A 63,115-nucleotide genomic window follows, 5' to 3' on the forward strand; every position below is an offset into this window, starting at 1 on the left:
TCGCAGCTCGTGTGGCGACCCCGCCAAGAAGACACCCGGGAGAAGCCCCCCCCCGCCGCCACCCGGCGGGCCGGGGCCATTTCCCGCTGCGGACCCCCGCGGCGCCTCGCCGCCGCCGGCTGCCTCAGGCGGGCAAAATGGCGGCGGCGGCCGAGGGGAGGGAAGAGGGGGCGGGAAGGGGAGGGGGCCGCCGCGGCGAGGCCGGGCCTCACCGCCGCCTCCACCTTCCTCCTGCCCGCCGACCTCAGTAGCAGCAGCGGCAGCAGCAACAGCAGCAGCAGCGCCGGGGCGGAGGGGCACCGCCGGCGGGGAGGAGCGCCCGGCCGCGGCCTGCGCCGTTCGCGCTCCCTCCTTCAGGACAAGCCTTGGGGCGGGGGGGGGGGGGGCGCAGCGCTCCGCCATCCTCCCTCCTCTTGCCTCCTCCCGCCGCGGGCTCAGCCCCCGTTCCCCTTCTCCCCCCCGCCCCGCAAAGCCCCTGACCTGCTCCGAGTCCGGGCCAGAGGTAGGTGCCCGCCTCGCAGAGGCTCTTTTACCGCAGCTGCCCTTCGCCGGCCCCGGCCGTTCGCCGCAGGGGTGCAGGCACCACCTGCCCGCTTTCCCCGGGCGCCGCGGGGCCCTTCACTGGAGCAGGCAGAGGCGCCAGGGCCCCCCCGAAGCGGGGAGGCGGCGGTGCGGGCACAGCCCGGGGGTCGGTCGGGGGAGGCCGCCCGTCCCGTCTGGCTCTGCCTGAGCGGCGTTGCCCTCCCCTGGGTTTGCCCACCGGCCATGCCTCGGCGGGCCCGGTGGCTGCGTGGCTTCCCTTCCCTTCCGGAGTTGAAAACAGCAGAGGCTTTATTTTTGGTCGTTTGGTTATTTTAATTTCCGTTCCTGCGGAAGATTTGAGGGAGAGGGGGCTGGGGAGGAAGTGTGGCGGCTCTGGTGGGAGCCCGTCTGGTCAGGTGCAGAGGTGTCTCGGGAAGGAGTTGGTCTGGCCCTTCCCAAAGGTAGTCCCGGGATGCTCTTCCCATAACTGGATGGAGCGTGTTGGCCTAAAACGCTGCGTCCCCGGTCTCACTGGGGGACGGCGTTGATGCTGTTGAGGACAGGCCCCCAGTCTGCTCCCTCTGGCTCCTGGGTTGGAAGCCGGCCTGCAGCACAGCCGGATCTTTAACTGTGGAGTAGAGGTGCAGGTGTCTGGGCACACAGGTGGATTTGCCTGGACAGGGGGTTGCCCCAGCTCCCCCTGCACCTCCCACGCTGGCATTCCTCCCTCCTGTGCTAGTGGGGGGTTTATAACTGTTACTTAGTCTCACATGAAAAGACCTGGAAGACCTCAGAGGTAAGTATTTTTAAGGCTTATGTGCTTCAGTGGCTTAGGTGGCTGAGAGCTGTACACGTGTTCTCCTGTAATCTGCTTGAAATAAAACCAAACCACACTGAGCTGATCCACCATTCAGTGGATGTGAAGGATGATGTTCATTTAGGCAAAAATTACTGCCCTCCTGTGAATTTCTGCCTGAATTCAAGCAAGATTTGCTTTCTTTCCTTTTGTAATAAGGCCATAGAGAGGATGTTGCAGGAGGGAACTTGTTAAATGACCTTATGGTGTTAAAGTTCTTTTACTATCCTTGTTACGATAATATCAAAGTCGCATGGATCCCTGCTGGTGATGACAAATTGTTGTGGTGCGGATTGTTTGGGTAACCAGGCAAGTTGTCAAAGTCAGGCCAGGCCTGTATGTTAGGAATGTATATTGAAGCCAGGTCCTGTAAACACTCACTAATGTGTGGAGTCTTGTTGCTAGGGCTTTGCACAGAAATAACGAGACACGCATGAGTGCCTCTTTGAAGTCCTAATGTGCTACCTGACTATTTGGAAGCCAGATGGATAGTCGAGGGTATCGTTTCCATAGTTCGTGAGCTTCAGTCTTGGGATTTTCATTTATAAATAAATTCACATATTTTTATGGCTCACTTTGGAGTATAGCCAAGTAGAACTATATTGTTTATGTGCATAGATTTTTGTGTCTCACACAAAGATGTCTGTTGTTTACACAGAAACTGTAAGAGGAATGTTTTGTTAACATTTTGTTAGCAATATAAACTGACAAACACAAATGCAGACTAGAACTTGAAACAAAAATAGCCCTTCTTAGAGCAGGAAAACACTGTGTGAAAACTGTTTTTCAAGGAAAACTATGCACCTTTTGGTTCTGCGTTTCTTTTAAAACTCAGCTTGTATCATTTATGTGCATATAAATCTATTGCACGTAACTTTCACAGCAACTTGGTTTCATGCCTATGTAGCCTTCTAAACAGTGTTTCTTTTCTAAACAAGATTGGCTGAATAGTGATTATTTTTTTTTTTGTTACATTTGAAATTTGTTTTTAGTTGGGTGTGTCCCTGTTACATTTTCAAATTCCTGAGCTGACTCCGATGAATTCCCCTCTCCATAGTCAACATGTGTCTTTCCCATTAAGACTGACTGCTGCCTTCTCCTTCCCTTAAGAAACTTTAAATGGCTTGAAATAGTATGACTAACACCCCTCTATGCTTTCAATATTCTGTGTTCAATATTCCAAACTGGAATTTCTACTTTAAAAAAAAAATAAAAATTCCATGGCCTACATGGAGAGTAGTTACAGAGCCTGCGGGGTCTTGCTTTTCATTGTGGAGTGTATTGACTTAGTGGACCCTGAACGCAAATTTCCAGTTGTGATAATGTGTATGAATGGCCTTTAATCTCTCTCATTTGCACTGTTTCTAACTTAGTCCCGTGATGACCAGTATCTGCCTACAGTTAAGTGATTGACATCTGTTTAAATGTAAGGAGTAAATAGTTCTTGGAAGCGACTAAAAGCAGTTGGTTTGTAGAAAGAAGGGATCACAGTAGTTTGTAAACTTTATGGCAGCCGAGTGTTTCATTTTTAATATATCAGCAATGATGGCTAATGGGTATTCATCAGATTATATAGGTCCAGTAGAAAAAAGTCAGAATTTCAGTACTTGCACATCTCCTAATGCACACCAGCATCTCTTTTTAAAGAATTATTATTAATGAAGTGCTTTAGCACTGCATTTTTGTGCTGTTTTTTCACCCTGTTTCTTAGCTTGAATATTCCTACCTGTCATTCATCGATTCTTGCTTTCGTGACTAGTAGCATAAAATTCTATTTGAATATCATAGTTACCATCTTACATTCATTATTTCTACATTGCCTGATCCTCTCTAAATGAGTATTCATACCTGATTTCTATCTGATGACTTATTGTAAATGTTACAGGTATCTTTTTTCCTTTTTTCAGCTTTCTCCATTGACATATAGAAGAATATATACCGATTCTGCTACAACTCACAAGTATTGTGTTTATTTTTCTTATTTTATATGTTTTAGGAAGCAGAAAGTGAACTGTTTATTTTATGTTTTGTGTAGTGCTTAGTACAGTGAGATCTTGTTCTGCAACTAGGCTGTGTAGGGAGGACAGTAAAAATGCTGATGTGGGAAACAATTTTTAGTGCTTCTACTAATATTTTTTTATAGTTAGTTTATTTCATAAGGCTTTGATTTTTACAGGGACCTCGGTGTGACTGTATCCGTGCACTTATGTGGCTATTCACTGAAATCACTGACTATTCTGTTTGTATATGGAGATCCATAACAGGGTTAATTGGAATTAGAGGCCTGTGGCAAGATGTGATTGGAATCAGATTGGATGGGAAAAAAAAATCAGTTTTAGGAAGGTGTTCTGGTGTGGAGATGAGTTGGTTTTATCATCTCCCAAGAACAGACTATACGTTTTATTTGTTGCCTAAAGCTTCAGATTAAAGAATATGTTTACATTTTAAAATAGATAGCTTTTTCCATTTTAGGTGTTTGCTTAGTAGTTGTATTCTAGCACATTCTGTGAGTGCTTTAGGATGATGTCTACTAATACTAACTTGTCAGAATTCTGCTATAACTTGGTAAATGAAAACAGGACAAAAGAATTCCCTGGTTAAGTTCTGAGTTCCAGATTCAGTAATGTTTCCTTCTTTTTCTTTCTGTTCTCTTACAGGAAAAATGATATTCATCCAGCATTCCTGAGTAATAAGAATGGGTCCAGATGTACCTCTGCTGAATGATTACAAACAGGAGTTCTTCTTGAAGCGCTTTCCACAGACTCTGCTGGGAGGTCCCCGGTTTAAATTAGGCTATTGTGCCCCTCCTTACGTATATGTGAATCAGATTATTCTTTTCTTGATGCCATGGGTTTTGGGAGGAGTAGGAACACTTTTGTACCAATTAGGTGTTATGAAAGACTACTATACCGCAGCACTTTCAGGAGGACTGATGTTTGTTACTGCACTTATTCTTCAGATGACAAATCTATATGCAAAGCAGAAAACAGTGACAGTAGAAAGAATGCAAATTCAGAATACCCTAACAGATGAAGATGAGTTTGAATTTTCCAGCTGTGTAGGTTCAGAGACAGTAAAATTTATTATTCCTGGCAAGAAGTATATAATCAACACTGTGTTTCATTCCCTTCTGGCAGGGGTATTGTGTGGGTTGGGAACTTGGTATTTGCTGCCAAACAGAATAACCTTGCTATATAGCAACATTGGAGGAACTGTTATGATCTTTGTATTTGGATGGGTGACTATATGTATAGGAGAGTATTCATTAATCATAAATACAGCTACCGAAACAGCTACTTTCCAAGCACTGGATACTTATGAAATCACTGCTCTGATGAGACCTTTCTATATTTTTGTCTTTATTGCAGTGGATCTTGCACACAGGTAAACCTAATACAGCATTTAGCTAATTAAAGTAATGGTTATTCTCTGTATTTTTGATGAGAAAGGTGAAATTATTCTTCTGAGGAAATTTTATTTTGATATTTTAATCAATGGTAGGAACTCTAAAGAAAGAAGCTAGAATGGTAAAAACTGAGGCTCTACCCTGAGCATAAAAGGTTGTTCTTAAATTTTCATAGCGTTCCACATAAATTAGGAAGAGCGGTTAGAGCAGTTTCTAAGTAAGGGACAGTTAAAATTATCTTCTACCATGTCAGTTTCAGTATTTTTGCACAAGAGCATTTGCATCAACATCCTTTTAAAGGATGTGTTTTGAAAACACATGTTCCTGACCTGGAATCATAGATGTAAACACTGCAAACTCCAGGAGTGCTGGATTTATATCCAGATTTCATCCTGGACTATTTTCCAATTGAATGTCTGCAAAGTGATTGCAGCGGGTTTTAAACTACAGGCAAAAAAGGACTATGAATTTGGTTTTAATGAGTGGATAAGCAAATGTGAACATTACTATATCTTTATTACATGGATTTTGAACTTGGATTTTTAAATGCTTTTGTAATACAAAAGAACTATGCCAGTCTACAAGTAGAAGACTTTTATATTTCCACTTTTCAGACGAGTGTCTTAGCTAAAGTATTTGTAGAATCTCTTAAAGCAAGATGGTTTTAGATTTACTCTATGCATTCTTTCTCCCTGTTGGGTGATATTTATATCACTTTGTCACATGTACTTTATGTATTTTATGGTTGGGCTACTTCAAATGCATTAAAAAAAAAGCATGTTTGATTTTACTAGTTTTGCACTTGGAGATGTCTTTGTTAATGATTTACCCTAGTTGCCTCTTCAGTTATGATATGAGAATTATACACGTGGTATTGGACCCCAAATTCTTCTATGTAATTTCCTGAGGAGGAAATTCAGACATTCTTTAAATTCCTGACAAAATTCCTTTGAGGCTTACTTATTTATTAAGAAGTAAAGAGAAACCAAATATCTTAGCAGTCCACCTTTAACTTAATTAGCTAACTGGTGAACTATATATGACTTAGAATTTATGCAGATTTCTAATATTGATCTTTGTATTTTTTACAGGAAGATTTTAATACTTTTATGTAGAAAATAACATTTTATATTTCTAAAGAGAGTTTATCTCTTGGTGTACAGGCATTCTTTCAGTGCTAAGGCTTACATCTTGGGTCTTGGACTTGCATAAAGTTTCACTTTTCTAATTCTGAGAAAATACTTAGCGTTTTTTGTTAAATGGTTGAGGTCTTAGAGCCTCTGGGCCTTTCTTTTTGCACAAGTATTTCTTGAGTGTATTATCACAACAGTATCAAAACAATTAGCATACTTACATCACTTGACTCATCTGCATAATTTGAAGGCTTCAAATCTTTTGAATGAAAAATTAGCCTGTGTTCTGATGTTCTAATTAGTGTGTTACTGCCCCAAGCATAAATGTATGTCCTTATTTTTCCTTTTAAAAGATACTAGTTGAGGTTTTGTAGATTGAATATGTAATGTTTATACTTCTGGAATTGCTGTAGTAGTTAAACAAAAAGTCTTCCCACACATCAGTTATTTTTTCCTTCACAGAATTCAAATACATTTCTTCTTTTATCCAGGTTTGCTGTCAACACACCCATTCTAGAACAGACAAACCAGATTTTGCACATCATATTTCTTTTTCTGCCATTCTTATGGGCAATGGGAATTCTGCCCCCGCTTGACGCACTTTTTCTATGGGGAATGGAACAACTGTTGGAGTTTGGACTAGGAGGTTCACCTATGTCAAGTAACACAAAGTAAATGTTGTTTATATAATTGTGAAATGTATCAATATTGCTTATAACCTTTTTCTTTTCAAGCAAATCTTTTTTATTTTCTCCTTCACAGGTTATTAGTAATGTTTCTCATTTCTGCTGGAACAGCAATAGCATCGTATTTCATTCCCAGCACTCTCGGTGTGATCCTCTTCATGACTGGATTTGGGTTCATACTGAGTCTTAACCTAAGTGAGATTGGTTTTGCCTTCAAACACACCATGATCAGCCATTTAGCCTCCAGCAAATCAAAAAATATGCACAGAGGTCTTAGAATACAATTTGGGTGGAGGGAATTTATTTTTTATTTGACTGTGTTGACATTTGCTCTCATAGAAGCTAGTCTGCTGCATCAATTTGCAGGCTTTTCATCATTTTCCAAGGCCAGTCCACAGGCTATAGCGAGTTACATTCTGATCATATTACTTATAATTATGTGGATTCTTAGAGAGATTCAGAGAGTGTACTTGTTTGGAGTCTTCCGAAACCCCTTTTATCCAAAGGATGTCAGGACTGTGACTGTGTTCATGGAGAAGCAAAGAAGGCTAATGAAAGTTGGTGTTGTCAGGAGGATTTTACTAACACTAGGTAGGAATACGCACTGTCTGTTGTTTGTTAGATGATGCTTGTAGGAAGATTGAAAGAACACTAGAATTACTGTATGTGCAAGATTCCATGAATGAACCAAGAAAAAACAAGTAGCTGGAAATATTTGTTATGTTTTGCTAAATTGTGCATTGAGGTCAAAATTACTGGTTCAGAATATTTGAAAGTGATTAGTGATTTTATTTATTTCTTTTTTAGGGGTAAACCTAAAAAGTTGAGCTTTTTAAAAGTCCAGCTCAGAAAGCAAGGCCTTTTTAAGGATTTTAGTTATAACATCAGTACTCACTTTTGGAAAAAATGGCTCTTGTAGATTTTTTTAAAAGGTACTCGGAAACAAAAGTGAGTTGAGAGTCTTCAAGGTGACTAAATATTTGGTTCTTACAACTTGCTAGTGAAGGGAACAGTCTCCTTTCTGGTAGGTTGGGGACAAATGTATCTACTTTGGGGGAACCAAAATTTGATCTAAATTATTTAATTTTGTAAAGAAGCATCAGTTTGGGGAAGTGGATTGACAAGTGCTATTCCCATGTTTATTTTTTCTTATTTGAGTATTCCCATTCTCTTGGGGAAATAAACAAACAACAAAAAAGTAATAGCAAATAACAACTAAGCATCGACATAAATGTTTGCCATCTTGGGCCATTACTGCAAATACACTGTTTGATATCCTGAAAGTGTAGTACAAAGAGGAGTTTGTAATAATGAAGGGAAGAGTTCTCCTTTTACTCCAAAATTTCCATTCTGCAATAAGACTGCTTACCTCTGTAGACTTTAATTATGTTTTTGAAAGGAAATCAATGTTTCTTTTATTTCAATTACAGTGTCTCCGTTTGCTATGATAGCATTCCTGTCACTAGACCGTTCACTACAAAATCTTCATTCTGTGTCTGTTTGCATTGGATTCACAAGAATATTTAGGATGGTAATTTGAATTTTAAATATGTTAGCCTAAGAAACTCTCTTCTACATGATTTAAGTATTAAGGTGACTTGGAAGAAATATTCCAGGTCATGAAAGCAGAGATGGATAAATACATTTTTAAATGTATGTCTAACATATCTCTATTTTAGGTCTGGCAGAATACAGAAAACGCCCTACTGGACATAGTGGTTGTGTCAATAGCACAAATGTTGGTGTTTAATCCAGACCTCTGGTGGAACAGGAGCCTTGATACAGGGATCAGACTCTTGCTGGTAATTGTCACAATGTAAATTTAAGCAGATAGTTGTCACTTAAAGTCTTCGTTTCCTTGCCCTCCCCTATTAGAGAATTACAGAGTCCAAGGACCTAGAAAATAGAAGCTAAAAAACTGTGTACGAAGATATACACTCTAATACCAGTCAGTGATAATCACACTTCATTTTCTTAAAATCCTTGTAGTTAAGGCAGCTTTGGCAGTGCTGAATATGATATGATACAGGATACAAATAAACGTGCTTGTTGTATGTATCTTGCAGGTTGGTATCATACGTGATCGAGTGCTTCAGTTTGTCTCAAAGTTGCAGTTTGCCATAGCTATTCTTTTGACATCATGGACGGAGAAGAAACAACGTCGTAAATCTACCGCCACCTTAATCACACTCAATGTCATTTTCTTCCCAATCCTGCTGACCTTCATTGCCATCTCTGCGCTCCTTTCTTCTCCCTTGCTGCCGCTCTTCACGCTACCGGTATTTTTGATTGGGTTTCCCAGGCCTGTCCGAAGCTGGCCAGGACCTGTGGGCGCTACAGCATGTGTTTGCTCCGATACCGTGTACTACCAGCAGATGGTTCCAAGTCTGGCTCTTGCTCTGCAATCTGCACTAGCAGCGGGTAGCCTAGGTAGGTACGGTGAAGGAATGTAAATGGTTTAGGAAACATGATTTTGCTGGAGAACAGGAGAATCGTAGCATCTGATTTAAACCATCTTTCACGACGTAGGTTAAATCTGATATTCAGAGATTGTTCAATTAAGTGAAAAGGGATTACTTTTATCCTTCTCTTACATCTCTACTTCTTATGTTCTTGTAAGAAAATAATTCTGGTTTGTTATCTTTAAAATAAGGAGAAACTAAATGGTGATGAAACAGTATCAATCCTAATCTTTTTATACTAAACAAAAAAGGATGGTATGTATTCAGCCCACCTGACTGGAAGCAATAAATTGAGGAGTTCTCTTGACAGTCAGTGGGGAGAAGGAGGTGTGTCAAACTGCTCTTTGTGGTTGTATATGTATGTGTCTTTCTCTGCATCAATCCCATTACTCAGGATCCAGAAGGTGAGTTTGCTAATTTGGCTATGTTAATTATGTATGGTGAATATGGACTGGATGTTTATAAAATACTTGATATAGCCTAACTAGCAGTAAACAGTTGAGAACAGAACCAGCTGATAAGACTTAACAGCATATCTTGTGCAGGTAGTTAGGGAAGGGTTGTAACAGGGCTTGTGGTCTTAAAATCTGTGAAGGACATCATGATGGGTATTTCACAGAATTATATAAACAGAGGTGAAGAAATGCCAAGCCTTTTTCCCAGCTGGAGACAGAATAACTGTTAAAATTGCAAGCTTGTTTTCTTGAGAAGCAGTCTTTGTGTAACCTAAATAATCAAGACCGTTGCCCTTAGACAAGAGGCAAATATTTACATAAGCCTGTTTAGAAAATAGCTTATGACTAGAAAAAATGGGCTAATATTTAAAGACAGTGGAAGTTAACCTTAATCACACTTGTCTGAAAACTATATGCAAGTTCTTTACTAGGAAACATTTGCTGCACTTTTAGTACTGGTGTAGAGAGAGTTATTAAAAAAATAAAACTAGGAAGCTTTTTTTCCTCTAAAGGAGAGACACTTCAGTTTGTCTACTGCATTCAGCCTATGTATGTTTTATATATGTAATAAACATATATTATATAATATAAATATATCTATCTGATATATATCTGTTGTATCTATCTTTTTTATATCTATACATATTATATATATGTTTCCCCATTGCCATCATGACTCTGGTGGCATGTATGCCTCAGATTAAATGATTTAAAACACTAGTCTTGAGGGGGAGAAAAGTCTCTTCTTTAATGGGAAAATCTGTGAATGAATGTCTTCAAGCAAGAAAAAATGTGATGTTCTCAGATGACTTCAAAATGAAGAGGTACCACTTTGTGTGTCTCTATTTTAATTTAAAACCATACTTTTTTCTGTGTAAAGGAGTTTTAGTAGCTTTAACAGCTAGCAAGAAAAAAATTAAAATCTTTGCAAAGTGTTAGCAAGAAAATGCACTTCATTAGCTCAGTGGGATAGAAAAGGTTAATTAAATTTTAACTACAGCTTAATGGTTGGTTTCACTGATTTCATCTTACAACATTCTAAAACTAAAATTCTCTGTGCAAGTAAGTAGTCACTTGGATGTGAGTGACAGCAGAAGCAGGTCATAAACTGGCAGCCAAAGTCATGGTAAAGAACAGCACCATTGTATTGGAGAAGTTGACAGTAGGCTATAACTTAAAAGAAATATAGTATAACCACCAGTTGCTAGGAAGTTTGGCATTGCACTTTTTATTGAAATAGGTAGAAAAGAGAAAAAGTACCTTTTTTTAGGGGGGGGGAACGTGTCATCTAATTTTTACGGTGAGAGCCAGATTGTGTGATTTTTGAGTACTGATTACTTTGATGTGTGATCTGAAGTTGTTCGCGACTTGATTTTCAAATTCCAATTTATTTTGGGTGGCTTTATTTTTGGTGATGTCAAACTTAATACAGTGGGATCAGATTTATTCCCCCCTCACAGACATGCAGAGGTATTTCAGGAAGACTACAGATGATTTCCACTGTATCTACTGTTAATGTTTAATGCATATGATACTGATTCACAAATCTTTAAAGATGAGCAGGTGCTCTTGCTCTGCCTCTATTTATGTATCTGTAAAATGGGTGTGATTATGTCATTGGTAAGCTGACACTGGAGCAGAATCATTTACACTCTGGATTTCACATCCTAGAGGGATATTTTCTAACCATTCTGGAATACAGACAAGTCAGTTTAGGAACTGGTAGCGTAGGTAAAAAATCCTGTTGAGTTACATTTTTATTTCTCCCATAACAAATAAACTTTGTACTCCACAGCAAACAGGGCCATTAAGATACTCATGTGCTACATGATGATTCTTTAATATATTCGGCAGTCATAAGAATTTTAGATCTCCAGGTGACATCAGTGGGAACTGTGCGGTTGGAAATGCAGCCAAAGATGATCTTTAATAATGAAAGCTGTCTCTACAAAGGCACTTGAGGGTGGGGTTGCTTAACCCTGGTCCAGTACGAATATTGTAGTCCTGCAGTTTTGTGAGGGTTTCCCAGTTTTCCGCAGCTTTTTCAAAGATAGCACTACAATTTCAATATCTAGATTTGCAGATAGTTTCTTTAAAATTCTAGGGTACTAGTTAGCCAGTTTTAACTGATTTTGATGCCAATGCAGAAATATTTTACGTTTGCAGTTGAATTCCTCAGTTGGCATGTAGAAAATGTTTCCATCAATATAATACTACAGTAATACCATTGGTTTTGTTTTGGTTTTTTTTTCATGTCTAGGTCTCTCTCTACCTGGATCACATTACTTGTGCCGTTTTCAGGACAGACTGATGTGGATATTGGTGCTAGAAAAAGGCTTCACTTACTGTGGTGTTAACATTAAGGTAACTGCATGCTGAGGACTGACATTAATGTTCTGAACTCATGCAAACATTTTTCTGTGTAACATTTTGGCAATGTAACTAATTTACCTGATATTACAGTCAATTTTTTAACATGAGTGTTATTACTGTATTAACTAGTCTTGCAACTGACATGTAGCAGGTGTGAAATTTTTTATCATCTAGCTTGTGACACAACATCTTTAATAAGCTGGCTAATAAGATCTGTATGAGGTAAAGATTTTGTTTGTTTGTTTTGTTTAAGACATTGATCTGTGTCTAATGTTGTAGTGTGTGCTTTGCTATTACTATTATCTCCAGTTAGATTTGTAGGTTCAGTTGTGGAATTCTTGACAACGGAACATATCTTTATTTGTTCAGAAAAATTTTGTTGCAAGAAAACAGCTTGCTAGCATTTAAGGATATGCGCTGGGGAAGACTAAACCCAAATTGTTTTCATTTATGCTTTAGGGGCTAGAATTGCAGGAAACATCCTGTCATGCTGCTGAAGCTCACAGAGTTGATGAAATTTTTGAAATGGCCTTCGAACATCAGGAGCACACAAAGATTCTCTCTCCTAATCACCATTTTGGACACATTTTGACTCCTTGTACTGTTCTACCTGTACGGCTGTATTCTGATGCCAGAAACGTGTTATCTGGAATAATTGACTCTCATGAGAATTTAAAGCATCTGAAAGATGATTTCATTAAAGTGCTTGTATGGATGCTTGTCCAGTATTGTTATAAAAAATCAAAAACTTGGGAAAGCCCAGGCAATGCCGACACGAACAAAAAAAGATCATTTCCAGAAAATCGGCATAGCAGTGCAGTAGAAAGATCCAGGCCTCTGAGGGAAGAAGATAGCTTTAGTGTTGATACAATTGAGGACTGGACTGATGATAGTGACGTTTTTGATCTTGAACCCAGTGGCAGAATGAAAGACAGAAAGGAACCTGGGCAGTTGGGAACTACACCAAAAGTACATCTGTCTATTCCAGGATCTGTAGAAACACATAACCAAGAAGTCCCACAAGAAATGTCACCAGAAGATAAATTATACAGGGCTGTTGTGCTTGGGCTTCCTGCAGTAGACAAAGGGAAACACCAACAAGTGTTACCTCAGGTTGAATTTAGTTGCTCTTACTCAGAGCTATTGAGCATCCCTGAAGAATGGAGAACAGCCCCAGTGCCTTCTTCCAAAGTCAATGAAATGAGGCAGAGGTTTCCAGAAGAATGGTACCACTTCATTTTGAGTCAACTGGACTTTTTTCATCTGAAAGAAAAGCCTTCCAACTTACTTGAAGACCTTATGAAAGATAAAGCTTTGAAAGACTTATACATCCATGGAGTATTGTCGTGTTGTTTTGGTCTGTTTGGACTGGATAACACCGTGCCTGCCCCGAGCCATGTGTTTAGAGCGTACGCTGGTGGTATTCCATGGTCTGTTGGTTTGGACTGGCTAACCAGCAAACCGGAGCTATTCCAACTTGCATTAAAAGCATTCAGGTAAAAGAAAAACATTCCCTCAGATTATACAAATGATATAGAGAGTCCTGTGCTTTGAAAGTAAGTATCACTTCACTAAGAGTAGTTCATGTTAAAACCTTACCAGTTAAATATATTTGTAGCTTCTTCCTACATAAATATTGCCTGTAACCCCAGGCAGTGAAGAGGGCGATACGAAGATTCCTTCCTTCTTCCCTTCTCCACAGCAGCTGCCTTCAGCACTGGCAATCTGCTGGGTTAAGTAGGGAAAAAACAATCCATTTTCATTGTCCCCATAATCTAAGAGAATTGTGATGGAGTTAGATGTTTGGCACTTTCCATTAGCAGGCAGCACGAACAGTGTTTGAGGTGAATGAAGGATGTTTAAGCTAATGCGTTTTACATCTGGGTGAGCTAAAAGCATACCTGTACTAACTTCTAGTGACTCAGCTGACAAGCAGTAACTTACAAAGTTGCTAGTTCTTGATAACATTTCATGGTGCCTTCCTGCCTTCTGTAGCCTGAAGAGGCTTGCTTCCTCCTGTCTTTCACTGCACTAGTTACTGTATGGCTTTTTGTACCTTTCAGATACACTTTTAAACTTATGGTTGACAAAGCAAGCCTGGGTCCAGTTGAGAACTTCAAAGAGCTGGTTAACTACCTGGAAGAATATGAAAATGATTGGTACATTGGACTGGTATCAGATCTTGAGTGGCAGCAAGCAGTTCTTCAGGAAAAGCCATACCTTTTTTCCCTGGGGCATGACCCAAACATGGTAAGAAGAAAAAATACTAGTAAGCAAGGTCAAAGTTTGGTTTTCTTTTCCGCTGCCTTTTTTTTTTTTCCTTTTAATTGTGTTCTAAAACATGAAGGCTGTGCAAACAAAGTTTACATTTATGCTAGAAAGGAGCTGACACCACTGCTGTTGAAAATCACACTGCATTGTTCTCCAGATACAGCAATATTTCCTAATTATCTTCCTAGAAGGAAGAATTGAACTGAGACTAGTTTATACACTTTTCCATTTTTAAAGGGATGATAGTCATAGTATGTAGCCCCATTTAGCACTTTGTAACCAAATGCTTGTGTATCTTCGTGGAGAATGTACTGAACATTTTGATCTGTTTGTTCTTAAAGGGAATTTACACTGGGCGAGTTCTCACTCTTCAGGAATTGTTAGTACAAGTGGGAAAACTTAATGACGAAGCTGTCCGAGGTCAGTGGGCAAATCTGTCCTGGGAGCTGCTGTACGCTACAAATGATGATGAAGAACGCTACAGCATCCAGGCACACCCTGTTCTTCTGCGAAACCTTACTGTGCAAGCTGCGGACCCACCTCTTGGCTACCCCGTTTATTCATCTGAACTTCTGCATCTGCCTTTGTTCTAGAATGTCGGTAGCACTGTTTTTTGGGGTTTTTTTTGTACTTTCCATCTGTATGTTTGGAATCAAATGTTCATGCTACATTTATACACTACAAATAAGATTTTACTCTCAAAATGGCGTTGGATGGCAGTGCCAAGCCAGCGTATGTAATTTGCACAGAAATGGTGCTAGCCAGAACCTTCAGCAGGCAGGAAGTTTTGAACCGTTTTCTTGCTGCTGGAACATGTGGGACACCATTGCTTGTGTGGCTGATGAGCCAGGAGATGCTGAAATTCTCTTCTCCAGTTTAGAGAAGAGCAGCAGAATTCTGATCATTAACTGGTTTTGGTACATTCTGATTTTTTTTTTTTTTTTTTTTTTTTTTTTTTTCCTTGGACAGGTGACTTGCACTGACAGTCAGGTTACAGCTCACTGTAGTACCGTCAACCGCAGAGTTGGTAACCAAAGTGTACATAAGACTATTTATATGAATTTTTTTTATTCTGGCCATTTTGTATTGGACTGAGTTCAGTTTTAGCATTTGTTATAATATATGACTTTCGCTGATCTTCCTTAGCTGTAGTAAGTTATCGGCTATGCTTTAACAAAGTAAGTTGTAAGGGATGATTTTTACCAAAATACTTGTTTTGGGGGCAAAGAGAATTTATATAAAACAGTGTGCATTCTGACACATTAATAACTTGTGTGACCTCCTGATGAAAGAAGTAAACATGTAATTAGGGGAGAGAAGGAATTTGAGTCCAAATGGATTAATTTTATCTCCTTCTTCCACTATCCATGTATTTTTTTATGTATCTGTATATGTTGTTGTTTGCAACCTATGTCCACATCAGTAACCAGTCTTCCACAAATACAGTGAGAGCTTGATGGGCAGGGGGGGCAGAAATCCACCTGTCTGTGCTAGAAGTAATTTATTTTTTTTAACCTTACCACAGGTTAGAACAAAATTTGGCAATTGGTTTGTAATATTACAGGTCTCCTTGAAAACAGGTCTGGGTCGTCTCTCCAGTGGCTTGTTTATCTTGTTTGTTACCACCAGTCATGAGCACATAAACGTGTTTTCTCTGTAGAGCAGTAGCTACAGTGTAGTTACTGCTGGCATATGCCCAGCAGGGTGTAGGTAATTGTCTGTCTTTAACCTGCAGAATCAATTTAAATGAGATCTGCTCCGTAACTGAATTAGTACCGGTTTAGAACACCCAGTGTTGTATAACTTGGAGCACGTTTACTACTTTTACTCCTCTAAGACCTTTTTGTATTAGGTAAAATTTGTCACAGGACTGCGTACTGTGTACTCGGCTCTTAACTGTTTCTTTTGATCTGTGACCATAATGATTTTAAAGAAATATGCAAACCTTGTAGTGGAATTCGGAAGTGGTAAGGAAACACCTGTCAGACTCCATGGTATAACACTCTAACACGCAGGATGAAATCCATGTAGAACATTAATGGAAGCACCTTTTAGAAGGGGGTTGTTTGGTGTGCAGGAGCATAAATAACAAAGTCCTGATAACCTAAAATCGCCTTGCTTGGCCACGAACTGCATCTGGAAGTACAGAATCACGGGAACAGATCTGGAAGGGCTTTTAGAGAGCACCTATTTCAGCTCCCTCTCAAAAGGAACCACTCCTGGCAAATGTTTAATCTGCTTTAAAACTTTCAATACCAGGAGTATCATGAACTCGTCAAGTAGTTCGCTCCAGTTCTCTGCTGTTCTTGCAGCAGCTGGAAAGTTGGGGTTTTTTCCTAAACCCAATTAAACCTTCCTGCCTCATTGTAAGCCTCTTACTACTTGTCTTCTGTCTACAGAAAACTTAATTACCTTTTTTTTGCAGCAGCAGTCTTTTATTTGAAGATGGCTGTAATTTCTGCCCTCATTCTTTGTCTTCTGTAAACTGAATAAACTAGTTGAGAAAAAAACGGAAGAGAGCTGTGGTCCTTTTCTCTTGCTTTCCTCTGGTTCTCTCCATCTGGTACCCAGCTGCCTTGAAAAAGGTTGCTGGTAACTGGCCCTGGTGTCCCAGCAGAGATCCCGATTGGTACCAGATGGAGGAACAGAATTAGTGATGTGCAGAATTCCTGTTTGTGCACAGGAATGTGGAGTTGGGCTCTAACGCGCTGTAACATCCTGTCCCCTGCTATTGCAGGCAGCATGTCCTACAGCCTCTTATTCATTCATATACAGAGCCAGTTTGCACGTTCCAGTATGTTTTGCAATGGTATGACCCCAATTCATGTTATGATTTTCTGTAACCCTCTTTAGATTCTTTTTTTGGCAGAAACATGAGTTACAGCCTCTTATTCTGTATCATAAATTTGTGCAGCCAAGTGCCCCTGTTAAGTGTGTTGTTTTGTTTGCATGCTCTTGAACTGTGTCCTGTTTGTTTTGGAGCATTTCTCTGATTTATCAGGAATTTAGAGCACCTTCCAGCCTGGTCTTGTCTGCAGCTCTCATAAGCACCGAATACATGCTGCTATTTGGATTACTGATGGAGTACTAGTACCAGACGGAGTATCTAGGACTGAGCTTACGACAGGCCACCTCACCATTTTCCCGTGTGACCACTGAGAACTGCTGTTTCCTAACCAGGTATGTGTATGCGCTTTACTTAATTCTTACCAACACCCACTTGCTTTACAGATTGCGATGTTCATCACACAAAGGTAAGCATAAGACACCTTCATCATGGCTTTAGAGAACCTTTTATTTAATGAGATCAGTTTTAAAGAGTTTTAAATCCTTACTAGAGGATTTCCACCCCCTTTTTTTGAGCATTTACCAAATATTAAGTCCTGGAGGCTGCCTCTGTCCCATTCATGTACCATACAGGAATCGGTTTAATGGAATGAGGCATTAGGGAAGTGAAGTTTTCAAATGGCAAATGCTTTGTCCTTTTTGGAAAGGTTCTGCTTTTGCCATTTTTCTTGAACATCAGCTTCCTCTCTGCAAGAGGCAATTTCGTTGCCACCTAGTCCTTGTCATCTCTACTGTGACTGCTTCCATGCTGTTCCTTCTCATGCTCCCATGAAAGCGGGTCCGCGTTTACACGTCTAGCAGCAACTGTCCTTAGCTCAAGCAAGAGCAGTGAACTCCTCTTTGAGCGCAAAGGCTTACACTTTTTTTTGTAGAGAAAAAGCAGAGAAACCTGTGTGTAAATTGAGAGCAAGCCTTCTGCTGTGTACAATACTGCCAAATCTTCTGTGGATTAGAGGATGGAAGCTAAAGCATCCTGTGAACATCATCTGCACATGTGTTGTATTACGAGTTGCTGCATTTTGTCATGCAGACTTATTGCTGCCTCTTTAGCACGTTTCACAAACCGCAGTATGGGAACTGATGCGTTAGCAAGTGAAATGAACCTTCCATTCTTCCAGGACAGCATGAGAGGAGACACTTGTCACTTGACTAGTCTTTTTTTTTTTTTTTTCCCTAGACAATAGTTTCCATCTTTGTTAAATGCCATGTTAAAAACGTCACTCTTCGCAAAGAATAAGCCATGGCTGGGAAGTTTCAATAATTTATAAATGGGTTGTTACTCTTTTATGATGTAAGATGATATAAGAATCTTTCTTACCTGGATAGTGTGTGGCCTGAAGTACATCCAAACATTTCTGAGGACTTTGGCAGCAGGAAGGTCACCAAGCTTGTAAGTACAGGTGAGTTACCACTACAGAGGTACTTCCAGCTAACAGCTGAATTGGGTGGCAATGGGATGGTAATTAAAAAGTACAGCCCTCAGTTCCTCACAGCTGTTGCTGTCCAGTACACCACCTGTACTGTTGAGATTGGCCTCTGCTTTGTATGGACGAGCCTGTTTCTGACCGAGCTGCGACCTCAGCTTCTGTTTCATGCTTAAATTACCTATAATGCGATGTCTGCCCTAATTCAGCTCCGACACTAGCACTGGTGTCTTGGCTGTAAGTAATCTGCTGTGAAAAGGATTTCTCATTTATACCGTGCCCCCTCTTGCAGCTAGAGGCTGTTCTGCTACCGGACCTTCCCCTGCTCCTTGCTCCCTGATGCTCTATAAATTTAACATGTGGCAGGTAGAGAGCAAGGCTGAGTACCGCCTGCGACAGGGGTTACAATTATACCATCACTCTCGCCCTTCTCCGCTGCTTCTCTATACACTGCCCCATCGTCGGACTTCACAGAACAACCAGAAGACTGAGGACTGCAGACTCTGCAGTGGTGCTAAGAGACCTAAAGATTAAGCACTTCTAAATGTTGTACCACACCATCAGGGCTTTAGCCCTACATATACATTTTGCTTTCAGACCACCTGTACACCGAAGATGAAATATAATCTCCTTTTCCCAAAGGAACGCTTCACAAACGCAAACTATACATCCTTACCCTTTATATCGCAAGCTTCTACTTGTGGGGTTGGGGGTTTTTTTTGTTCAACATCCATTAGGAAGGAGAGTGAGAAAAACGGGATCCTGTGGGTATACAATTCTTACTTAGCCTGCTCACCAAGTATTTACTACTGCCATAGCAGCAGAAAAACAACATAATGCTGCCTGACCCTCTTCTGTCTCAATTCTTGTAAGCTTAAAAATTCAGCCTATGGGTGTTTGACATGAAACAGGTATGTTTAGAAAGAGATTTTTTTATTTAGTCAAGTGTGTATACCTCTCGATAGATTTGTGAAGTTACATGATGACAAAGGTACAACAGATAAAAAACAGCTTTTGTTTGCAGCCACGCAGTATGAAAAAAGTTTCTCAGCCTTAGCACAAGCAGGATTTTGTACACATTTGTCCTTATTTCTTCTTTCTTGAGTAAGAGGCATCAGCATCCTGGAGTGAGAGTACATTAAATCAGTATTTCCCCCCCTTATTGAAGCCCTTCACCCACACTGTTATTTTGCTTGAAACAGCTTGTGACAGTGGGCAGTTACAGTGTGGAAGGAGGAAGTTTTAAGTTGCATGTGCCACGCTTATTTTTGCATTTCCTGGTTTTGGAGTACTTTGACATGGGTTTTTTTGTACCAAGTTCAACAAAAACACAATAGGAAAAATACCATCTGCCAAGCAGTATTGCAAGAACAGAACACTGCACCGCACAGCTGTCTTTGGGGATGTAAGTGTGAGTGAAGAGCCCTGACAGACAGCAGTATTGCTTAAGGTACTCCTCGGAGGAGCTCAGATTACGTGCCTGATATAAAAACTAAACACAACCAAGGGAGAGATTTTCAATAGTCTTAATTCCAAGTTGCATTAAATAATTTACGCTAGCGACTTCTAGCTCAGCTCTGTGTTAATGGTGAGATCTGAACTTGCAGCCCGTGTGACGAAGATCAGAGCAAGACCTTTGGCACTACAAGACACCCTGACTTCACTGTTCTGTGATGTGGCCACACTGCAGTAATTCTAGACTACCAGGCATGCAGTGATGGAGCCTGGCCTGGCATCAGCTGCTAGGGAAGTGAGGAGAGGAAAAAAGAAACAGATCCAAAATGCAATCCCAACATTCCCATGGCTAAAGAGTCTGTCAGCAGAGTAAAAAAAGCAAGCAAGCAAGCAGAGGAGAGAGGAATACACTTACCACTCCGCTCTTGAAGTTCTGTATCCTCCTCTTGCCCATTCTGTTCATCAGCCACCAAGCCCAAGTGGGTGCATACTGCCAGAGGTAGCAAACGGCCAGATAGGGGTGGTCACTGATCCAAGCCTCCTTCAGGTCGTTGGCTGTGCTCACCAGAGTGAGCCGGACACAGCGGTCAGTTGGCATCTTGTGGGACTGATCACCGCTGTTCTCTATCGACTGGAAGGGAGAGCGAGCGAGGAGGGATTAGAACTGGATTTCTGTTTGTGAGCGACAGAGGGAGAGAAACGGCCAGGCTCTGTGCAACAGACATACTCCTCCCAGTTCCTTCACTGTGCGCACATAGAACAACCCAGCCAGTACAGCAGCAGCTGGGGCTCACTATCCTCTAGTTTTCAGTGTAGGAACACTTCCCACCTTCCTTTAGCACACATGCTTAAATAAAGCACCCTTTTAATTAATGCCTTGACTGATGGGTCAAAGGTTAAAAAAAGTGGATCTCCAAACTCTGTTCTGCTTCAGCATGCCTTCTGCTTTATCGTGAAACAGATCTATCGGAACAGGTGACCCATTCTGCAGCTGAGGGCTCTGAGAAAGGGGAACCTTCCTGTTCCCAGCTGCCTACCCCATTACATGCTACAAGTTACTCAGTAACCAAGTTAGTAGATGAGGCCATGTTCCCCATTAACTTAAATATTCCTGCCAGCCCTGCTCTGTGGGCAGTCATCTCAAACAAGAGAAAAGCCAGAGGCTTCTTCAGTGGCAGGGATGTCTTACTTGAAATCTTGTCCACTTCTATCACTTAGTGAATGTAAGCCACAGCCCTGTGAATTTATATACATTTCACTCCAGCAATAACAGATTGCTCTATCAATCTGTTCTTCTATTTCCCAGAGCAAAAGCAATTCTGGTCTAGATTCAGTCTTCCTCCTAGGACTTTTGCCATGCTGAAATCTGAGGAATTTGTTTTGCATGCTTTCCAGATTGCTCAAAAAGTACATCTTTTCTTTCACAAAAGTATGAAGTTTTGCAAGCCAAAAATCCTTTCAGAACTCAATTCAACAACGGGAGATTCTCCACCCCCACCCGTCGGTAGGTTATCCCGAGCTTTAAATTGATTGAATTTAGGATGGATTACATTTTGATGTATCATAGCAGCAATTTTGCCAGCTACTTTGTTAGACAGCCTTTACTAAAAGCAATTGTGCAGTTGGAAGGTTTTGCTTTTTCTCCTTGAACAATCACTAACAGGAAAAGAATGCGGGCCTTGCATCAGCTGACGCTAGTGGCTTTGCCAACAACAGCGTCAACCAAACAGGGAACATCGTGACTAGGACAAACAAAAAGCTACCTGTGCAGAAAGGATAGTATTCTGCACGCAGAATAGTGTCCAGAAAATCCTGGCCTTTCCCCCAAAACTGCAGCAGGGTGGCTGTACAGTAAATTTTACTAGACTTGGATTGTATGTGTTGGAAAAGAGAAGGCATAACAATTACCAAACTTTATTTTCATTTGATACGGACTTGATACCACAAAGAATTACAAGCCTACACATAGTTCTGCACCAATCAAAGCATTTCTTGGCAAGAAGATGTTAGTGTTTGCTAGGAGGAGAAAAAGAAAAGAAAAAAAAAAAATCACACCAGAACTGAGTCCTTACCTTTGCAAGATTCTCCGTAAAGACATTTTGTATAATCTTGGACTGTACAGGTCCTGGGCATATGTTGATAATACTTATCTCAGGGTAGTCAGTCAGCTCAGTCCGAAGAGAATTAAAAAAACCCTAGAAGAAAAGACTATAATGTAAGCTTCCTTTGCCGTGTTTCCGCATGTAGCAAGGTTTAACTGTCTACGTATCTTCATACTAATTGTATGTTGTAAAGATAACAGTATTCCACTAAAAGCAATTCCTACTACTTTCTTTGACTTTTCATGTTCAATGGCTAATTTAACATTTTATCTGCAATTATAGACATTGATATATAAATTACTGAGGAATCTATCCTTGACTTCTCAAAACCACAGTAATTTCTCTAAACTACAGTCAGATTCTGCTGTCCCTGTACTGAGGATGAGCCTCACTGTTTTGGTAGTGGAAGTGCCACCAATCGTAAGAACTGCAATATTGTGGAAATTGTCTTTTGCAGGTGAATTGCTCTTTGTAGTGAGATCAAAGATTTTAAATTGTTTCTATTGAGTAAGTGGCACTGGTTTTATATAAGAGAAGGAGGAAATCTTTTCAGCATATTAAGTCAAAGGTGCATACTAGTATTTTAGGGGGTAACTCTGTACCGCTGAATTCAATGCAGAGTTTGAAATATGCATCCACATAGATATAAATTTTATTTCAGCTCAGGAATATCCTACCAGTGTATCTAAGTTAAACTATAATTACAAAAGCTGCAAGTATGTGTTTTCTTCAAGCTAACAGGACACAAGTTTTCTTAATCTCTGTAGCAATTCACATTTGGACAGCAACTATTATGTGGAACATGACCAATTCAGGAAGGTGCTTCCTACCAAAGTTGCTGGTCAAGCAGTGTAGAGCTATGATTTAGCAAACACCACATCATGTCTTATCTTTGAGCTGGTTAATAAAACTATGTGTTAGAATAAATACAGGGAACTGTTGTGTCACAACAGAGACAGAGAGTGAGCACAAGCTGATAAACTTCTCCCACTGCAGTAAAAATTTGTAATTTGTACTCCCATCCAGCTTGGGAAGAAGGCAGGTTGACCCAGAGCTCTTCATTAAATTGCAACACAGGGCTAAAATCAGTCAGGTATGCTCCTGTGATGACCCAGAAGTAGTCAGCTGGGCAATCCACTAAATCTAGGCAATGAGTTGCACACCAGTGCACACCTATGACCAAGAACATGGGTTGTAATTTCCCAATTGCTGGTGACTCATCCCAGCTTATAGATTGCATACACACTTTTCAGTTAGGTTCTGTAAAAACGCTGACCATGTATTTAAAGTTACAAGTACCTGCAGGCCCCATATCTAGTATCAGATCTTCACAGCATGTTATCAAAGCCTGGAGATGTGTAACTTCTAGAGGATTAAGTTCTAACATTAAAGACACTCATATGCCCAGAAGTCTGCTTCTCTACATATCGGAAAGCATCTCACATCTGCCAACCACCCTGTCATTTTGGATTAAAAACCTGGGCCTCCCATAGATTACCTCCTGCCCTAAGAGGAGCCTCCTCCTCCATCCCCTGTGCACACCTTCAGACGTGGCACCAATACAGCTGTGCTTTATCCACCACTCTGGGCTAATGCTACAGCCCTGACCTGCACTTTCCATATCCCCTTCTTTCCCTGAGGGGTCCTGAGCCCACGTATCTCAGAAAGGCCCCTTAACCCCCAAGTTGTGCAGTCCCGTCACAAAAGTTGTGCCATCGGTCCAGCTGAGGAAAAAGTAACAAGACACTAGACCCCAAAGGGGAAAGGAGGTGGCATGTGTCTTGAGCATGGCCACCTGGGTGAGGGGAAGATGTGGTACTGCTCCTTGTTCACGAGTGCTTTGTATCCTAGTCACCACAGCAGTGATGGGAAGCCCAGGCTCTCCTAGAAACACAGCCTAAACAGTAGCCTATGCAGCCATCTTCCCTTCTTTGGGCAGTCGTGAGATATTCCATCAACACTGAACTGCATGAGCAGGACTAAGCAAGAGCTCTCCCAGCCCACGCTCCCTTATCACTGCCTGGCAATTTGGGATGGTGAGGAACAGAATTGACTCCCATTTTGCCTGAAGGGACAAGCTCAAGATGTACTTCCAAGAGTCGAGGAGGTGGAAGGGTGGTTGTCTATGATAAAAAGGAAGCCAGAAACATTGCTTGGTCACTTGTGACAAAGCACCTACACCTGCTCAAATGCTGGTAGGCTTCTGGGATCCAAGTTCTACCTATAAATGGGCACCTGCCCACAGTCCTGAGTAGCCACAGAGGCACATGGCAGTAGCCACCTCTGTAGGCAACTTCAGACACCTTCCTGCAGAGAACAGCAGCTCTGGCACACTCCACTCAGATTGCTGCTTCTCTCCAAGTATTATTACAAAAGGAGCCTTGCTGACCTGAGCAAGTTGCAAGATACCAAAAGCTGAGCACTGGCCCAGTGAGCTTATGTTATCTTTGGAGATCCTGTCCACACAGTAGCCAAGCGTAGGGCTGCTGAGGCTTTTTTCAGAGTGCTGTTTGAGTAGCACTGTCAACTTCATGCTATTTCATTAATGGGTTGCACAGGCTGTAAACATGAAATGCCTGTAGCCAGAAATCACAGCAAGCTCCTGTTTCTGCTCTGTGGCCATTCTACTATGCCCCTCCATTTCAAGGGGTTTGTGTGGCCCCTCCTTCCTTTGTACTGCAGTTCCAAGTTTTTACACCATGGAAGAGGCGTAGTCTTCACCAGGAACACAGGATGGCCAGGACACTTACTCAGCTGAAGTACTGGCCGATATGCACTCAGCAGAACCTCTTGAAGACCAGAATCTCACTCTCAGTCCCCTCTGGAGGCTCTATCTACAGTATATACAGGTTCTCTAATTCCAGCACTTATCTTAGATATCTGAAGGTAGGTGGTATGAAATTCTTCCACTTCCTCCCAGAAGAGAAGCTTAAAATTCCCAAGTAAGAAAGTGCTCTCTTTTCTTTAAATTCAGGCAGGCACAGACCCAGATTTGGGAGCAGTAAGGAACTCAAGTGCAAGAGGAAGAATCTGAGCATCTCCCGCAAGCCCAGACTGAAGCCAGCTCTGACATGGAGACACAGGGGGTCTGGAACAGGAACTGCTTTAAGCCATCTCTGGGCCTTTCCAGGTTAGTGACCAAATCCTAGAAGATGCTGAAGAAGGCAAGGCTGAACTGCCTTCTACTATGACAGAAACATTTAGAAATTCCCCTGACCAGAGACTGCACAAAGAGAATAGCGGTTGCTGCTCAGTGCAGTACATGTGCTTATTAGACAAGTTCCTGATTAAGGAACATCTTGAAGGCCACCATTTCCAATCCACTCCAAATGCCACCGGTTATATGAATTACAACTAGATGAATGGCACATGATTTCCATGAGCTTCACACTAGGAGAGAAACCGTATCAGTCAGACACAGACTCCCGTGGACTTGACTCATGCTCTTACAGCACTCCCAGAACTGAAATGAAGGGTAATTTCATCAGTAGAACGTTGTTATGAAGAATTCCAGTTGGCATGAATCAAAGTGTGATTGTTTCAAGAACAAATTTTAATTCTTAGCAGAATTCCTTCCTTCCTTCCTCCTCCAACTGCCATTTAAAAGAAATGTAAAAAAAAAAAAAAAACCCCAACAACAACAACAAACCCAAACCAAAACACACACACTCAGAACAAAAGGAGGGACTTTTTAAAAAAAGGCCTAATTAAGATTGCAGCATTAACTGTGTCAGCTGTGGTAGACTCCAAGGCATGAATTTAAAAAAAAAAAAAAAAAGCAAACGTAATAAATTCAAGTCAGATAGGCTCACATATTTAATAAATGGTGGCCAATATGCAACCTTCATTTCAAGATCTTAGAATACAGGTCAATACACGCTGGGAAAACACAACAGGAAAAGCACCACTTTATGCTTCGTTTCATTTTTCCCTTACCCTCTCTCTAGCTATTTCTTCTTGGTCATTGTCAGAGATGGGCTACTGGGCTATCTGAAGAGGACTGCCATTCCTACAGACTTCCTTTACCTGAACTGTGCTGGTAAGTTTGATATTTCAAAAAAGCTTTTCTAGTTTTTGGGGGTTTCATGCCCACATCTAGCCATAACTCCAGACTGATAAGAGACTCTCAGACAGAGTCTTTTCAAAATCTATATTGCAAATCTTGTTTTAACATCTGCAATTACTATTTGCAGAGTTACTGTGAAAGAAACAAGAAAGGAGGTTTGGAGTCTGGCCTGGTTATTGAGCAGAGGTAGAAGCTAACAAAGATATAAGCAGTTCAGTTAGCTTATTTTTAATTAATCCAGAAATTTTAGTAAACTATCTCTTTAAAGCTTCTTCCATGTTCTTGATCTTAACATGAGATTCAGTGTTCTGAATTTTTAAAGCAACACGTGAATTCCTTATGCTCTGCAACTAATTAGCCATGCTTAGACCAACTACACCACACCCAAAAGATAACTCAACTGAAAGAACACTTAATAAAGGAGCATTAAGGATTCATGCTTCTGCTCACTGCATTCTTCTGATTTAAATATCTACTAGATTTAAACCAAAAGCTGGCCTCTAATGGGCAATTTCATCGCTGCCACTCAAATGAAGAGCAGCAGATCTCTCCCCATCACTAACTTTTTATTAGCAGAGGCCTGTCACCATCTTCTACATCTTCATTCTTTCAAGTGTATAGTGGCTTCGCAGTGTCAGCTGCTTGTTACATTTTTGTTGTTGTTAATCAAATTGTCAAAAAGATACTGATCCCATAGCTTAAACAGAGTTATTTACTCTGTTTATGTGCTTAAATCCAGCAGGGAGTAGGAAGGTGCCAGTTTTTTAAATCAGCACTGAGCACAGCTGAATTTTATTTTACTGAGAGCAAAATGTACATTAGCAGGAAGTCAAACAGTGGTGAAAGACAAATATGTCTAAATAAATTTACTAGTTAAACAAATTATTCCTCAATGATACAGGCTTTCTTTTCTCCCCAGATACTTTTCTGAGCTCTTCTTTTATGTCTTTCTACACAAGTAAGACTACTTTCAAAAACTCTTTCCAAGCAATATTGAAAGTTAAGTGTTATGCAGAAGATAACTTCCTAAGACACTATGAGCTGCCAGTTCTTCACACCACAGCAAGATTCAGAACTGTTGGGAAGATTTGTTCAGATGTTCCCAGCTAGATCAGGAATTCTCATTTCTCCAAGTAGTCTGCTTTACCACTCACTGCTCTCACTTTACTGTCCTAAAGATTTCCTGTAGTCTTAAAACTCTCACCAGTGACATTTCCTCCCTAACTGAATTAAGATGAGAACATTAGGGCTTCTATATGCAACAGAATAATCCTCTGATTTAGGTATTCTTTCAGATGAAGGCCAGCAGCTAAGGTCTTGTGTTTCACATTGGAATTTAACTACGTAGAGGTTAGGACCAACTAAGATGACATTTGAATTTTAGTCAGGAAAATAAATCTACACTGGGAGCTGAGATATTTCACATTTCAGAGCAAATTCATTCTAAAGGACTTTCAAAACCTGAGAAAGCTACATATGCTGTGTGCAATTTCAGGCGAGACTTGTGTCTTCTGCACAGAATGAAGTCCTCTGCTACAGTACTAACTGATGCTGGTCTACTACACAACAAGACTTAATTAATATCAGAAATTTAACTTACCTGCAGAGCATGCTTGCTGGCACAGTACCCAGAGGCAAGAGGAGCTCCCATGATACCCATCACACTGCTCACAGTAACAATCTTTCCTTTCTTCCTTTGTATCATGTGATTCAGGACATGTTTTGTTAAAGAGATTGTACCTAGATAGTTGAGTTCCATTATGGCACTGTAGACATCCAGGTTTGTATCCACAAACAGAGAGCGTTGGGAACGTCCACCATTGTTGACCAAAACATCAATCTCAGGAAAGATACATGATAAATTCATATAACACATATATTGGCACTTCCTCAGGCAATTGTTAAGTGACTATTTCCTCCCTCTACTGTCGTCTCTGCCATACACAATTAAGATGTATCAGCTGCTGAAGAAGCTCCAGTAGTTGCTCTCACCCACTAGACTTTCCCCTTGAACTGAGGGCTGGCTAATTTTTAGCTGGGTCAACAGAACAGCATTACAGCATCTGATGCCAAACAAGGTTAACTCCTAGTACAGGAACACTGGCAGCTGGAAAGTTGTTTTCCACACAACGTTTTTTAACCCTACTGCACTGTAGCAAATAATACTTAATGCGCTGATCCTGCAAGGTGACCTCTGAAAATAGGTTTTGTGCAAAACCAGAAAACAACTAGAGTAAAGAACAGAAGAAACAAGTCTGTTATCAATAATTTCACTGTGGAAACAAAATATCAACGGACTAAAGGCCTAGCTTGTACTTAACATTAGTTACACCTGACTGCTGTTTTCTTAACTCCATACTCTGGACTAGCAATCTAGAAAACTGCACAAAACAAGAAAAACAACTGGTGTCCAGTTTTGTCCCATATGGCTCTGAACTCAAGTTACATGCAAAATAAAGGTTCTGACTTTCATACACAATTTTAAGCCCTAAATATACAGCTGAGGATTGTTTCAGTTGGTGCAGAAATTCAGTGACATCAAGCAAGGGAATTTTTAGTTCTTGGTAATGACCACTAATTATTTGTTCATTGCTGCATCTCTGTAAAGCCTGCTGAAACCCAGGAGCAAGCAACAGAAGGGATGAAAATTCAGGTACTTTTGGTCAAGTTTCAATATTAAACTGAAGAAAGGTGTAGACACTGGTGAATTTACCACACGATAGAAAAGTGAAATACAAACATAAATGCAGGGATAGGAGATAGAGAAGAAAAAGAAGTTTAACCCCTGAAGCACAGCTTACCTTGCCAAAATGCTTAAGAACACTGTTGGTTGCAGCTTCATGAGAGCTTCTGTCAGTCAAGTCAAGGCGCAGAACAAGGATATCTTTGTCACTCAAGTTGCTAATCTCTAAAAACAACCATAATGTGAATGGGAACCAATAAGATTGCTGACGTAACAATCATGGGAAAGGTAATCTGCTTTTAAAAAATACATTTTCACTAAAAAGACATGAAGAAACCATAACATTAAGTTGGAAATAAAATGCTTGCTTTTTTTCATTTTCAACTCTTCATAGAATCCATTTTTAATCTGTTCCTACCAAGTCTTTCTTTCCTCATCATTATGTTTTTGCTTGTGAAAAGCCTGACTTTAATAAACAGGCTTGTGCAGCACAACATAGACAATTCACTTCTCCAAATAAATTGCTATAGTTGGGAGTAACATGCAACAGGATTATCTGATGTTGAAACTTTTCACTGAGTCATTCAGAAGCACGGCATATTGGCCGCCTTGACACTTTGCTTGTATGTTAACTGGTCAAGCATGTTTATTCTTGACAATAGGACTAGTAAAATTTAGACCCAAAACAGAACATATATACATGAGTAGCTATGAGGCAAAGTCTAGAGAAGCTAGATTATTGGAGGAGGTAGAAGGAGGTTTTTGTTTAACTGACAGCTTTTAATATATCCATCTCGTGAAATAAAAGTCAGCTGTCATCAAGTTCAAGCCTTCATGTTGAGTGTTTCTACCACTGCCTCTTCAGAACAACTGACCTTTTCCATAGAAAGTATTTTGTGAGCAGTGACTTGTTACCCTGGGGTTTTGGGGTAGATGAATCACAAAAATAAACTCCTCAATGTTAATCTTTCCAGTTTTTTTTAACTACATAAATAAAGAAATCATGTCATATATTAGTTTGATAGTGCTATTTTTGTTTCTACATTGATTCCTAGCCACAACTAAGTGTACCTGCTCCCCTTTAACCAGCTGCGCTCTTTGGAGGGCCTAAGGCTCTGAATTTTTATTTACTACTTTTTGCATATACAGGTAAGGTTGAACTGTCTTTACAGTGATGTACAAATAAGGAGGTTACTTAAAACCATAAGTTGCCTTAGTCCAAAGGTCACTAGAGTTTAGGCTACTGGTTAAAATAAACCCATCTCTCTGGTTTAAAGCTACCAGTATTTCCATTTATTGCTCCCTCCATGTGCATTTTCCCCTCCATTTCTTCCAGAAACACAGTAGTAAAAGCCATGTAGTTTAAACTACCCTCTTGGAGACACACCTCTAGCTCATGCTCCCTCCTCAAGGAGATTTGCACAGCTGAAACCTACTGGGATGTGGAGTGTTTCTGCTGTGGATTAACAAGACCACACGGTCAACCCAGCCAAGAAAGCTACACAGTGGGGAAAAGAAAAAAGCAGAGGAAGAGACACAGACTGCTGATAAGGAAGGAAGTGCTCTTTTATATGATGTAAGAAGCTTCTGACTTCAGGAAATAGCAAACCAGAAGCTTAGCTCTTATTTTGGAGCAATTGATAGTCCAGTCTGATTTTCACCCCCCAAAGCATTCAGACCATACATCTCTACCAGCTTCCTTACTTCTTTTCTACGGTGAGGAATCCTTGCTCTAGTCACTCCTCCTAGACAGCTTTTAGAAAACTTCAAACATTCTTGTTACCCTTTTTCTAAACTTCTTCTACTGTCTACTCCTTCCACTGTTTTTCTGGCAGATGACCAGAACTGTGCATGGTATTGAAGGCATGTACATGTTTCAGTTTATACACTGTCAGAATTATGTTCTCCATTCCTTTTACCAGTAACACCTAATATTCCACTTCCTTTTTTGCCTACTACCAAACTGATGTTTTTAAGGGAACAGTCATGATAACCCAGAAAAACACTTGCTCCCAAGTGGGAGACCTTACTTTAGAGTTCATTGTTTTACACAAATGCTAACATACATTAGTTAACATCCTTTAGTGAAGAGTCTCCAGCTGCAAACCGAACTGCATATGGCCACCAGCCTTCAGATGCAATGTATCTGAAACTGAGCGCTCAAAGCTCAGTCTACCCAGAACAAAGGCCACTTTCACACAGCTGTGAAACTGTGCACTTCTAGTGCACTGTATTTTCTGGAGTTCCTTTAAAGTCTCCTTACATAGCAGCTTTACGACTACATGGCTTCTGGTTGGGATCAAACTGTCCAACCACCAAGCAGCAGGTCTTCTGACTGACATTTTCCTATCAAGCAATCATGGGCTGCCTCTCCCCTGTTGATGGTTCATTAAGTTCTAGCTACTTTTTAACTAAAACATGGTTACAGTCACCCAAAGCCAACTTGTTTTTTGGAAGACAGCGGCATAAGTAATGCTGACTTAGAATAGTATTTTGTTATGACACCAGGTGTACACCTCCTTCCCCTACCATCACCTAGAGGATTTCAGATCAACAATTCTCTTCAATACATGTTAATCCAAGATAACAGTTTCTCATAACACAGTAAGTGCTATTACTCAGCACAGATCCTTTATTTCCCAGCTCTTCAGCACTTCTTCTATTTCTATCTTGTATAATGTCCTTTAACAGAACATGAGCTTTTAGCAGAGGCTGAACAACATGACCTCCTGAGGTCCATTCCAACCTCAGTTACTAATTCTATAATTTATAGATTGCCTGTCATTCATTTGGCCTATCTATATTTAAATCATGTTTGAGCTTTGTCAAACCAAGAAACACACCGCCATCTACTCTCCCCCCCCCCCCCCCTTAGGGCTTTTGAGAGAAACAGCCTCCAAAATTACTGGTGAAATTCAACTCATGTTTCAGAGAGTGGCTAGAGGAAATACAGAAGCCACTTGCAGGAACAATGCAAGTTATACAAGTTGCTTTCCCTCCCTCCTGCAGAGAAATGTTGAGTTGGCATATGCATGACTCAACAGGTATTACCATAGCTTTTATGGTACTTTCCTTCTCTCTCTCTCCTTCAGCCTTTAAGCAGTGTAGAATGCATAAATGTGTATCATAGGGTGGTGTCTCTGAATTTTAAACGAGATAAGTGTGCTTGCTTCTGACATTAATATGAAAATTATCTAGTTAGGTTGCTGCTGTGTATAGCATCTACACCTGGCATATTAAAGCCTATTAGCTCCAATTATGCCATATAAGTCAGTCAAATTCAAGCTGCTGTTACATGTTGCAGCTCAATCTTAATCCATCCCATGCTACTCAAACCTCACAGAATACTCTTGAGCTCAATTACAAAAAGAAAACATGCAAAACAAGCTACCCAGGAAGCACGTGGACCCACTGCCCAAGCATGCGGGGATGGAATCAGGAAGATCAACGCTCAGACAGATTCGAAACTGGTGAGGAATGTGAAAGGCAACAAGGGCTTCACAGGTACAGCACCAACAAAAGGAAGACCAAAGACAGAGTGAGCTCACTGCTGAATAGGGATGGCGACGAAGTGACGAAGCGCACAGAAAAACATGAGGTACTCATTGCCTTCCTTGCCTTAATCTTCACTGGCAAGATCTCCTCTCAGGTCTCCCGCACTCCTGAGGCTAGACTCTGGGGGAAAGAAATACTACCAACATCAGAGGAAGACCAAGTTAGGGACAAACTGCACATATAAGCAGGGCAATATATACATCCAAGATTTACAAGAACTGACCAATGGCACTCATCTTTGGAAGGTACTTGGTTAAGTGGAGTAGCTCCACAGTGACTGGAGAAAACCAAATGCCACACAGCCTAACCTCAGTCCTTGGGAAAATTATGTGGCAATTTCTCCTGAAAGCAATTTCCAAGTACATGAAGGACAAGAAAGTGACTGGGAAAAGCCAGCATAGATTTAGCATGGACATATACTGCTTGACCAACTTAATTGTTTTTTGTGATGAGATGACTGGCTCTGTGGACAAGGGGAGGGCAGTGGATGTTGTTTACCTTGACTATGTAGCTTTCTATATTGTCTTCCATAGCATCCTTGAAGCTATATTGGGGAAATATGAGGGGTCTAGATGAGTGGATTACAATGCAAGTGAAAAACAGTCTGGATCACGAGGCCCAAAGAATAGCAACCAACCATTCAAAGTCTAACTGGTGGCCAGTTAGAAGTGGTATCCTTCCATGATCAGTATCTTTTAATATCTTCATTAATGACTCGGATTATGGGACAAAACATAGGTTTTCAGCAATTCTTCAGTCAACATCAAGTTCAAAGGAACAGCTGCTATGCTGGAGGGGAGGACTGCCATTCAGAGGCATCTTAACAAGCTGTAAGAACGGTCTGACAAACCTCATTAAGCTCAACAAAGTCAAATGCAGAATTTCACACCTGGGACAGAATAATGCCATGCAGTACTGCCGGCAAATGTCCAAATGGCTATGTACCAGCTCTCCAAAAAAGAGCTGAGGTCCTGATGGAAGGACAATAGCAAGTTGAACATAAGTCAGCAATGAGCTCTGGCAATTACAAATGCTAGTGGACTGCACTAGCAAGAGCAGACTGAGGGAAGTGACTTTTAAGTGCCTGCACTTAAAAACTGCATCTAGAGTACTGTGTCCAATTTTGGACCCCCCTAGTTCAAGACAAATACTGATAAACTGGAGATAGCATAGCATAGGGCCACTAAGATGGTTAGGGGGTCTAGCACACATGATTATCAAGGAAAGGGGTGGAAAGCTAGGTTTATATAGCCTTGAGAAAAGAAGGGTAAGAGGGGTAGGGGGCCCAATTACTCTCTTCCACTACTTCAAGACTGGCAACAGAAAATATGGAGTAACTATACTCCTGAAGAGTTTCCAATATTCCTACTAATCTGACCTATAGTTAAAATAAAGTCCAGCAGTGTATATTTGCAAAACACATGGCTACATAAGACTTTAACGCTAGTATATACCACAGCTAAGACATTCACAGGGTTACCTCAAGTTGGCAGAGGCAGAAATTCTTACATAAATCTGTACTCTTGGTTCACACCAATTGAAATAATCTTTCTGAATACTCCTTAGCACATCACACTCTCATAAAAGCGTTGCCTGAAAATGGACATCCAGGACTATGGCTCCTGCCAGCCTACCTAGTGTTATCAGTTTTGCAATGACAACAAACAGCCACAGACGCAAATACAGTTGCATAGTTTTACTGACTGCTAAACATTGCATCATATACCATTGGAATTCTGCCATGGTTACCACTTAACCACACTATCATCTTATGTCCCTTGCTTCCTTTTGAAGATGTCTATTTAAGCGACTGCTTTTTTGAAGCATCAGAAAATAGAAATAAGGAGTTGTGCATTTTTGAAGCTCCTTGACAGATTTTCATAGCAGCCCACTGCAACTTTTAGATTTCTAGAAATGCTTAGGTGCTAATCCAAGACAAATGTTTCCTTATTCACCAGCACTCATTCCAAGTAAACTGTGGACATTCTGTCAACATTACCAGGAATGAACTGTCAGTGTCATAATATACTTAGTATAAAATACTGTGTACTGAGGTACAGAGGATATATAGTCTGAAAAGACATGTTAATCATGTTCAAAACTTCTATGTATCAACACGAATTAACTGTCTATCCTGCTTGCTGTCAAGCCAGAAAACAGGAGGAATGAAGCCAGACTACTGACTCAGCAGGTGTATGAAAGATAACTGGAATAGTTGAATATTCCACTTCACATTTGTTCCTCTTGATCTACAGGAGATCCTCTTTCTTCCACTTGCTCAGAACAAATTTTCTGAACATTTCTATTCATTCCTTTTCCAAAGAGGAAAGTCAGTTGTCAGTCTGCCTGTAACATGCACAAACCTGAAGGAAGAAGACTTCTTAGTAGCATGCAGCTACATGGTTTGGTTCTTAATAGGATCATACCCCTCAGATTGTTTCCTCCATTCTCCACAGCATTTATTCCTTTTCTTAATCTAGTATCTTACAAGACCACTTGCAACTGATAATGAGATTTTTAGGTAACATTGGCTTATGAAGGAACTCATAATGCAAGTCTATACAAAGGCTTCTCAGTCACAAAAAGAAAATACCATCTTCAAACGTACAGTGAAGCTATATATAAAGTTTACTTTCATAATGAAATTTATTCCTGTGATATGTGGGTTAGTATTTCTGTGGCAACTCCATCACAGCAAGAGTGCAACTGCTTCCTTGAAGTAGCAAGTTTTACTTACGAAGGCATTTCTTCTTCACTCTTTCCAGCTCATCCTCTCTTCTTGCTGAGATGGCAAGCAAGGCTCCTATCCTTGATAGCTGGTAAGCCAATTCTTCTCCAATTCCACTGGAAGCTCCTGTCACCCAGACAACCTTGCCACGCAGTTCATTTTCTAACAAAAGAATCAAGAACATAGTTCACACATTGCCAATGCTAGGATAAGTCATTTAAGTCACTGCAGGGGTATAATCTGATACTGTTTTTAAGAAATATGCTCAATTTTTTTGGCTATTACAAAATCCTGACTTATTTTTTGGTCACGTGCAGTTGTGAAACTGTTCATAGCTGTTCTGTTGCCACTTGAACTTTGTTCCAAGGCTAATCTGAATAAACACTGATTATCTATCTGATGGAAGAAATTTGACTGCATTTCTGCAAGCCATCCACACATAACGTTTCCACTAACTTCATCAAAAAGAGCTTCAGAGGAAAAGGGAGAATTCTTGGAAGTGACAGGAAACAGTTACTGTATTGCAAATCCAAACAAAAGCCTAAGCAAACCTTTCCAATAATGTTCTACCTCAAAAATGTTCCTAAGTAATTGTCGACAGAAGGGAATTCTCTGAACAAAGACAGCTAATCATTACAAACCAAACGGGTGTTCATCCACTCTGTTTTGTATCTGATGCAGGTTAATTCCTGCATTGGCAGAGTACAGTACACAGAGCTACCAACGTGAAAGCTCACGTGTGAATTTCCCAGGTACTCATAGTTCCTGCCCAGGCATGCTTTTTTAACCTGTAGTAAAAATAATAGCATCTCACTCCTTTTACTCCTCTGCTTATATGACTGTTCTCTCTTGTTTGCAATTATTCCCACTCCATGATACACCTGGGTACTGGGAAAAGGCTTAGCTGTACAGACATATATCCAAAATCATCAAATACAACAGATGGATGAAAATCGCCCATTTAATTCCAGAACATGATTTAAGGACAAATGATCACCAATATCAGAGCACCTTCCAGAACGTAGCATGGCCTAACATTTGTATGTGTTCTTCAAGATTAGTCTTAGTGAAAATCTGACTCAAGTACTCAGAGCACTGCTGACAGGAGCTCTTCCTTCTATTTCTCAGGTTTGTACAGAAGAGTATTCCAACAATGTCTAGCCAACCAAGAAAGATTTCATGGTATAATTCAAATAGCAGAGCCAAATGCAGTTCCCGAGCCAGTTCCAGTCTGAAATAGGCCAGAATAGCATTTTTCAGCTCACTGAAACTTAGCCACTCGTTTAATTTAGCAAAAGTATTTCTTTTTCACTGCAGCCAGTGGCTGGGACTGCTTTTACTTCCTGCTTACTTCAGTAATCAGTTCCTGGTTCTACACCACACTGTGCTTCAAATTTCTACTTTCAGAGTCTTAATGACATAAATCCTATGAAGAGATCAGCACCAAAACCTTCTACCCTTCAGACAAGAGCAGAGAGCACTCAAGACTGAATATCAGAGCTCAGCTTGAGTTTGTGGGACTGGCAGTGAGTATTATTTGTCTTTTTTTAAGATGACCGTATTTTAGCCAAAGAAAAATCCCTCCTAAAACCAAGCTTCGGTGGTTTGGGTTTGTTTGGGGGTTTTTGTTTGCTTTTAAAAACAGTAACAACAGCAACAACAGTCACTTTCCAAAGCAGAGATGTATTCTAAGGTTATGAACTTGGGAGGTGGAAAGAGGTGTTGCTGAAGTTGTAGGAATAACCACTGTATTAATCATTATACCAAATGGCTGCTATCTATAAATCTTATTGACACTCTCTTCCAACAGTTTTATTCTAGCACATTACCAATTCATTGAATTAACCACAAGAAACATGGGGGTTCATCTCTCCTATTACATTTTTTTTTGGCAGAAAACCCGTGCAGACAAACACTACATGAACAAAACAACACATGGATATACTTTCAACCCTGCTTACCACACTCATCTCCTCTTGCTACTGAAAACAAATCCGCTTCCTCCTACTACTCAGTTTCCCTGTTCTCAACCTGTCTTGGGCAGCTTCACTGCAGTTATTCAGGATCTTGTTCTGTGAACAGAATAATTAACTGAGATAAGGAAAATTTTCCACTGATTCCCCAGTGCTGATAGTTACCAAGCACTGAGCTACTGGGAGTTAACATAATGGAAAACCTAGCTCAAATGCTGTTGTAGAACAAGTATCAAACCACCAGCTTGCTCTAGAATAAATGTCCTGTTGATACTGGAAATAAGTTTAAAAATTAACCATGACAAATTAAAAAATAAAAGCAGATTATACTATTACTAACCATTAGCTACTGTGTTACAAGGCATAACAAACGAGAGGTTGAACAAAGTAGTACTGCAAATAATCCAAGAAGTGCTTTTGTAGCTGTTTAGGGCTTTTTTCCAAAATTTTATAGCTCCTGTAGCACAAGGTTGCCTTGTCATTTCATTCATGAAAAAAAATTTGGTATGGGGAGTTTTAAAGCAAAACATCCTCCCCACAGCCCTAAAGAATCATACCATTGTTCCCAGCTTTAAGAGTAGGTAGGCTTTCAGATACATAGGCTTTCATATGTAAAAGGATCCTCCTTAGCTTGATATTATACTGCCTGTGAAAAGCACACCTTTTAGAGTGACTGCTGTTCAGCTAATGAAACACAACACATGAGGAAAGTCATCAGATACGCAGTAACCCTTGTCTCCTGACCACACAAATATTTAGAAGATGGGAAGCAATCCAGCACCTGCCAAGGACAAAATCCAGAAGTGAATTAAACCTATAGAATTGAATCATTGACATGGAACCAGTCTTACCTATATTAAGGCCTTTCTTCATAACTATAGTTTACAGCACAAGAGAAGGAAACATACGAGATCAGTCTGCTTTCTCATATTTTTATCTCCAAAAGCTTCGACATCCATAATAGTGTTGTAGAAGTGATAACACAATATAACAACTGCAAGAGTGACAGCCCCAATAACAGCTTTAAATAAAAATCAAGGGTTTTTTCCATGGGATCCACATGTTACTTACCTAGGCATGCTACATTATGTGCACAATATCGGGAAGAGGAAGAGAAAAGGGAGAACATATTTAAAGAAACATCTTTTGTAGCGTTTGTCCCTTCTGTTTTCCCACCTGAACAGTTAGGATCAGCACTGTGGCACCACTATGCCACACATATATGGCTGAACTATCAGCAAAATGCCACTTAAAATGCTACCATTTCAGCTACATATTTTAGTTAATTACAAGCACTGAGGCTGGGAGACAGGGTAGGGTAAGACACAGCTTACCTCTTCGCAGAGCAAAGGAGCGAATGTTGACAAAATTCTGCCCAATTCTTCCTACATTACATGTTGAAACAACTACATCAGAAAATGACTACATTGCTCTTTGTATGGGAACTTTTAGAGACTAGTTAAAAGGTTTCCAGGCTTCCAATAAGACTGAAGGCTACATTCAAATAACACTATGTCTACCTGAGAGCTCCTACATCTTGATGTGCATTGCACATAGATCCCTCAGGACACAGCTTCAATTCTGTTTGTATTAGTCAAGATTTATCTTGTTTCTCTGCCCTGAGTCTTTCTGTGATCTTTGCAAAGTCCACACACGAAGCTTTTTTTGTAGTTTTCTTATAGTAAGGGAACAACCTGATGGAGTTACTATAAAACTTTGGGCTGCATATTCAAAGAGTTACAGAAGATTCCTCACACACATTTAAATTTAGTATTTCTTAGAGCTTTATTACTCGTGCATGCTTTTCTGTTCTCTTGTCCATTACATGGACTAGCACTTTAGCAGTAAGCTTCTACTGAAAGCGGAAGACAGAGGTGTCTCAACAAGTTTGTCGTACTGTTCTCTCAAGCCCTTCCTAATGCCAGCCTTCACCTGTGCCACCATCCCAACTGAATCATGGTCTCAAGCCCAAACCCTTACCCCACTGTTCTCCCCCAAGCACACATTCCCGATCTGCCTTCATTCCATACAGTCTTATCTCCAGATCTCAACCTTACATCCAATTTCATTTCACAGATGGGACAGGCTTATAGTGTCCCTTGTCCCATCTTCTTTCAGATCAGCTGCTTCCCCCAATGGATGAGGTGCAACCAGCTTCCCACTGTTGCCTCAACCACCAGTGCCCAACATGTCTCTCAGCAGCCCCAAATCACCAGTGCTGGCTAAGCTGAGGGGGGATATTCAGAGATTTGTGGCTTTCCTGATCAAAAGTCTCTACTAAGCAAATAAAACCTATGATATTTAAAGATCTTTGTCCAGAAGAAGGCAGAATTACAGTCAGATTAGAAAGGTCAACACGAGCAAGAATTGAAAATCCCTGACAGCATTTTATTGAACTTTTGTACCCACAGGTGTCAAAAGCAGCACCTTACAAAAAAGCAGTGTAAAGCCACAGAGAGCAATTGTGTGGTGTTCCCTTATGCCCTTCAGAAGAGGAAACCCATTTAATCCAAACATTAATATTCATGTTTACTTCACTGTAAACACTTTCAGCACTACTGTGAAACCGAGATCTGCTTGAAGATGTCAAAACAAACTGAAACAGAAGCTAAACTGACTACAAAGCAACTCATCCTGGCCACAGGCGCCAAGCATCCTCTTTTCTTACCAACCCTTCCTTCGACACTGGCCCTGAACCACGCGCTCCCCAGGCAGCCTCGGTTACTCCGCATGCCGATGCCAGAACCGGATTATCTGCCCAGAAACGGTGCAAAACAACCATTTTTGGGCCAAACGAGCCAGCCCTCGCCACAGATCTGCTGGAACTCCCTGTAGCTGCGAAGCTGCTTTTAGAGAGCTACTTCATTGGCGTGAGGGGCACCACACGCCTCGCTGGATAAGGGCGGGAAAATTACGCTTTGGGGGGTTATTTTTATGGACAAACCCCTGGGGCAGCTGCCGGGGGTTGGTTCCACCGAGCTGAGGCGACTGCAGCCCGGTCCCTGGGGAGCCCTCTCCTCCCCACACGCCGCCATCCCCTTTCCCCTCACGGAGGGCCCCACACCCGTCCCCGGCCACACCGCGCCCACCACCAACCCGCCCCCCGCTCCCCTCCCAGCGGTCGGCGGCTGCTGGCGGGCGGTTTTACCTGGCTTCTTCCCCCGCCACTCGGCCCACAGCAGCGTGAGGTCGCCGTCGGCCCGCAGCCAGCGGAGCAGCTGCACCAGCAGGGCCAGGAGGGCACCGCCCGCCAGCGCCAGGCACAGCGCGCAGCCCCACGCCATGGCCTCCCGCCGCCGCTGCCGCCGCCGCCCGCGGCCCGCCGTGCCCCTTTATCAGGGCCGCGAAGCGGCGGGAGCCGCCCCCGTTGCCTGAAGCCAGCGCCTGCCCCACGGCAGCGCAACGCCGGCCTCCTCCCCGCCTCCCGCTTCCCCTTCCACCCCTTTTCCCCCGCTGGGCGGCTTCGCTCCGTACCGCTGCCTGCCACACGTTCAGCCCCCCCCCCGCCCCGGCCCTGAGGCGGTCCCCGGCGGCAACCCCGCGGCGGCCGGGACCGGTGGGTAATGCGGCCCCGGGGGGCTGGCGCAGTCAAGGCTGGGGCGATAAAGCGCTGGGTTTGTGGGGGAGAAGCCGTGCATGTGACAGGGGGGGTGAAGGTCGGTTTCTGGGAGCGGGGCCCTGTTTTTTTTTATTTTGCCTCCTCGACGTGCCCCCCCCCGAGGGGAGAGGAGGGCTGCCCGGCCTTTTCCTGCTCGTAAACAACGCGGCACGTCCTCGGGCGCTGGCGGGTGTCCAGGGCGGTTTGGCTTCGGTGTTTGGAGATCAAAAATCGGTGTTTGGAGATGAAAAGGCAGCGCCCGTCTAACTGAGGAGAGCCTCACGGCTGGCCCTCGGGGACACCGGCGATTCCTCTCCCCGCTGGAGCTCCCCGGCCCTCTCACAGACCGTACTGCTGCATCCCTGTCGCGGTGTGGAAGCCTTTCCCGCCCGGGTTCCTGCAGTAATGCTGCCCTTGGACGTGCCTGCCGCTGCGCTGCCTGCCGAGGCAAACCCAGTTCTCACATACGGCCGCTCTGGCCCACGTTCCAGACCTTGGGTTTAAACGCTGGGCTCCAAAATTCGTGGTGCTGGATACCCACAGGTGCTAAAAAGGCAGGGGTTGCGGCATTTCTGGACATCACATCGCTCTCATCTACAGCTCTTCACCATAGATTTGCTAGTGTTTATGTGCAGAGGCAAAAAACGCTGTTCTTACTACCTTGATGTTTCCGTCTTTCACAGCAGGAGGTACAGATAGGAAAGGGGAACCCGTAATAATCCCTGCTTCCTTGCCAGACACTTGACACAACTGCAAGCAGAGCTGCATAGTTGTTCAGAAAGGGGGACACAGCCTGTTCCCAAAATCTCACAGGCTAAGGCCCTTCATCTCTCAGCAGACTTAGCACGGGATGGCCATGTTTACCACACGCAGCTGCCTGGTCTGTCCCAGCTCCACCGATGACCAAAGGATTCATGAATCAACTCCTGAATCGCCACAAAATTTGCATTGCAGCTTTCTGAGGCAAAATACAGCCATGGTCTACCTTTAAGGATCTGACTGACTTGCTGAAAAATCAGTCAGAACGTAATTCATACAGCAAGGGAAAGGTGACAGAAAAATAAAAATGCACCGCCAATATACTTTGTTTCTGTAAATAGCACCAATCCTCAACTGTGTCCAAACCAATCGTTAATTAAATAGTTGTGGTGTTTTAGAATAGAAACAGGCCTTTGGAGGTTATGAAGGAAGACTATCACAGGAACTATGACTTCACAGTTATACAGCTATAGGTTACAGCTATTCTTTATATTTCCCTGTTTTCTCCTGTTTTACTGAGTTGAGAACTATTTATTTTGTGTTAGTCCTATGTATAGCGTAATGGAAACTTAATGCCATACAAAACATATATAAATAAATAGCAAGTAATTGAAAGTATTTTCTGGGTCTTATTTCCTCCTTGTGCTAAGTGCAGGTGGTACACACACGATTGTGGAGCTTTGCACCACAACACACCAGAACAGGCAGTACGAAGTTGGAAGAGGACGTACACTGTACCTGCACAGTATATTCCCAGTGGGGATTTTCCTGGCTATCCCCAAAGAGACAGGTATGCAGCAGCTTGGGCTGAGCACAGAAAGGATGCGTAGGAGAAGCTCACGAGGTCCCAGCATCCTGTGATTGATGTATGGTGACAATTTATTCTGTTAACTCTGTGCTTCAACCCTTCTTTTACAACAAAACTGAGTAAAATAGACTTCTGTTAAAAAAAAAGGTTCAGTTACGGAGTTCTTGTGCATTTGTACAGCTGCACAGTCACCATCAGTGGGGATTTTACTGCCTATCCCCAGGACAACAAAGATAGGCATGAAGTGCCTGCTCCGTGCATGAAGGCATGCTCAGTGTCAGGCTGAGCATGGGAAGGAGAGCACTGGAAAAAGTTACAAGGTCCTTTACAAGGTAGTGTCCATTCTTGCTGTTTTCCAACTTATAAAAAGTAAAAACGCTCATCTCATTAGTATTATCTTAATGATAGATAAATATACTTAAGGAATTATCCTAATCATACACACCTGACTCTATTAAAAAGATTTCTTTTGAGATCCCCACCAGCTAAAAAGCAGTAAAGCTACCACAGGCTGCAGCTTTTACATATGGCTGCTGTAAACCATCCAAATCATGCCAGACTGTGAGATTTCTTCTCAATCCCAAAGCAATTGGCGAAAGATTGATAGGAGTCCAGGGTTGCCACTTCCAGTCCAACCTTGATGGCCAGCAGTGCTCTGACTTTCCTTGCTGCAAGTACAACTTTGAGTGTTGACAGTAACATACGCTCTTTTTGTTGCTTCAGAGCCAGCAGCTACTTAGAGAAGAGCTGTTTGTCAAAGTACCAAAGCAAAGTGAAACATCTCTTAAAGGATCACATAACAAAGCCCTTGGATTTGACCAACATCTGAATTCCCGAGGAAAACCAAAAATATTTCTCGTCCTAATGCCTGAACTTAGTTTCCATGAGAAGCTAATTTTCACTTTCTGAAGAGGCCATTACTGCTAACAGTTTTTAAAAGTCAACCAAAGTCAACCTGAACATCAACAGAATGAGTGACAGTTCTGTTGCACTTTGTCCTGTGATTGAGGCAGACTGCACTTTGGAGTTCAGCAAACATATTCTGATATCTATACTTAACTGAGGCTGTGAAATGCAAGAGCCAATGTAAAGCTGAAGTGCAAGGCTCTGAAAACAACATGAGAAATAGTTCCCAATGTGGTAGGTCACAGTCTTGCTCCACACCCTGCTGTGAAGCTTGCTGAGGTTCCCCTGTTGACTCTGTGGCAGCAGATAACAGATCAATTAAACTCAGCACATAACATGATAATGTGCCTTAATTCTTAAAGAGTTACACAAATTATACTGACACACTTAATGTAAATAAAAGCAAGATAAGCTGCATTCTGTCTCCAAGGCAATAAGGCAGAAATAAATGTTTGATTAGATTGCTGTTTCTATATATTATTTTTTTTCTCCAGTTCTGCAGTATTGAGAAGACCTTGTGCAAAAGTGCAATAGCACAGTGGAACTGGGGGATGAATGGATTGAGAGCTGTCCTGTGGAGCAAGACTTGGGGATACTGGTGGATGAAAAAGTGGACATGAGCCAGCAATGTGCACTTGCAGCCCACATTCTCCCCCTCTACTCTGCTCTGGTGAGACCCCACCAGAAGTACTGTGTCCAGCTTTGGGGCACCCAGCACAAAAAAGACATGGACCTGTCAGAGCAGTTCAGAGCAGGGCAGTGAAAATGGTTAGAGGGCTGGAGCACCTCTCCTGTGAAGAAAGGCTGAGAGAGTTGTGGTTGTTCAGCCTGGAGAAGAGAAGGTGCTGGGGAGACCTTATTATGGCCTTTTAATATATAAAGGGGGCTTATAAGAAACACGGAGACAGACTTTTTACCAGGGCCTGTAGTGACAGGACAAGGGGGAATGGTTTTAAACTGAGTCGGTAGATTTAGTTTGGGTATAAGGAAGAAGTTCTTCACTGTGAGGGTGGTGAGGCACTGGAACAGAGGTTCTGCCCAGAGAGGCTGTGGCTGCCCCATCCCTGGAAGTGTTCAAGGCCAGGTTGGATGGGGCTTTGAGCAACCTGGGCTAGTGGAAGGTGTCTCTGCCCATGGCAGGGGGGTTGGAACTAGATGATCTTTAAGGTCCCTTCCAACCCAAACTGTTCTGTGATTCTGTGATTCTATAAAATTTTCAGATTTCTGGTTGAAGTGCTTCCTCTTTGAATGTTCACAAGGGGGGCTTAGATGACTTGATGCCAGCCCTGGTAATAAAACTGTGAGAGCACAGGTGTGAATATTTTCCACAGTACTGTGATGCACTTTCTTTGATCCATATTAGAGTAAATAAAGCTCCAGTGCAATTATCTGAGCTTATTTCAGTGTCTGTGTAAAACATAGATTTGAAAAATGCTCTTCCTTCCCTAAATTATTTATGCAGGTACAATAACATTAAAATGAATAGCAATAGGTAGAGCAGCACTACATTCCATTTTCCTGTTTTTCCTCTTCCACTGTGAGCAAAACAGAACAGCTTCTAAGGAGAAAAGCTCTTTGCTTTGTTTAGGAAAACAAAATTTTAGGGAGAACATGCTATAAAATGAGTGCAAGTGAAGTAAGGCCATGACTCCATGCTATCTGCTTCAGAACGTTACCTATGCCATATGGTTTAGTGTTGCTAGAAAAGGAGATGAACAAACACACATCCAGGCAAAGACAGTCCCATGTAAATGTAACAGAGTGCCAAAAATACTTCTTACATAAATCTGATCGGGCAGTGCATACATACCTTCTTTCTATAGTTTTTATTTATATCTGGTTTAACTGCAAATTATTATTTAAGAAAATGTTGCCTCTCTTGTACTTTTATTTACTGAAAACTTAAAAATTTATCCTAGGTAAGGGACATCCATTTGAGCCTTTTAAATGTGGGAATCATTTTGATCTGACACTAATTTGAGGTACAATTCTGCTGTCACTATGTCAGTGAAATTTTTCCTATTGCTTACAAAGACCACAAGCTGTCTGTTTTCTGCATCAGAATTATCTTCTTGAGTTCAAGCCTCTGAGTTTTAGTGCACTTAAGCCTCTGCATTCCTAGCTACCCTAATCTCTTCTCATTTCAGCTTTTAGCATGTTGTTCCATCTTCATGTTTTTTCACACATAGCGCCTTCTGCCTGCATCCTTACTCAGGCCACTTAAAGAGAGACTTGAATGAAATAACCTCCATCTTTTCTTCCTTCAAATCTTTCCTTAATTTTACTTACATCCATTTCATTTCAGTCTTTTTAGTTAAGATTTTGAGTGTGAGCTCCCATCAATTTAAAACTTCAAGTCTAGTTCCAATTAGAGCAAGTTGAACTACTGTGTCATCTATCCATTTTTAAAACAGTAAATAAAACTGTTGGTACTGCCTTCCTGGCCACTGCATTACAGTTTAGTACAACCTGTTCCCAAGCAATAGAAAGTAAGCCAGAGAAATTGCTTGCCAGAGTAAGCTACATCTATACCAGTAAGTCAAACAGGGCCAAGGAGTGGAGTCATACACTGGCACCTGATCATCCATACTTTTAAACTCTTATCGTGGTTCATGGTAAGGCTTTGCCCACAAACACTGTCCCAGGGAATGTGGCATATGTCTGACGGGCATCAGCTACAGACACAAGCCAGGTCAGGCCAGTTGGTCTCAGGACTAGAAAGTCCACAGATTGTTTTACTTACTAAAAAAGACATGGCAGAGATGGTTACACAAGTCTTTGCAACTGTTCAGTTAAGAAAACCCTACGTTGAAGTGGTGTAACTGTGGGTAAATCATTCTGTCCTCCTCGCCCCTTCCTACAGCTCACTGTTTCCTCCCTCAGAAAAAAGATATATAGAAAAACATCACATAACAACAGAGCACCACAGAAGAACACAAAATAGTAATATAAAAATACACAGAGGCAAGACAATTCTTATTCAGACAGCCAGGACAAATACAGGAAGCATCTTCAGACACAGAAGTAGATGACTCCTGGTTGTCGGTCAGTGACATTTTGTGGCATCCCCTGGGAAGGATTTCCTCAATATAAGAAGTGAGAGCCATTTTCTACCCTCCACTCAGTGCCACACTTGTGTTGGAAGCTGTAAAACTCTGCAGTGATCCCAGCCACCTGCAGCTACACTCGGCCCTGCCCTTCTTCCAAATTTCACATCCATGACTTTTCAATTAGATTATAAACTGCTTGGCTTTGCTTTTTTTTGCAAAGTGCTCGGCATGCTTTTACTGACACCTACATTAACTGTATCTGTTTAAAAGGGGCATGTTACTCTTTAAAGGACAACATTTGCCTCCAGACAAAGAGCTGCTGCACATCAAGTCTCCCTTGCTGACCTAACTGGATATTTGAATGTGACTTACATGTTCTGATGTGCCCTTCACATAAGGGTGAATTTTATTCAGGACTGCCTGCCTGAGCTCTGCTCATTCCTCTAGACCACACTGCTTTGACTTTGCTTCCTGTTTATTGACATTAAAAGCACATTTACTCAGAGAAATAATAAAAAGAGAAATCCAGAAAAACTCCAACCTTTTCTGCAGGAGATGGGCCATTTATATGATGGTAAGATTTGTTTAGTATCATGGGACAGTGATGAAACCCAGAGTCCTTAAGTTGTACTATCCATTTCCTTTTCATAACACACTTTCTTTAGTTTACATTAAGGAGTATGACTAAATCACCTGTGTTTATATAAATAACAGAAATACAGAACACCTTCAGGTGAATTGAACAAAACTCCATTTGATGATAATGCCATTTTGCTTGTGTGACGTTAGTACTATGTAATTCTTTATGATTATTCACATGAAATATTAGAAGAAGTCAAGATACAAATATATAAAGGACTTTTCCTCAGAAAAATAGCTATAGGTAAGGCTAGAACATATCTGAACATACAATGTCATACGAATAGATCATATCTGGATAAGTGAGGGAAAGCAAGTATTTCATGTTTTTCTTTAAAAAAAAAAGCTTTCTTGCTTTCTCGATATGGAACAAACCTCTTCTGATGGTGAAGAAGAGGCAGACATTTTCATTGATATTTACATTTTGATTCTTAGATCCCTGATCTGCATCTATTATCCTGGGCTGGGTTTCAAGGTCACCAAAGACAATGGAAAGATTTGCGCCCCCTTTGCACATCTGGAATTTTCCAAATACCTATCTAGATATATAAAACAATATTTATTTGATTTAAATCTGTTGTGATGAAGCTAGAAAGGTTTCTTTCTGCGTGGGCTCTCTCATTGCACTAGTGCTGAAAAAACTACTCATGCAGGGAACTAGTGAAAACTTTCTCTCTTGCAACATTTAATATTAAGTGAGGGACAGGAGGAGGAAAAGCTGGTGTCCAAAAGGCTGATTCTGCAGAGCTTCGTCTCCCTGAGCACCTGCTATAGTCAGCAGAAACAACGTCCATCGTGGGGGTGGCCAGGGAACATAAATTAGGAACCTGTTCTGAATCCTGCACTGAAAGATTTTCTCTTCCTCCGTCTCCTTACACAGAGGTAGCTTAGGGAGTAGCTTATGGAGGGAATATCTCCCAAAACACATGAAAAGATACTTCAGGGAACCAGTCCTTTAGTAGCTGTTAGCCAATGACAGAATCAGGTAAATAAAATTCCTTTCCTAATCCCCAAATTATTTTTTTTCCTTAATTTTAGTCCGACTTTTTTGACAGCCTGTTAATAGCGCAGTTTTCCTAAGACAGTTAGTTTCCCTTCATTTTCATTAATGTATTCCTCTTTGGTTTTAATAGAGAACTAAATTAAAGTTTATTTCTTTTTTTACACTCATATTGTTAACAATTCCAGCACAAATCTGGCATGGGGTTTGCTGTCTAGCTCAGGCACCCTCTGCTGGTCTTCCCAAAGCAAAACACAAAATATTAGAGAATTTCCATTAACAACCAACGTTTTTAAGAGAAAAATGGAGATTTCTGTTTCTAAACCTTTTACTATCAGAATATAAATTATGAGGAAGATCAGCTTTGGGGCTGTAAACTGAGCATGGGGGGAGTTTTTTAATGAATTCAAGAAAATAATCGCATAATCAAGCATGTGAACCTGTGGAATTTCTCAGGCAAGAAGTCCAAAAGTGAATATGGCCTAAAAAGCTGATCACAGTCTGACCTGGCTCTTAGCAGAACCCTGTGATTGGCATTTTAATGAAGATATTATGTAAGGAGCTCTAGAAGCATACGCTTATGGGGATGTTTTTTTTTTTTCTGTGTATCTCAGTTAAGGAAAGTCATAAGCCATAGTCCTGATTAGATAGTATGTATTTTAAGGCGGTAAAGAGATAAGGAGATACACCAGCTAAATATTAGCTTCCATTCAAGCAAAACAATAAACAGATCTAATTATTCATTTGGGAAAATCCCTGGGTGTCAGAGAAGTAAGAGTGAGCATAGTGCTCTCTTAATTAGCTGATGGATAGACGTGCTAGTGTTGGGAGAGAGTAAGTTTGGTGCACCTAGTACTCCAACAGTCCCTTTCTGGTAACCAAAACCAAGAAAAAGTAGCTCTAAGACTGCTCTAACTACTACCAACATCTAAAGAAGTTTCCTGCACTGCCCAGGATCAGGCAGATGTGGGTCTGTCAGGATAGTGGCCCTGTCCCTCTTCTGAGATGTATAGGATGGTATGCTGCAAGAAGTTTTGTTTAACATCTACAGGAACACAGATCCAAGATGTGTACGTGATTTCATGAGCATTTTGCCTATTCTACTTTCTGAAGTCAGCTTTTACTTGACATTAAGCCTCAGTGAAAGCAACCGGGTGCTTTGTTGAGGATGCATCATCTTTCTGTGTATGGTAGCACAGGTGTCAACCCAGAGAGGTTCAGGAGAGTCACAAAAGGTAGTAATGTTTTATTTTGCATAGCTGAGTTTTTCAATTGTGTTAAAAAGCATTTTATATGTCACAGCAACAGGCAAGATACTAGCCACAAGTATTTAAATCTAAGCTATGTAAGCAGCCTCCTGTCACCTTTCCTGGGTAAGTAAATTCTTCATCATACTGGAGAAAGTGTAGCAGAGGGCCACCAAGATGAAGAGGGATTTAGAGAACCATCTTTGTTCAGCTATAAGAGGAGAAGGATAAGGGAAGTTTTTATCGCTGTCTTCAACCATAAACTCTTTTCAGAGGTATGTAGCGATAAGACAAGAGACAATGGACACAAATTGCAACACAGGAAATTCTGACTGGAAACACAGGAACAGGTGCCCAGAGAGGTGGAATTTCCATCCTCAAAGATATTCAAAACCCAGCTGGACAAAGACCTAAGCAACTCCATCTCATTGGACCTGCTTTGAGCCAGGGGTTTAACTAGATGACCTCCAGAAGTCCCTTCCAACCAAGATTATTCTATGATTTTATGGAATATGACTACTGTATCATTAATCCAGCTTAAACTGATTGTAGGGAACACCGTTCGGAAGATCTCGCGATGTCACAGAAAGGTAGAAGGCTAGTCGTCGCCTCCCTATGACATATCAGTAATCCCACCTACCGTTGTTAGTATAAAAGGAATTAACTGCGCAATAAAGGACGGAGTTGGCACTCACACCATGTGTGTTATCTGTCTCTTCCCTGGTCCAGGCCGACCAGTGATCTAATCGCGGCACCTTGATATGTAGCACTGCTACATAGTGGTGACCCCGACGTGATCGGCCGCACAGGCGACGATGGGGCTTGCGCAAGCGATTAAGGTATTAAAGGTGTTAGCTTATGAGGTGGGTGCCCGCGGTTCGATTAGGAGGGGCCCCACGGGCGAATGCATCCAATGGATGCTGCGCCGGGGGGACATTGAGTTTCCTAGATAAGTTTTGAGCCCCCCAAATTGGGGAGAGATTCGGGAGTCCTTGCTCCGATCCGAGCGCGGAGCTGCTGAACGATCGCAGAGTTGGGGGAAGGTGGAGCAGGTGGTCGCGGCGGGACGGGAGGCTGAGGCGTGCTGGTTGGCGGCGCGAGCTGCTGCGTCTGCGGGTGCAGCGGGAGACAGCGCCCTCGGGGACAGTGAGTCAGACTCAGACGGAGCGGGCGGCCGTGGAGCGGGGCTCGCAGAGTGGGCCGTCTTTGATCGCGGACATGGGCACGGAGGGTGCGGCGGAGACGGAGGTTTTTCCTGCAGAGGCGGCACCAGCGGGACCTGATGCGCCCCCCCCCCCCCCCCCCCCCCCCCCCCCCCCCCCCCCAGTATCCACGAGAGGAGTTGCGGCGGGTGCTTCGGCAGCTCATGGGGAGGGACGGTTTGCAACGCCTCAGGCACAGGCACAGGGCATACGCGGGCGTGACTTTACGGCACTTGCAACAACTGCCTTGGCCGCACTTGGGCGTCTCGCTGCCATGGATAGAGCGGACCCCCCCCTTGCGTGAAAGTTCCGCAGGGGATTGCCGAGAGGTTTACTGCCTTTTTAGATCGGCTTCAGCTTGCTGTGTAGGCGGCAAACCTCCCGGAGGCGGCTAAAGAGGCGATTGTGCTTGAATGTGCTAGGGCTCAAGCTAACCCACAGAGCGCAGCGCTTGTCTCTCATTTGCCAGCGGGTTCGTCCCTAGGTAACATGATACGCCAGGTACTGGAGAGAGACCAACACCGGGAAGCGCGTCCGGCAGTGGCGGCCTTGCAACAAGTTTTGCAGGCGGGTACAGCCTGATACTGCTTTTGAGGAGGCAGTCTGTAAGCAGGCCGCTAACGAGCAGCATTCTGATTCCGATAATAATTCTTTTGTATCAGGCAGGGTGGACTCTGAAAAAGAGCTGGATTTATATCCCTCATTACCTCCGCCGCTGCCTGCCGCGGCCATCCCGCCGCTGCCTCCCACGGCCTCTGCGCGGCCGGGACCGCCGCCGTGCCGCCGGCGGCCCCCACCCCCCCACCCCAATCGCCTGGTACTCCCTCTCCAGGGTCTGCAGAACTTACAACGGAACCTGGCTTTGCTGCACTGCCTGTATCTCCTTCTCCTGCTACTCCCTCTAACTCTGTGCCTCTGTCTAATCCATGACGATTCACTTAATAATTTGGGAAAAAATACACATAGTTTGATGCAACGCTGTCGAGAAAAAGCTCTACAGCAAGGAGATACCATGTTTACTTTTCCTGTTGTATGCACACCTGCCTCAAGAAATGCAAGAACCTCAAGAGTTAGAGTTCTTAGGATCAGTCATCATGAATCCCTGTGTGATGTTTAATTACACCCATAACACCACTGGAAAGGGTCAGAATATAAATGCTATTTTGCCTGTATATAGAAATGCTACAGCTTGGTTTAACTATATCTATTCCAGAATATCACACTCTTTTTTCTATTCCAGCTGCTTTACCTACGCGGATGTTTTTAATTTGTGGGAATAGAGCGTGGGAGAGGAATTCCATCGAAACTTAACAGGAGGCCATGTAGCCTCGGACGACTTACGTTACTAACACCCAATATTAATATGATTCACAGTAAAAGGCTCACGATAACTGACACAGGTTTAACTGGATGGCTAACAACTTTGGGAATTACGGGATGATTAAAAGATTTGCTTATGCATGGCTTAGTTATTTTAATTGTAATATTAGCAGTTGTAATGATTGTACTACGTATCATAAAATAGTTGAACGTATGATTGCAAAAGCATTTCATGTAACTTGGCTTGCATAAAAATAATTTTAAAAAAAGAGAGAGAGAGGAAGAGATAGAAAGAAAAAAAATTAATGAAAACAAACAGCTGGAGAGGGGGAAGAGAGATGCGGTTGCGGAACACACAGACATGGCAGCTGAAGAGTGAGAACATGTAAGACAAATAACCCTGCAGACACCAAGGTCAGTGAAAAAGGAGGGGGAGGAGATGCTCCAGGCACCGGAGCAGAGATTCCCCTGCAGCCCGTGGGGAAGACCATGGTGAGACGGGTCATTCCCCTGCGGTCTATGGAGGTCCACACTGGAGCAGTGTGCTCCTGAAGGACTGCACGCTGTGGAGGGGACCCATGCTGAAGATCTTCGTGGAGGACTGTCTCCCGTGGGAGAGATCCCACACTGGAACAGGGGAAGAGTGTGATGAGTGCTGCCACTGAGGAGGATGAAGTGACAGAGACAATGTGTGATGAACTAACCGCAAAACCTCATTTCCCGTTCCCCTGTCCAGCTGTGGAGGAGAGAGTGATAGGATAGCTATGGTAGGTAACTGGTGTTCAGCCAGGATCAACCCATCACATAGACAAAATGCATTATAAAATAGAATGAAATTACATTGCAATTGGGAATTTCAAAAACAAGGACTCTGTGTAACTCCTTTACAAGGGAATGAAAGTGTATGTGATTGGAATTAGGTGAAGGCACATTTGCAAGGTGCATTTGCTACTAATATTGCAGGAGAGACCTAAGACCTTGCACAGATATTACAAGATCAAATGGGAAATATACGAAATTAGCAGAATAAGGTGTTTTTCAAAGAATTGTCTAATACTGTTGAATGCTTAAATCCAAAAATATGATTTGAAGGTTTAAATTTGTGTATCTGAATTTATATTGCTATTGGAGAATTATTAATCATTTGTGTGTTTGCAGCAATCAGAATCACCTGAGGAGCAGTACGAGGATTGCATCAGTTCGAAGCTAGAGTCCTCGCTGCCTTCCTCGTGAATCTGATGTTCCTAAACAAAAAAGGGGGCGATGTGGGAGCAGCTCGGAACACCTGGCATTTGTTTTCAAGAGTGACCGTTAGAATTTGTTGTGCTGCATGTTTGCCAAGCCTTGAAGAACTAGTTTTACAAGGTCAGGTTGGAGGATGGCCTTGTGTAGGCCTGGGAAGATGTGGCTGAAGACAGTCACGAGTATGTCTATGGAATGTTTTTATCTTTAACTGTTCTGAGGACTGGCAAACATCCCAGCTGGGTCAGATATGCCCTCCTGTGCTAGTAGTATTGGCTGTGAGTCGTTAGTACTTTCTGGATCTTTGTTGAAACATATATAAGTTGGATTCTTTTGTGAAATAAAGGGAATCTTGCATGGAAAAAAAAAAAAAGGGGAAATTGTGGGAGATTTCATAGAAAATGGGGGAACATTTCTTTGAGCCTGATTATTTAGAGTTAGCATAAGTAGCCCGCAGTCAACATGAGTGGACCAGAGTACGCTCCCTTTAAGCCACTACAGTATTTGCATGTTACCGTAGACACCTATAGTAAATATATTCTCACTACAGCGCACAGGAAGCAGAATAGCTTGGCGGTTGTACAACACTGGCGTGCTTGCATAGCCCAACTGGGGATTCCACGACAGATCAAGACGAATAATGGTACAGCTTATACTGCGGAAAAGGTGAAACGATTTTGTGCAATCTGGGGTATAGCCCTTGTACATGGCACACCTTATAACAGCACCGGCCAGACCATTGTAGAACGAGCACATCGAACCTTAAAGACCCTGCTAGATCGTCTTAGGGAGGGGGACCAGGCAGAGCCCTCCTGCTTACGGGATAATTCACCTGTTCTCCGTGCACAGCGTCTCCTGTTAACTGCGTTAACTTCATTAAATCAGACAATTCGGGGGGACCTGGACCAGATGACGGCGCAACGACATTTTACGGCTACGGAAGAGAAAGGCCCTGTTGGTCCGTGTGCGTGATCCCCAGACACGCCAATGGGACGGACCATTTGAGCTGCGTTGCCTCAGGCGGGGGTACGCCTGTGTACAGATACCTGAAGGGCTACTGAAATGGGTCCTTAGTCGCATGGTTCGTCCTGCCCTAACCTTGTAGTGTTTGAGTGTTTTTCTTTACAGATTGCTGTTATCCTTTCCTGGCTTGTGATGTCTTGGGTATCTGCTACGAATTTCTGACGCTGGAGCAATTAATAAACAAGATAACAGAACTGCAGAAGCAAGAAGGCGCTGCAAGACCTTTATAGCAATTAAGAAAACTGTCATTTCGGCTTAGAACATTTAGCTGCGGGATGGGGACTTAGGAGTTGGTTTGTATCTTTGTTAAAAATCGGGGTTTCTTTTATTCTTGTGTATTTTATTAGGTATAATGTTGCTTTTACTGTGTTTAATTAATTGTGTTCATATATCTTGTAGGTCACCTTAGCCAACATAACAGGTCAAGATTCTCTGTGCACTGCAACCACATCACAAAGCCCGTGAACCAATAGACACGATGGCTATGACTCGTGCGGCACGTCTGGCCAGCGACCGCATGTGCCATAGGCTCCCTATGTTTCAACTGAGGCAAATTTTAGCACCCGTTGGCCACGTGTGCTGAAATCTGTTCCTCTGCAAATGTACAAATACCGGGATTTTCCGAAGAGCATCGGGCTGGTGTACAGCAAGGCCATCGTTGCCTCTGTGGGGACGCCCACGTAAAGCTGGCACCTACCGATTGCTGGGCTGAGTTCGCGGATGGTGGTGACTAGATCTGCTAATACTCTTCTAATAGAAAAAGGGAGGGGGAATTGTTGTGGGAACATATTTAGCTAACGGTCACAAGAGCATTCCAGACGCCTTTAGAAGGCCTTGAACAGAATAAACAAGAAGACAAAAATAAGAAAGATACCAATTAGAAAAACACAGGTGCATATTCCACGATAAAGAGAACTTGGCACAAACAACCTCAATTTGGCAGTTTATCTTGACCAATTAGACTGAGATAAGTCTCGTATGTTTAGTTAGTATGACCAATTATATTTTATGTTTATGCGCGTGTGCAGTGTTGATGCAGCCAATCATTGAGTGCAACTGGACGCGTGGACAGTGCATGAATAGTGTGTGTAACCAATGGGAGCTAGTTGGACATGAGGAGGGGGAGATGTAGGGAACACCGTTCGGAAGATCTCGCGATGTCACGGAAAGGTAGAAGGCTAGTCGTCGCCTCCCTATGACATATCAGTAATCCCACCTACCGTTGTTAGTATAAAAGGAATTAACTGCGCAATAAAGGACGGAGTTGGCACTCACACCATGTGTGTTATCTGTCTCTTCCCTGGTCCAGGCCGACCAGTGATCTAATCGCGGCACCTTGATATGTAGCACTGCTACAACTGATGAAAGTTATTTTGACAGTACTAATGCTTCCCCGAGCAAATAAGAAATTTAAACCCAATCCAGACTCTCTGAAGTCAGTGGGAATCTTGAGTTTAACTTGAAAGGCACTGGATCAACACTTTTAGGATTTGTGTTCAGAAAAGATCCCAAATTTTTTGTAGACAGCACTAGAAATTGCATCGGAATGGTGTTGGTTTTTACTGTGGTTTTCTCAGTAGGTTGCTTTTGCAGTGAGATGAGAACAAAGCATTCCACAACCGCTATCTTTGAGTATTCACATATTCTACCTAGAGAGCTACCAGCAGAATGACATGTTTGCTCAGTGCTCTGAAGGTATGTAACTTTGCTTTTCAGTTTGCACTTGCAGGATAATTCCTGTTTGCTAACTGTTATTGGTAATGAGCTTCTCGTCTAACTTGGGTTCAGCTCAGGTCAACTGCTACTTTCATGTTGAGACACTGTCTATATTAATTGAAATTTATGTCATAGAATGGCAATCTTGTGACCTCGGTAGAGTGAGCTAATGATTCCAATCCCGTTTTCAGCAGGCTGCTGTGAATTAACATTGCCAGTGCTTTCCCTTTTTTGACCTAATCGTTTTTCTCATCTTTGTAAGACAAGGTTTTTTCCTCTTCCTTATCGTGTCTCTTACAAGGGATTATATTATTTATTTTGAACATAAAACACAGTAAAACAACACAAGGGAATAATTAGAATATGACATGATGTCAAGTACTAGTCAATTATTTTGATTATTCTTATAAAGGTTAAAAAATGCAAAAAAGAAGCGTGTTTGTAATAATATAATGTAATTGTAAAAATGTATGCCTTTACATACACAAATACAATGGAAACATAGATTTATCCTAATAAATACATGAGTGATATACTACAATGATTGAAAACAAGCAAGAAAACAAGCATATTTCAAATCCTTAAAAGAAATCACATTCCCAAATCACTCAAGAAGTACTTGGACTCCTAATTCATTGGATTAACTGAAATTTCCTGAGAAGGAAGGGTACCTTTCTGTTTAGGGTGGAGATTTAGATTATCTCCAAGTAGCATCCATGTTCTGAGTAATACTCTGATATTAAGTTGCACCACATTACTTGCACTTAAATGTTCTACAAAAGAACTTATGCTAATGTGACCTGCAATATGAGATTTTCTTTTCCTGATAGGTTCCTCCTCCTGAAACTCTGAGCTTGAACTGCACAACAAGCAGTTTCTTTTCATAATGGCCCTTATTGCATTGCTAATACTTTTTTCTGCACCATGCCCAAAGAAACACAACACTGTTGGGGGGGGGGGTGTGTCAAAAAAATGCTAAAAATTCAAATTACTACTTGTTTTGATTTCCTGAGAAAACCATCACATATAGTTTGTGATCTCGTATCTATTTTTATCGTGTCCCTTATGCCAGCAAACATGAAACAATGTCTTTACTTCTTACAGTCATACCACATCAGCACCTATGTAATGAAACTAAATTTAAAATTCAGTTATGTTGTCAACTAAAAAAGGCCTAAGTGGCAAAATCCAGCTCCAGAACAGGATTATTCTTTAAATCCTGGACGCTCCAGAATCCTTGGTCCTGAGAAAACCTATTTTGCAAAATACTAAGCAATGTTCAGATTTCAAATACCTCCACAGCTTGGCTGTTTGATTCTGACATGTTGCTTTTAGTTTAATTGACACACAAAAATTTACCTCCTCAGCTGTATCCCAGCTAACAGGCTTGTTAAGAGAGACAACTGATTCAACAGATACATATGAATGAATGTAGCAAAAAGTAAGTTGTATTTGGTTGTACAAAGAAGGCGACTCGATCCGGCTATTTAAAGAAGAAAAGGACTAGTAACACAAAAAACGGAGTTTACAGAATATAAATCTTATCCTCTCATCAGAACTAATCTCCTTGACATCTGGAAATTCCAGTCTTTATAAAATTTCAGATCTCTTGCTTGAATGTTAATAATTATAAAACTCTAAGAGCATCATAAGACTCTTGATGACTCAGTATGAAGTATTCTTATGCATCAACAGTCTGACATGTAATTTTAGCTGTGATTGCTAAGCTAATTTTTAGGTTAAACAACTGACAATTGTAGGCAGGCCCATCAAAATTGGCTGGGATAACAGCCGTTTTTACAACATGCGAATGACTAAGGGTTTGATCCTGCAACGCTGAGGTCAATGAAAGCTTTGTCACTGACTTCAGTGAGGATACAGGCCTTCATGCACGGACTACTAATAGCAAATGGAAACAGCAACTTACATATACCCTGGCATTTTTAAAACAGGAGAACCATCTAATGAACGGAATCGGCTAAAGCCTAGCTGATAAAATATTCTGGTTGTTCTCTACTTCACAGTTTGTCTTATAGCAAAAAAAGATCTTGTCAAGAAAATGAAACATTCAGCAATTGAACACAAAGTCATCGTAAGCATTCAGCACTGACAGATGAAGATTCAATAAAGTGTATCCCCCTCAGGTTGGAAAGAACCATAGAAAGGTATCTGTCCTGGAGTCCTGTCATGTGTGAATTCAACCCAGCCTTTAGAATACTTCAAATCAACTTATGTTTTCTACTAATGTTGCTTTAAGCTGATTCATGGTTCTTGCATTGAAGAGTAATGCAGATGGTCTCAATGAGACCATTTGCATCGTACCCTCATGAATCTGGTAGATAGCACAGGGGCCAAAATGAATTGGGATACCCTGGGATGCCGTGCCAGCACTTCTTCAGACATCAAACAGGTCTATTTTGTCCCTTTTTATATAACAGGTTCAGGACACACAGGCTTTCTAGCAAGACTTTTCCATTTCAACTACTGAGGCAGCTGAGGTTCTAAAGGGAGGGGAAAAAGAATCAGTATTTGAACGGTTCTCTTTTTCCCCTCATTTTTCATTTTCTTTAAAATGCTCGTAGACTATACTGACGTTCTTCTTTAATTTCCTTATTTCACATGAAAAGCAAATTTTCCTGGCCACCAGGTCTTCAGTGAAATTTTGCTACAGATAGAAGGAACCATGTGAAATGCAGGTGATTTGCAGATGAGCTCTGAAAACCTTGACAAACTGCATTTATCTTCCTGAGCTGCCTGAATTTTTGTCACCTTACTTGGGATTTTGAAGAAATTGGGAGGTGCCATGCTTTTCCCATATTTCACATACAAAAAAGTAGGAAAAAAATGGAAAGACAAAAATAATAACAATATTCTAGAATAAAGCTTTATATTAATTTTCAGCATAAAAGGATTTTCCCTCTGTTGATATTTTGGTCTTTACTGTACTTTGCTTTTGCTGATTTTCCTGAATTGCAGGTTACTTCCATCAGCAAATTCTCACCGGAAGAATAAAACTCATGACTGAGCATTGCTTTCTTTCTCTTACAGCTAGAATAAGAAAACCACATTGTGATGCCCTAACGATTTTGTACCTAATTTTGTAGACCGAAAATCACTAGCATTTGCTTTTTAATAAATGCCCTAATTGTCTGAATGTTGTTTTAAAAAGCTATCAGGAGAGAATAAATCTCGTCTCAGAGGGGTCAAAGTGTGGCAGTTTGTGTAGCACTTTTCAAGACTCTAGCAGAAAGTGAATTATATCAGAACTGCTGCATTTCGAGAATGTGGGACGTCTGCATATGATGTTCTTCAAAAGACCAAAGCCTTTGTGACATCTTTCAGATAAATTCAGTTTGGATACAGGACACACCCTAGGTGTGCGCTTTTGATGATTTAAACATCATGTGATTATTAATCATAGCTACAGTGCTGGCATTTTATGGAGTTCCCAATGGCACAGCTGCCTTAGCAGATACCTACAGATGTCATCACACCAGGGTGTTGCAGGCATAGTACCAAGAAGACGTAAAGCCTGCAGCATAGTCATCCAGCTGGCTTGTAGATTCCAAAAATAGGTACAGCCCACTGGAGAAGAGATGGGACAGGGCATCAGTACTTCACAAGCCAAGTATAAATTTCTGGCAAGTTCATGATCACACTATCACTGGCCACACACACCATTAGTATGAAGACTTCTATTAGATAACCTCTAAGCACCACAGGTAATTAATTAATTTTAGCCATCTAAAAATTAAGGGTCTATTCTAGGTGGTCATCTCAGCTTCTTCTGTAGTCACAGAAACTACAGGAGAGAAAAAGTCACCTTCAGAAGGCAACTCACCCAACCTGCTTCAGACACCAATGTAAGCATGGCAGTAATGATGATCTGAAGGTGCCTGTCTCCTTCCACTGAACCAAGACAGCCTGGACAACAGCATGATTATACACCTAATATTTAGAAGAGTATTATTAGGTGATACAAATCCTGTTCCAAACAAAACAAATCCCCACAGTCAACCAGCTTTTTAGGCTGCTGAGTAACTTCAAATGTATTATTTCCCACCTACATCAGATATTCATAGCAGACAATGTAAGAGAGGAGAAACAGGGATGATAAGTAAGGGAAGCTGAAACCAAGTCCCTGTTTTTTCTGACCTTTTAAATAAACTACATGTAAGACACTGAAAGAAGTACAGCTTTTTCACTTAGGGATCAAGAAATCTAAATCGTGCAACACAACAGTTAATATTTGTACTAAATGTGCCCTGTTTAAGGAACATACAGACAAAATTCCGATACCTCATGATATACCTTATAATAAAAGAAGTTTAACCAACTGATATTAAAACTGAATGAGTTAAAAGGAGCATTGGGCAATATCAACACACAGAGATTACAGCAGACTCATACAGAATACAGCCATTATGACGGAAACTGATTCCAAAATGCAGTTAAGTTGCCATGTGATCCCAGTAGCAACTACAGTCCCATATTCTCTTTTTATGGGAGACGATGTCATTGGGAACAGCTTCATCAGGCAAAGTGTGGAATTTTCTAAATTGACAGTTTTAATGAATACATTGGACAAAATCATCCTCCTGCCTGCAATAACCAAGTGTGCATAGGTGGTACATATCTATTTATTTAGATACGTAGATTTTCTTTAGAAATACAAATACAATCCACCTAAGGGCTTTTTAAAAGCTGTAATAGGAAGCAGAAAAAAAATCTCTAAAAATAATATTATCTAAAAATATACTGTGGAACAGCACATCCTTTTAAATATGCCTTATTATGCTATTAGAGATTTCTTGTTCCAAAGACTGAAATATGATTCTTCTCAATAATTCAGTTATGGTTTGTGATGCAGTGTTGAAAGATTTTTGCAACGGTTCTTATTACTGCCTCCTTGACTGTGGTGCTAATGACTCTAGTGACTACAGGTCCCAATCAGCCATATCCCATCTTGATCTACAGCTAAAGAGAAAATAAAGAGTTGTATGCTGGGAGATGTAGTCTCATCAGCTACAAATATGCATAGTAGAGGCATACGTTACACACAGCTGTTTTATCCTAATTAAATGTGATGTTTGAATTTCTTGTAAATATTTATTACCATTGTCAGTACAACAGGCCAGGCAAAACTAGCAAACTAAATAAAAGTTACACTTTAAGAAAATACTGTGGTAATTTGACTCCATCCAATTTCCCAAGAAAAACGTATAAATAGAAAATGACAGCAGCAAACTCTCTGCTGTCATTACATTCCTGCAGCTTAAAACTAGGGCATCACAAAAAAAGCTGGGCCATGTTTTCATTCACTTTTGTTTAAAAAGAAAACCCCACACAAAACCACAGCTGTAGGTAACAGAATCTGAATAAAATCCACAACTGTATATAATTCAAAGTGTTAGGAGAGATTTATTAAAGTGGAGTTTATGTTTCATAGAATCATAGAATCATAGAATGGTTTGGGTTGGAAGGGACCTTAAAGATCATCTAGTTCCAACCCCCCTGCCATGGGCAGGGACACCTTCCACTAGCCCAGGTTGCTCAAAGCCCCATCCAACCTGGCCTTGTTTAAGTGTAGAGGTTAAAGCAGCATGGCACATGCCTGCAGGAACAATTCTGCATAACGTCTACCCTGTAGAAGTTTGGGGGGGGGGGGGGAAGAAAAAAGAAAAAAAATGCAGTTTTAAAAATCTGAACTGCATCAAAATTGTAACCAATTATCTTTGGATACCAAGAGGAAATTCAAAACACCATTGATGAAGATTATGGGAATTACTCCATGACCTTCCAAAATCTCTCTTTCGTTGTGGAATACCCTGCATACATTCCGCTCCCCCCCCCCCCCGCAACACATTTTCAGAACATTTTGCATTTAAATCACCCTAAAGGTTTGCATTTAACTACAATGCAAAGGCCTGAAATAGTTAACATTGAGCACTACTGAGTGGCGTTCAGTATCATGCTAACAAACACGATTAGGATGAATACAGCGAGATCGGGTCCAAACATACCATTCAGTCACAGTCAGCAATGGAAACTGTAGATTTTGTAATCACGCTGAAACACAGTCAGTTTATCTATTGCAGGAAAGCCCTACAACGATGAGGTTTTGTTACATTTGTTACAGCTTTTTTAGCTGTCTCCGGGTAGGGCTTTGCTGGTTTTGTAGGTCTTATCTGCGCAAGAGCCCTCAATTAACTGCCTTCAGTCGTTGGCACACTCGGGATGAAGCTGCACTGATTGTTATCTACAATGGCTACGGGAACATTACCAGCAATTTGAGGGCTTTCCAAACATTCAGTTTAGGGAAACCTTAACAGACGGCTCTCTGCTCTGATTGCTGTTGAAGATGGGAACTATCTAAAGCGGACAACCTTCCTGATTCTTTAACTAAGTACCCACCTCACCTCTCCCCCCGTAGTCAATTCCTTCTTCAGAGCCTCAAAACTACTATGCATGCCTAATCCTCCCCTTAAAAGCACTCCTCCTGGCGTCCACTCCACCTCAAAGACCCCCAGCCCCGTGATTTAACCCTGCCTTGCTGGAATTAGCCGCAAGGAGCGTTCCCCCCGCCCGAGTCACCCCTCTCCCGGCCAGGCCCCGCTCCCACCGCAGCCTCCTTGAGCATCCTCCCCCACAGCCCCGCCGCATTCGCCCCCCCCCTCCATGAGACAAAACAGAGGTCTAATAGCTTGTCCTCTAAATTTGTTCCCTGCAGACTGGCGGGGGGAGTTGCTCCCTGAACATACTCCCGTCCCTTTTGTCAACAGGCCAGCCTTCATCAAAGGGTAGCTGGAAATCATGGGATTATTAAACCCATTATGCGTTCATTACTGGTAATCCGCTGCTGATTTTGCCAGCGGTCGTGCTTTCAGCGGGGAAGCCTGCAGGGCTCCGGTTCAGGCGGCTGAGAGGATATCCCAGCGCGTCCCTGAGGCCGTGCGCCTGCCCGCGGCTTTGGGGACGGGGCACGAGCAGGGCGGCTTTTCCTCAGCCCGTCCCCGCCGAGGAGCCTGAGGCGCTGCTCCCCACGCCCGGCGCCTCCTCAGGGAGGCGAGGACGCCGCTGCGGCTGATCCCGCCAGGGCCCCGCTGCCCGCTCCCTCGGCCTCTGGCGAGCAGCGAGCGTGAGCTGCTGCCGCTACGGGACCGGGACCGGGACCGGGACCGGGACCCGGCGCAGGAGCCGCCCGCCCTCGCCTCAGCCTCTCCCCTCAGGGAAGGGGGCGGTGCCGATGACGTCTTCGCCCCCCCCAACCCCGCCCGAGCTCGTGCCTCTCCCACGCGCCCCGCGCATGCTCAGTGCGGCCCAGCTCGGGGCGGGGGGGGGGCGGGACACGGGACGGAGGGTGATGTAATACCTTTAACGGCCTCGCTCCGTTCCCGCCTCCCCCCCGGCCTTTGCAGTTCCCTCAGCCCCAACATCCGGGTACCCCGCCCGCTACGGCAGAGGCGGGTTTTTGCTCTGAAAAGAGGCGCTTGTCGCGTTTTGGTGGTTTTTTTGTGTGTGGTGTTTTGTTGTTGTTTTTTTTTTTTTTTTTTTAATTTTATTTTAATAACGGGGGGGTGGGAGGGAGGGGTGAAGGGGCGGCCGGCG

General features: G+C 42.0%; 2 protein-coding genes across 6 annotated transcripts; one reads left to right on the forward strand and one right to left on the reverse strand.

Annotated features, from left to right (window-relative positions):
* Positions 1 to 219: 219 nt before the first annotated feature.
* On the forward strand, positions 220 to 16,534 carry PCNX4 (pecanex 4). Of its 4 annotated transcripts, none has more exons than XM_030038426.2 (12): positions 221 to 502; positions 3,286 to 3,338; positions 4,036 to 4,762; positions 6,409 to 6,588; positions 6,680 to 7,194; positions 8,034 to 8,134; positions 8,283 to 8,405; positions 8,670 to 9,033; positions 11,781 to 11,884; positions 12,353 to 13,389; positions 13,957 to 14,143; positions 14,506 to 16,534. In XM_030038426.2, the coding sequence occupies exons 3-12, from the start codon at positions 4,074 to 4,076 to the stop codon at positions 14,755 to 14,757; spliced, it is 3,552 nt and encodes a 1,183-aa protein (XP_029894286.1). In that variant the 5' UTR covers positions 221 to 502; positions 3,286 to 3,338; positions 4,036 to 4,073; the 3' UTR covers positions 14,758 to 16,534. The 4 variants fall into 4 exon arrangements, with proteins under 4 accessions (XP_029894314.1, XP_029894286.1, XP_029894305.1 ...); XM_030038435.2 differs by lacking the exon at positions 221 to 502 and adding an exon at positions 520 to 1,318; XM_030038445.2 differs by lacking the exon at positions 3,286 to 3,338.
* A 2,817-nt stretch (positions 16,535 to 19,351) lies between these two features.
* DHRS7 (dehydrogenase/reductase 7) lies at positions 19,352 to 40,313 on the reverse strand. 2 transcript variants are annotated; one of them, XM_030038526.2, is made up of 7 exons: positions 40,146 to 40,313; positions 35,034 to 35,186; positions 28,860 to 28,966; positions 27,659 to 27,898; positions 21,963 to 22,085; positions 20,306 to 20,521; positions 19,352 to 19,557 (listed from the first exon to the last, which is right to left on the reverse strand). In XM_030038526.2, the coding sequence occupies exons 1-7, from the start codon at positions 40,279 to 40,281 to the stop codon at positions 19,522 to 19,524; spliced, it is 1,011 nt and encodes a 336-aa protein (XP_029894386.1). In that variant the 5' UTR covers positions 40,282 to 40,313; the 3' UTR covers positions 19,352 to 19,521. The 2 variants fall into 2 exon arrangements, with proteins under 2 accessions (XP_029894386.1, XP_040975790.1); XM_041119856.1 differs by lacking the exon at positions 40,146 to 40,313 and adding an exon at positions 39,666 to 39,744.
* Between the last annotated feature and the right edge of the window lie 22,802 nt (positions 40,314 to 63,115).

Source organism: Aquila chrysaetos, chromosome 2, assembly GCF_900496995.4.
Source record: "Aquila chrysaetos chrysaetos chromosome 2, bAquChr1.4, whole genome shotgun sequence".
NCBI lineage: Eukaryota > Metazoa > Chordata > Aves > Accipitriformes > Accipitridae > Aquila > Aquila chrysaetos.

Coding starts and splice junctions, on each gene's coding strand:
- DHRS7 (XM_030038526.2), bottom strand. CDS start 40,281: ATGGCGTGGGGCTGCGCGCTGTGCCTGGCGCTGGCGGGCGGTGCCCTC. Junction 28,967..35,033: donor AGTGAAGAAGAAATGCCTTC/GTAAGTAAAACT, acceptor GGTTGTTTTTAG/AGATTAGCAACTTGAGTGAC. Junction 19,558..20,305: donor AGAACTTCAAGAGCGGAGTG/GTAAGTGTATTC, acceptor CTCTCACTCCAG/GATGCTGATGCCTCTTACTC.
- PCNX4 (XM_030038426.2), top strand. CDS start 4,074: ATGGGTCCAGATGTACCTCTGCTGAATGATTACAAACAGGAGTTCTTC. Junction 7,195..8,033: donor GAGGATTTTACTAACACTAG/GTAGGAATACGC, acceptor TTTCAATTACAG/TGTCTCCGTTTGCTATGATA. Junction 8,135..8,282: donor TCACAAGAATATTTAGGATG/GTAATTTGAATT, acceptor TCTCTATTTTAG/GTCTGGCAGAATACAGAAAA.